Source organism: Coregonus clupeaformis, chromosome 4 (genome assembly GCF_020615455.1).
Source record: "Coregonus clupeaformis isolate EN_2021a chromosome 4, ASM2061545v1, whole genome shotgun sequence".
Taxonomy (NCBI): domain Eukaryota; kingdom Metazoa; phylum Chordata; class Actinopteri; order Salmoniformes; family Salmonidae; genus Coregonus; species Coregonus clupeaformis.
The window spans coordinates 1,066,977-1,139,065 of NC_059195.1; the positions used below are offsets into that span (position 1 = coordinate 1,066,977).

At 45.4% G+C, this 72,089-nt stretch overlaps 1 protein-coding gene across 2 annotated transcripts; it reads right to left on the reverse strand.

The window, feature by feature from the left end:
• Window positions 1-9,845: 9,845 nt before the first annotated feature.
• Window positions 9,846-40,160, reverse strand: LOC121549076 (myotrophin). Of its 2 annotated transcripts, none has more exons than XM_041860919.1 (5): window positions 40,054-40,160; window positions 39,683-39,783; window positions 31,029-31,142; window positions 29,069-29,152; window positions 9,846-11,196 (listed from the first exon to the last, which is right to left on the reverse strand). In XM_041860919.1, exons 2-5 carry the CDS (start codon window positions 39,749-39,751, stop codon window positions 11,110-11,112), a joined length of 354 nt encoding a protein of 117 aa, XP_041716853.1. In that variant the 5' UTR covers window positions 39,752-39,783; window positions 40,054-40,160; the 3' UTR covers window positions 9,846-11,109. The 2 variants fall into 2 exon arrangements, with proteins under 2 accessions (XP_041716853.1, XP_041716845.1); XM_041860911.1 differs by lacking the exon at window positions 40,054-40,160 and adding an exon at window positions 39,947-40,040.
• Window positions 40,161-72,089: the final 31,929 nt, after the last annotated feature.

Genomic DNA, 72,089 nt, shown 5'->3' on the forward strand with positions numbered 1-72,089 from the left:
CGTGGAGAAGAAACGTCAGTTTGGCCGCAGAGATGTGGATGGGTAGCCAGGCAACAGGGGCAGTTCAGTAAGGGTCCAGGGGTCAGAGATGTGGATGGGTAGCCAGGCAACAGGGGTAGTTCAGTAAGGGTCCAGGGGTCAGAGATGTGGATGGGTAGCCAGGCAACAGGGGCAGTTCAGTAAGGGTCCAGGGGTCAGAGATGTGGATGGGTAGCCAGGCAACAGGGGCAGTTCAGTAAGGGTCCAGGGGTCAGAGATGTGGATGGGTAGCCAGGCAACAGGGGCAGTTCAGTAAGGGTCCAGGGGTCAGAGATGTGGATGGGTAGCCAGGCAACAGGGGCAGTTCAGTAAGGGTCCAGGGTCAGAGATGTGGATGGGTAGCCAGGCAACAGGGGCAGTTCAGTAAGGGTCCAGGGGTCAGAGATGTGGATGGGTAGCCAGGCAACAGGGGCAGTTCAGTAAGGGTCCAGGGGTCAGAGATGTGGATGGGTAGCCAGGCAACAGGGGTAGTTCAGTAAGGGTCCAGGGTCAGAGATGTGGATGGGTAGCCAGGCAACAGGGGCAGTTCAGTAAGGGTCCAGGGGTCAGAGATGTGGATGGGTAGCCAGGCAACAGGGGCAGTTCAGTAAGGGTCCAGGGGTCCATTGGTTTAATGTTTACCTGTTGATAGGTCATGCTAAGAGAGCATTAGGAGGGTGTGTGTTGAATAGGAGACAGCTCATTGTGGATTCAACTCAGGTGAACACAAAGGCTGAGGGGTGAACACAGGCCGCCCTGCACAGCAACAGGAGGGCTTGTCCAGAGTGCCTGTGCTCTGTGGTGGGAGATGTAACACAGACACAGAGAGCATTTCTCTGACCGAGTCATGCTTACATTAACACTCCAACACATATACACACACACACACTCACTCACACATAACACGTACACACAGGCACACATTCGCCACACACAAACTTCCACACTCACCACATATGCTGCTGATACTGTTTATTTTCTGTCCCGTTGCCTAATCACTTTACCCCTACCTATATGTACATATCTACCTCAATTTCCTCGTACCCCTGCACATTGACTCGGTACTGGTACCCCATGTATATAGCCAAGCTATCATTGCTCATTGTGTATTTATTCCTTGTGTTAATATATATATATATTTATATTATTATTATTAATAATATTTAGTTTTATTTTGTATTGTATTCTGCATTGCTGGGAAGGGCCCGCAAGTAAGCATTTCACTGGTAGCTTGGCTACCTGTTGTTTACGAAGCATGTGACAATTAAAAGTTGATTTGATTTTGCCTGGAACATTCTGTCTCATGTCTCTCCCTCTAGGCCTATCTATTGTTTAAATGCCACCAGCTGTTGTACTCACAGTAGTTGTTATCAGCTAAGTGCACTTACAGTGCCTTTAAAATAGTCTATCGAAGAAGACTGAAATAGACAGAAGAAGCTGCTTGCGTTCTGTGAATCACTTTCCAACTCTAGCTGTGCAGGAGGAACGTTTGGGGAGAGAGTGGAGGGGGAATTTCACCATAGACACTGAGGCAGCCGTAGCCCTTCCAACATATTACCCAGCCTGCCCCGATGTTGTTCAGCAGCCCACGCCTCCATAGCCGGCAGCCACGCTGCACCCGAGGTGATCAGCCGTCATAACAGCAATCATAAATCTCCTTTCATTCCAAATTAAAATGTTCCTAATAGCGTTGCAGCCACCATTGATTTCTCTACAAAAGATTATCCAGCTGAGAAAGCTTGGAGTCAGGGCCCTGGTGGGTTCGGAACTGAGGCTGGGGCTCTGTGCGCATTAGCTGCGAGTACAAATAAAGCGGTATTGATAAGTAAATAGCCCATAAGAGATTTATAGGAAGTAACTACCACTACTTCCCTCCACGATAAAAATGCCATACCTGAGCTAACCTGGCTTTACCTGTAGACAACTATCCAGTCCAGTTCAGTCCACTCTACTCCCCACCTCCCTACCTCCCTGCTCAAACATCTCACTCCTGCTCCCCTGGGCCGGATGGAGAGACAGAGAGCAGGATGAAGAAGGAGGAGAAGGAGAGGAGACGTAGGCTGGGGCCCAGGCCAACCCCTGTGCCTCCCTGACAGCCTTTAATCCTGAACTCCAGCCCATGGAGACGGCGGCGTTTTGACCACTGGACTGAATCTTCATTAAAAAATCCTTCAGTGCTTAGGTGATTAGCCTTGACATGGAGGCAAGTCAGTCTGTCAACCACCAGCACGTTATTTATTTCATTCTCCTGCTGACTTCTTTATGGATCAAACTTACAAGATGCTATCCAATATTTCAAATCCACACTGACAGAGCAAGTACTGTTCTACACACAAGCACACACTGACAGAGAAAGCACTGTTCTACATGTATTCAGAACAGTTTAAAAGTCAAACAGTTTTGGCATCTAAAATGCCTGAGGGATTTCAGTGCAATTTATATATGAAAGGTGTCATTTTTTTCCAGAGGCATGATTTTCCTTTTTTTCCCAAATAAGACAAATGATTTATTGTAATTAAAAGTACAAACATAGGGGATCGTCCAGAGGCAATAACTGATGGAAAGACAAATAATTAGTATTATTATACTCTGCATGGATTCTCGTTAGCAGCAGGAAAATAACTGAAAGAGAGAGGATGGTGTGTGTGTGTGTGAATGTGTGTCCATGCGCGCACACACTAATTACTGCATCTGGCAATTCTGTCTGTAATACAGGACACTTAGCTATCAATCTGCTACTACTATTCCCTACATTATGTAGTGTAGACCATGCATTGTGGTGAAACGCGGGAGAGAGGGAGAGGATCGTCACGAGACAATCATAAATAGAAAGACAAATCATTATTAAGACTGGGATTTGTTACTTCATTAGGCAGCATTTTGAGCTGGTTAATCACGAGCTCCTCTCTACATGGAATCGCTGTAGAAATAGAAAAAACAGGAGGCGGGAGGATGGTATGTGTGTGTGTGTGTGTGTGTGTGTCCATGCATGCACACACACTAATTATTGCGTCTGGCAATTATGTCTGTGAGACAGAACACTTAGCAATCAATCTGCTACTACTATTCCCTACATTATCTAGTTTAGACCATGCATTTTGGTGAAACACTCTAATAATTATGAACAGAACAGTGTTCTTTGTGAATTGGTATTTCACAAGTATGATATCTATTTAAGTCTAAATGCACCTATGTGGTTGCATAATCATTTATGGAAGAAAAAAACCTACAGTTGGTGCAGTTGTCTTTTCCATACAGGTGGTGGGAGTAGAGTTCAAGGGAACAGAAAGAAACCCATGGATCTTTATCACGTCTGACATGTACGTAAAATAGCTACAGTACCAGTCAAAAGTTTGGACACACCTACTCATTCAAGGGTTTTTCTTTATTTTTACTATTTTCTACATTGTAGAATAATAGTGAAGACATCAAAACTATGAAACAACACATATGGAATCATGTAGTGTGTTAAACAAATCAAAATATTTTTTATGTTTGAGATTCTTCAAAAGCTACCCGTTGCCTTGATGACAGCTTTGCACACGCTTGGCATTCTCTCAACCAGCTTCACCTGGAATGCTTTTCCAACAGTCTTGAAAGAGTTCCACTTATGCTGAGCACTTGTTGGCTGCTTTTCCTTCACTCTGCCGTCCGACTCATCTCAAACCATCTCAATTGGGTTGAGGTCAGGGGATTGTGGAGGCCAGATCATCTGATGCAGCACTCCATCCCTCTTCTTCTTGGTAAAATAGCCCTTACACAGCCTGGAGGTGTGTTGGGTCATTGTCCTGTTGAAAAACGAATGATAGTCCCACTAAGCCCAAACCAGATGGGATGGCGTATCGCTGCAGAATTCTAAATAAATCAAAGACAGTGTCACCAGCAAAGCACCCCCACACCATAACACCTCCTCCTCCATGCTTTACGGTGGGAAATACACATGCAGAGATCATCCGTTCACCCACACAGCGTCTCACAAAGACACGGAGGTCTGAACCAAAAATCTCAAATTTGGACTCTAGACCAAAGGACACATTTCCACAGGTCTAATGTCCATTGCTTGTGTTTCTTAGCCCAAGCAGGTCTCTTCTTCTTATTGGTGTCCTTTAGTAGTGGTTTCTTTGCAGCAATTCGACCATGAAAGCCTGATTCACACAGTCGCCTCTGAACAGTTGGCGTTGAGATGTGTCTGTGACTTGAACTCTTTGAAGCATTTATTTGGGCTGCAATTTCTGAGGCTGGTAACTCTAATGAACTTATCCTCTGCAGCAGAGGAAACTCTGGGTCTTCCATTCCTGTGGTGGTCCTCATGAGAGCCAGTTTCATCATAGTACTTGATGGTTTTTGCGACTGCACTTGAAGAAACTTTCAAAGTTCTTGAAATGTTCTGTATTGACTGACCTTCATGTCTTAAAGTAATGATGGACTGTCGTTTCTCTTTGCTTATTTGAGCTGTTATTGCCATAATATGGACTTGGTCTTTTACCAAATAGGGCTATATTCTGTTATCCCCCCCACACACACACACCTTGTCACAACACAACTGATTGGCTCAAACGCATTAAAAAGGAAATAAATTCTACAAAACTTTTAACAAGGCACACCTGTTAATTGAAATGCATTCCAGGTGACTACCTCATGAAGCTGGTTGAGAGAATGCCAAGAGTGTGCAAAGCTGTCATCAAGGCAATGGGTGGCTATTTACACTTTTTTGGTTACTACATGATTCCATTTGTATTATTTCATAGTTTTGATGTCTTCACTATTATTCTACAATGTAAAAATTAGTTTAAAAAATTAAGAAAAACCCTTGAATGAGTAAGTGTGTCCAAACTTTTGACTGGTAGTGTATTTCTTTTCACTTCATGAATATATGAAACATTACACCAACTCCCTGATGGGAAGCGCTGGTTCAAACATTGGTTTTGATGTCTATTTGACCCAGTCTTACTATCACATATAGAATAGCCTTCTGATACGCAGCGTATCAAATAGATTACCTCCTAGGGAGAATCTCAATTCCATACTCCTCGCGTCTTTACTCCTCTCTCCTCACCTCCTTCTGAAAACCCATTGGATGAGAAAGCCAGAGGTCTCGCCCCTCTGACCTTCTCCTCCAATGGGTTTTTAGGAGGCGAGGAGAGAGGACGCGTATGGAATTGAGATTCTCCCCTAGACTACCCACAGTATCTAGACTACTGGGGACAGCTTACATTTTCAAGCGAAATGGGGTAAACTGAGGACTTGAATATTATGGTTTGATTATAAAACAGGATCTCCCTCCCTGGTCTAGGCAGATAAAGCTCAGTTGAAAGCGCCGGAACTGCCTGAGAGCACGTCCGCAGGACTGTGGAGAGGCAATTTATAGGCTAAATGACAATACGGAGGCGATGAATCAATTCTTATTTATCATCAGCCTAAATCATAGGTTTTTCTCGCCACGTATGAAGAGCATTTGCTGCCTCTGCATTGCAAAGACAAAAGGAAATGAAGTGCTTTATATTCCCAAGCAGAATTTCCCTGCCAATCAAGATTGGAAATAAAATGGAGGTCTGTCCGTCCAAATGGATTTCTAACCATTTGAATCATGTAGGCGCCCAATCAGAGAAGAGACAAGGTTTGAACAAAACTTGCAGTCGCAGTCTGAGTTTATCTCAATGTTTCACGGCTCTGGAATAATTGATTTCGCCTTTATTCTCAGGGAGATGGACAGGGGAAGGCTTTAGACATGGGCAGGGGAAAGTGAGGCATGAGTCTGATTCACAGAACACTCCATCCTAACGCAAACACTTCACAGACCTGCCACTACACTCACCCAGTGACCGTCTGCAGTCTCGCTCTCTCTCTCTCTCTCTCCCCCCTGCTCTCTTCTCTCTCTCATCACTCCAGCTGTCTTTAGTATTTACAGACTAAAGAAGACAGATAATGGTGACTGTTGTCTATCAGCCGCATGTTAAGATGGGTGAAGTCTTTCTTTCACCTACTGAATGCTTTTGTTTATGTTTTGTGTAGCACGGTTCCATCATATACTCTAGTCAAGCTTGAGTGGCAGAGCAGGAAACATGTTGCAGCCAACTACACTGCTCAAAAAAATTGTCACACTTCTGTGAAATCAAACTGTCCACATAGGAAACTGATTGACAATACATTTCACATGCTGTTGTGCAAATGGAATAGACAACAGGTGGAAATTATAGGCAATTAGCAAGACACCCCCAATAAAGGACTGGTTTTGCAGGTGGTGACCACAGACCACTTCTCAGTTCCTATGCTTCCTGGCTGATGTTTTGGTCACTTTTGAATGCTGGCAGTGCTTTCACTCTAGTGGTAGCATGAGACGGAGTCTACAACCCACACAGGTAGTGCAGCTCCGTACCTTCAGGCTCTGATCAGTCCCTACACCCAAACGAGGGCATTGCATTCATCCACCTCTGGCCTGCTGGCCCCCCTACCTCTGCGGAAGCACAATTCCCGCTCAGCCCAGTCAAAACTGTTCGCTGCTCTGGCACCCCAATGGTGGAACAAGCTCCCTCACGACGCCAGGACAGCGGAGTCACTCACCACCTTCCGGAGACACTTGAAACCCCACCTCTTTAAGGAATACCTGGGATAGGATAAAGTAATCCTTCTACCCCCCTTACACCACCCCACCCCCCCAAAAAAATAAAAATATATTGTAAAGTGGTTATCCCACTGGCTATAAGGTGAATGCACCAATTTGTAAGTCGCTCTGGATAAGAGCGTCTGCTAAATGACGTAAATGTAAATGTACACTGCTCAAAAAAATAAAGGGAACACTTAAACAACACAATGTAACTCCAAGTCAATCATACTTCTGTGAAATCAAACTGTCCACTTAGGAAGCAACACTGATTGACAATACATTTCACATGCTGTTGTGCAAATGGAATAGACAACAGGTTGAAATTATAGGCAATTAGCAAGACACCCCCAATAAAGAAGTGGTTCTGCAGGTGGTGACCACAGACCACTTCTCAGTTCCTATGCTTCCTGGCTGATGTTTTGGTCACTTTTGAATGCTGGCGGTGCTTTCACTCTAGTGGTAGCATGAGACGGAGTCTACAACCCACACAAGTGGCTCAGGTAGTGCAGCTCATCCAGGATGGCACATCAATGCGAGCTGTGGCAAGAAGGTTTGCTGTGTCTGTCAGCGTAGTGTCCAGAGCATGGAGGCGCTACCAGGAGACAGGCCAGTACATCAGGAGACGTGGAGGAGGCCGTAGGAGGGCAACAACCCAGCAGCAGGACCGCTACCTCCGCCTTTGTGCAAGGAGGAGCACTGCCAGAGCCCTGCAAAATGACCTCCAGCAGGCCACAAATGTGCATGTGTCTGCTCAAACGGTCAGAAACAGACTCCATGAGGGTGGTATGAGGGCCCGACGTCCACAGGTGGGGGGTTGTGCTTACAGCCCAACACCGTGCAGGACGTTTGGCATTTGCCAGAGAACACCAAGATTGGCAAATTCGCCACTGGCGCCCTGTGCTCTTCACAGATGAAAGCAGGTTCACACTGAGCACGTGACAGACGTGACAGAGTCTGGAGACGCCGTGGAGAACGTTCTGCTGCCTGCAACATCCTCCAGCATGACCGGTTTGGCGGTGGGTCAGTCATGGTGTGGGGTGGCATTTCTTTGGGGGGCCGCACAGCCCTCCATGTGCTCGCCATAGGTAGCCTGACTGCCATTAGGTACCGAGATGAGATCCTCAGACCCGTTGTGAGACCATATGCTGGTGCGGTTGGCCCTGGGTTCCTCCTAATGCAAGACAATGCTAGACCTCATGTGGCTGGAGTGTGTCAGCAGTTCCTGCAAGAGGAAGGCATTGATGCTATGGACTGGCCCGCCCGTTCCCCAGACCTGAATCCAATTGAGCACATCTGGGACATCATGTCTCGCTCCATCCACCAACGCCACGTTTCACCACAGACTGTCCAGGAGTTGGCGGATGCTTTAGTCCAGGTCTGGGAGGAGATCCCTCAGGAGACCATCCGCCACCTCATCAGGAGCATGCCCAGGCGTTGTAGGGAGGTCATACAGGCACGTGGAGGCCACACACACTACTGAGCCTCATTTTGACTTGTTTTAAGGACATTACATCAAAGTTGGATCAGCCTGTAGTGTGGTTTTTCCACATTTTGAGGGTGACTCCAAATCCAGACCTCCATGGGTTGATAAATTTGATTTCCATTGATAATTTGTGTGATTTTGTTGTCAGCACATTCAACTATGTAAAGAAAAAAGTATTTAATAAGATTATTTCATTCATTCAGATCTAGGATGTGTTATTTTAGTGTTCCCTTTATTTTTTTGAGCAGTGTATGTTGCCTTACCATTGGTGCTGGGCTCACTGCTCTTAGAGAAGAATAATGAATAACCTCTATAACAGAAGCACCACTGGATACCAGCCAGCCCACCCACTTCAGCCATACTCAATGCATTTCACAAACACATACGTTAGCACTGTTCCAGTGTGCAGCTCTTTTCAATGATACCATTGTTTTAGATGGGGTGTGTGTCAAGTGATAGCCAATGGGACGGGATGGGTTCCCTGATCTGAGCTGGTTCACGGCATTCCATTGTCAGGGAGCATAACAGAACATAAAATGCAATGTGCAGGGATGAAGAAAGCAGATTATTATTATTATTATTGTATATTTTTTTGTCATTTAGCAGACGCTCTTATCCAGAGCAACTTACAGTTAGTGAGTGTATACATTATTTTTCTATTACTGGCCCCCCGTGGGAATCGAACCCACAACCCTGGCGTTGCAAACGCCATGCTCTACATCCCTGCCGGCCATTCCATCCCCTACCCTGGGCCAATTGTGCGCCGCCCCATGGGTCTCCCGGTCGCGGCCGGCTACAACAGTGCCTGGATATGAACCAGGATCTCTAGTGGCACAGCTAGCACTGTGATGCAGTGCCTTAGACCACTGCGCCATCTCAGACGGTACAATGCTGGCTCTTCATTAAGCCATGCGTCAATTAGTGAAGTACGAACAAGACCTGGGCCCTGCCACAGACAGTACATTGTTGTATTGTATGTTTCAGCTCTCCTCTGTACAGAGGAATGTGCCTGGCAGGTGACCCATGTCTACAAGCGTCAGGGAAGCAATTCAATGGTCATACTCCCCCATACCATCAAGCTTCCTCATTCAACTCCTCAAAGACACAGTCCTATTCGAGTTGAAAAGGAGACTTTGTTCATGTCAAGCTCATGAACACGGGCTGATTTCTATCGAGAAGCCAATGGATATGAACAAAATACAGAGGAGTATATTACACGGGGGGAGAGCGAGCTAGCTAGTTCACCTGGGGCTGGGGGCACTCTAAAGAGGCAGTAGCTAGCAGTCAGTGAACAATATGAGCAAGTTATTTTTTTCCTGCCAGAGACGCGCTCACCACTCAGAGCCCAGACAGTATAATGCGGAATCAATAGCTGCTGCATGTTATTCATTCAGGACAACACACTGTGCTCCAGGCTCAGACACAGCTGGAGGAGGGCTTTGCTGCTGCTGACAGTTTGTCAAAGACACAAGCAATACTCAAGTCATTAAGATGGAGGGCATAGCTGTATACAAAGCACCTAGTATGGATCGCAGCCTCACAGGTGTGTGCACAGACGTGTATAGTCATATACAAAGGAACGGATATAGATTACAGTTAAGTGTGCACCGCTCAGAATTGCACAATGTTCTAAGAGTAGAGTCAATGAGTGTGTTTTTCTATTTGTAAGAAGACTGACTGAAAAGTTGACAATAACAGCAGAAAACAAAATCAATGTATTACCACACGAAGAGAAGTGACTCATTTTTTGATTTTTTATTTCAGTTTTTACAGACTTTTCCTCACAACGATGCCAGAGAGAAAGCGTTTTGTATTTTGTTTCCATTGCATTGTAATTATTTGAAAGCAACCAAAAGAGGAAGTCATCCATTTTGGAGAGCGTAGCAGTAGAAGCAGTTCTGACATGCAGCAGAGCCGGAAGGTTAATCAAACCCAGAGAGCGACAGGACGATCATTTCCCCCATCCACAGTTTGAACCCGAAACCCCTATATCCCCCTGTTCAGAGCCCACCCACCCAATTCATCTAATACAAAACATAGACTGCGGCAACAAAGGATTGCAGATCAGAACATGCTCAAAACTCACTCAAAAGGGAAAAACATTGTGCAATTCTAAATTCCTGCTCTAAAGGTCAATGTTGACATAATGCCATCACTACACAGCGATGTTTTAATAAGTAACAGATTAATCAATATTTTTTTTACATACATTTTTTGTAATAGCCAACATGGTGATTGGTCAAGTGGGTATTTATGCTATTATACGTTACTAGAGTAACCCTGGTCATTAATATTTAGTGTGATATGTTATCAGTAGGGGGTTACGTAGAGAGTAGGTAACCAAATTATTAGCGACCTAAAGAGGACCTACCCCCTCATACAGTACAAACCCCCCTAGTTGAAGCACTGGACAGTTAGCCAGTCAGGTCTACAGAGAAGAGCTACAGTACACAGCCAAGGGAAAGAGGAGGCAATCTTCCAGATTTAATAGAATGAATCTTTACAACCGTTCTCTCTCTATCTAGCACAACTGATGTTTGTAAAACTAATATAACCAAGTGGTTTTACAATATTGAAAACTGAAGAAAAAAAATTACACTCGTGGATTTTTATCTGTTTTTTTCTGCCAACATTTTTGTGAAAGGAGTGCAGTGCAGTTACCACAGGACTTGAGAGCGATCATATTTAAGTGCTAAGCTCTATTCATTTTTACATTGCATCCTTGTGTGTTCAGGGAGGGTCCAAGTCTGGGTGCTTTTCCCTCATTGTTTGGTCCCTAAGGGAGACATGATTGACAAGTCCATCCATTCAATGGCTACTGAAAAGAGGCGAGAAGAAATAACGTAAAAAATAATCAAAAGGGAAAAACCAAAAACCAAACCCTGCAAACAGACAAAGCAGTGCTAAAGACAGAGGTTGGAGGTCAGTGAAAGGGGTGTGTCCATCTTGTCTGTCTGGGGGAACACTGCTGCATCAGTCTGTCCGTCCTTTCTAGGCTCCCGTTTCACTTGAGGAGAGCCTTGATGGCATCGGTCTCGGCTGCTTCGAAGGCGCTCTGGCCGTCTGGTCCTTTCCGCTCCTTGTCGGCTCCCTGGGATAGAGACAGACATGGCAGGGAGACATTATGATCTGAGTGGCGCATCAAGGGCCTCAACCTCAGTGTGAACTCACTCTCTCAAAGTGAACTACAGGCCAAGGTTAGAATCAGTGTTCACCCTGCACCCCCATCCCTCCTCCAGCTCTCTACCCAAGGCCACAGGTTCAGCCCTTCAGTACTGCTCTGAGTATGGGCCAACCTGCCTTTCCCACTCAACCCACTCTGTGATGATGTAGAGTCTCCCACCTCTCCAAGGGCATTCGAAAAGGACTGGCATGAGCAAGGCACTGCACAGAATGACTGATTAAGTAATCACCTAGCATTCCAAACTGCTACTCATTATAGGTTCAAGATTAGCAAATATGTGCAGTGCCTTGCTCTGGCAGATTCCCTCTAACCCAATGTTTCCCTTCCTCTCTCACACACATCCCTCAACTACGTTTTAGAAAAAGACAGTGAAGGTGATTGAGGGTGAAGGGAATGCAGCAAGGGTTGTAAATAACTGACTGAGGGGACTAGACTCACTAGAAGACTAGCCAACGACTGGTGGCTACCAGACCAACGACAACAACTTTAATGGAAAACTGTAGCCTCGCCAACTTTAGCCTCTTAGCGGGGGCTTACGGAGCCCGGGCAGAGAACACGCCATTGTTGAGTGGAAAAGCCGAGCGGCCTGACCCACTTTGAGTGCCAGAGTGTGTGTATGTATGTGTGTATGTATGTATCAGAGCAAGAGGGTAATTGTGTGTGTTTGTGAGAGAGGTTGTGTGTGTGGTGCCAAAAGGGGCAGCGGAGCGGAGCACGGGCTACAGGGATTAAACAGGACTGGTGGATACCCTCTTAAATAGGCATCTCTAATTGGGGAAAAAGCTACATTTGAGAGTTTATATGCATCTAGCCACACAGTTAACAATGTTCTGATGCAGCTTTATGAAAAGTAACTAAATACGTACACTACCGTTCAAAAGTTTGGGGTCATTTAGAAATGTCCTTGTTTTCCATAAAAACATACATGAAATTAGTTTGAATAGGAAATGTAGTAAAATGCATAGGAAATGTAGTCATTGACAAGGTTAGAAATAATGATTTTTAATTGAAATAATAATTGTGTCCTTCAAACTTTGCTTTCGTCAAAGAATCCTCCATTTGCAGCAATTACAGCCTTGCAGACCTTTGTCATTGTAGTTGTAAATTTGTTGACGTAATCTGAAGTGATTTCATCCGATGCTTCCTGAAGCACCTCCCACAAGTTGGATTGGCTTGATGGGCACTTCTTACGTACCATACGGTCAAGCTGCTCCCACAACAGCTCAATATGATTGAGATCCGGTGACTGTGCTGGCCACTCCATTATAGACAGAATACCAGCTGACTGCTTCTTCCCTAAATAGTTCTTGCATAGTTTGGAGCTGTGCTTTGGGTCATTGTCCTGTTGTAGGAGGAAATTGGATCCAATCAAGCGCTGTCCACAGGGTATGGCATGGCGTTGCAAAATGGAGTGATAGCCTTCCTTCTTCAAGATCCCTTTTACCCTGTACAAATCTCCCACTTTACCACCACCAAAGCACCCACAGACCATCACATTGCCTCCACCATGCTTGACAGATGGCATCAAGCACTCCTCCAGTATCTTTTCATTTGGTCTGCGTCTCACAAATGTTCTTCTTTGTGATCCAAACACCTCAAACTTCGATTCGTCTGTCCATAACACTTTTTTCCAATCTTCCTCTGGCCAGTGTGTGTTCATTTGCCCATCTTAATCTTTTCTTTTTATTGGCCAGTCTGAGATATGGCTTTTTCTTTGCAACTCTGCCTAGAAGGTCAGCATCCCGGAGTCGCCTTTTCACTGTTGACGTTGAGACTGGTGTTTTGCGGGTACTATTTAATGAAGCTGCCAGTTGAGGACCTGTGAGGTGTCTGTTTCTCAAACTAGACACTAATGTATTTGTCCTCTTGCTCAGTTGTGCACCGGGGCATCTTTCTATTCTGGTTAGAGCCAGTTTGCACTGTTCTGTGAAGGGAGTAGTACGAAATCTTCAGTTTCTTGGCAATTTCTCGCATGAAATAGCCTTCATTTTCTCAGAACAAGAATAGACTGACCAGTTTCAGAAGAAAGTTATTTGTTTCTGGCCATTTTGAGCCTGTAATCGAACCCACAATTGCTGATGCTCCAGATACTCAACTAGTCTCAAGAAGGCCAGTTTTATTGCTTCTTTCAAATCAGCACAAAAGTTTTCAGATGTGCTAATATAATTGCAAAAGGGTTTTCTAATGATCAATTAGCCTTTTAAAATGATAAACTTGGATTAGCAAACACAACGTGCCATTGGAACACAGGACTGATGGTTGCTGATAATGGGCCTCTGTACGCCTATGTAGATACAGTGGGGAAAAAAAGTATTTAGTCAGCCACCAATTGTGCAAGTTCTCCCACTTAAAAAGATGAGAGGCCTGTAATTTTCATCATAGGTACACGTCAACTATGACAGACAAATTGAGAAGAAAAAAAATCCAGAAAATCACATTGTAGGATTTTTTATGAATTTTTTGCAAATTATGGTGGAAAATAAGTATTTGGTCACCTACAAACAAGCAAGATTTCTGGCTCTCACAGACCTGTAACTTCTTCTTTAAGAGGCTCCTCTGTCCTCCACTCGTTACCTGTATTAATGGCACCTGTTTGAACTTGTTATCAGTATAAAAGACCTGTCCACAACCTCAAACAGTCACACTCCAAACTCCACTATGGCCAAGACCAAAGAGCTGTCAAAGGACACCAGAAACAAAATTGTAGACCTGCACCAGGCTGGGAAGACTGAATCTGCAATAGGTAAGCAGCTTGGTTTGAAGAAATCAACTGTGGGAGCAATTATTAGGAAATGGAAGACATACAAGACCACTGATAATCTCCCTCGATCTGGGGCTCCACGCAAGATCTCACCCCGTGGGGTCAAAATGATCACAAGAACGGTGAGCAAAAATCCCAGAACCACACGGGGGGGACCTAGTGAATGACCTGCAGAGAGCTGGGACCAAAGTAACAAAGCCTACCATCAGTAACACACTACGCCGCCAGGGACTCAAATCCTGCAGTGGCAGACGTGTCCCCCTGCTTAAGCTAGTACATGTCCAGGCCCGTCTGAAGTTTGCTAGAGTGCATTTGGATGATCCAGAAGAGGATTGGGAGAATGTCATATGGTCAGATGAAACCAAAATATAACTTTTTGGTAAAAACTCAACTCGTCGTGTTTGGAGGACAAAGAATGCTGAGTTGCATCCAAAGAACACCATACCTACTGTGAAGCATGGTGGTGGAAACATCATGCTTTGGGGCTGTTTTTCTGCAAAGGGACCAGGACGACTGATCCGTGTAAAGGAAAGAATGAATGGGGCCATGTATCGTGAGATTTTGAGTGAAAACCTCCTTCCATCAGCAAGGGCATTGAAGATGAAACGTGGCTGGGTCTTCCAGCATGACAACGACCCGAAACACACAGCCAGGGCAACTAAGGAGTGGCTCCGTAAGAAGCATCTCAAGGTCCTGGAGTGGCCTAGCCAGTCTCCAGACCTGAAACCAATAGAAAGGGAGGGAGCTGAAAGTCCGTATTGCCCAGCGACAGCCCCAAAACCTGAAGGATCTGGAGAAGGTCTGTATGGAGGAGTGGGCCAAAAGACCTGCTGCAGTTTGTGCAAACCTGGTCAAGACCTACAGGAAACGTATGATCTCTGTAATTGCAAACAAAGGTTTCTGTACCAAATATTAAGTTCTGCTTTTCTGATGTATCAAATACTTATGTCATGCAATGAAATGCAAATTAATTACTTAAAAATCATACAATGTGATTTTCTGGATTTTTGTTTTAGATTTCGTCTCTCACAGTTGAAGTGTACTTATGATAAAAATTACAGACCTCTACATGCTTTGTAAGTAGGAAAACCTGCAAAATCGGCAGTGTATCAAATACTTGTTCTCCCCACTGTAATTAGTTAAATAAAGTCCACCTGTGTGCAATCTGTGTCACATGATCTCTATATATTCTCAATTGGTAGAGCATGGCGCATGTAACGCCAGGGTAGTGGGTTCGATCCCCGGGACCACCCATACGTAAAAATTTATGCACACATGACTGTAAGTCGCTTTGGATAAAAGCGTCTGCTAAATGGCATATTATTATTATTATAATATATATATATATATATATATATATATATATATATATATATATATATATATATATATATATATATATACACACACATATACACACACACACACACACCTGTTCTGAAAGGCCCCAGAGTCTGTAACATCACTAAGCAAGGGGCACCACCAAGCAAGCGGCACCATGAAGACCAAGGAGCTCTCCAAACAGGTCAGGGACAAAGTTGTGGAGAAGTACAGATCAGGGTTGGGTTATAAAAAAAGATCAGAAACTTTGAACATCCCACGGAGGACCATTAAATCCATTATTAAAAAATTGAAAGAATATGGCACCACAACAAACCTGCCAAGAGAGGGCCAGCCACCAAAACTCACTGACCAGGCAAGGAGGGCATTAAATCAGAGGCAACAAAGAGACCAAAGATAACCCTGAAGGAACTGCAAAGCTCCACAGCGGAGATTGGAGTATCTGTCCATAGGACCACTTTAAGCCGTATACTCCACAGAGCTGGGCTTTACGAAATAGCCATTGCTTAAAGAAAAAAATAAGCAAACACGTTTGGTGTTCACCAAAAGGCATATGGGAGTACTCTGGTCAGATGAGACAAAAATTGAGCTTTTTGGCCATCAAGGAAAACGCTATGTCTGGTGCAAACCCAACACCACTCATCACCCCAAGAACACCATCCCCACAGTGAAGCATGGTGGTGGCAGCATCATGCTGTGGGTATGTTTTTCATCGGCAGGGACTGCAAAACTGGTCAGAATTGAATGATGGATGGCGCTAAATACAGGGAAATTATTGAGGGAAACCTGTTTCAGTCTTCCAGAGATTTGAGACTGGGACAGAGGTTTACCTTGCAACAGGACAATGACCCTAAGCATACTGCTAAAGCAACACTTGAGTGGTTTAAGGGGAAACATTTAATTGTCTTGGAATGGCCTAGTCAAAGCCCAGACCTCAAAAATCTGTGGTATGACTTAAAGATTGCTGTACACCAGCGGAACACATCCAACTTGAAGGAGCTGGAGCAGTTTTGCCTTGAAGAATGGGCAAAAATCCAAGTGGCTAGATGTGCCAAGCTTATAGAGACATACCACAAGAGACTTGCAGCTGTAATTGCTGCAAAAGGTGGCTCTACAAAGTATTGACTTTGGGGGGGTGAATAGTTATGCACGCTCAAGGTCTATTTTTTTGTCTTATTTCTTGTTTAAAATGTTTTGCATCTTCAAAGTGGTAGGCATGTTGTGTAAATCAAATGATACAACCCCCCCCCAAAAAAAAATCTATTTTAATTCCAGATTGTAAGGCAGGGGTCCCCAAACTTTTTCCTGTGAGGGCCACATAACTTTTCCCTTCTCTGATGGGGGGCCGGTGTCAGTTTGTAACAGAAAAAGTGTGACGATCGTAGGGGAGCTTAAAAAATTTATTGTTTTCCAGAAAGCCACACATAACCAAATAACCCTTTCCAGGTTCTTTACAGAAAAAAAGTCAGGAAACAAATAACACTATTTATGAAATAAATAATAACTAAATAACTCTCTCTGGGTTCTTCATAGAAAAAAAAGCCATGGAACATTAACTTTCTGTTGTGCCATGCACAATCTTAACAGATAAAAGTTCAGCTCAGTTGTCAGAGCAGAATCTCTCTGACACATATGAGCAGTCTCTTAAAGTTCTTGTGTTCCTTCCTTATAATCCTTTTGTAGGTTCCAGTAGGCTTGTAGACACCGCTGTTTGCAGCTCTCTCTCATCAACTTCCCTGTGAAAACCACAAAGGAAGCAGGTTGAGAAACTGAACTAAGTGATACAGCACCTACACAGCACAATACATTTCACTACCAGTATGGTTGTAAAGATGGATTTTATCCCAGTAGATTTTATTATGATTATATTTGTTTATGCTCAGAATGACTCATTCAAGTCAGAAAAGTGAGCTTACCTATGTATGTTCATCAGTGTGAACTGTGGGCCTGCATCTGGCTGGTGAGAAGTTGAATATCAGGTTCCATTCTAGTTACAGCCAGTCTCAAGCACTGATGCAAATGTTCATCTGTCAATCTTGATCTCATCGGAGTTTTCAGCAGTTTCATGCGAGAAAAGGTTTTCTCGCAGATATACGTGCTGCCAAAAACTGTGGACATTTTCATTGCGTGTTTTTGATGTTTGGATATGTGTCGTTTGGGAGGGCGGCATAGAAGTCAATGAGACTGTTGGGCTTGAATGCGTCTTTCAGAACATCACAGTTCTGTAACTCAGCCAACTCAAACTGATATGAAGGCTGGGCTTCATCAATGTCGGCAACAAAGGGGTTCTGAAAAAGACGGATTTCTTTTGCATGAACATGTAGTTCACTGAATCGCACACCGAACTCCGCCTTCAGCATTTCCAGTGCTTCCACGCACTTTTCAGCTGGGAACGGGACCGCTGGGTTCTCTGTCGACAGGTTTTGGGTAGCAGGAAGATGGACGAAGTTGCGCTTTTTCACTTGTTCCAAAAGCAGCGCTAATTTCACCTCAAATGCTTTTATGTGTGAATACATGTCGCAAATGAGTTTCCCTCGCCTTGTAGCTGCAAGTTAAGGCTGTTAAGTATTTCTGTCACGTCTGTTAAAAATGCGAGGTGCCATTTCCATTCTGGGTTGATCAGCTCTGGGACCGTTTTGTCTTTTAAATGAAGAAATGCGTTAATTTCGGGTAGCAGCTCGTAAAACGCCTCAAAACTCTGCCCCGGCTCAGCCATCGGACCTCTGTGTAGTACAGCACATCTCCGTGCGTAGACTCCAGTTCAGACAGGAATTCTTGGAACTGCCTGTGTTTAAGTCCCTTTGCTCTGATGAAGTTTATGCACGACACCACAACCTTCATTACAGAATCCCACGTCAACACTTTGCAGCACAGTGCTTGCTGGTGAATTAGGCAGTGGACTCGTAGCGGGGCGGTGAGACCCCTTTTTCCAACTCCCGGTTCATGCGTCCTATTAGACCGCGAGTTTCGCCCACCATGCTAGGAGCCCCGTCAGTCGTGATGCTAGCTAGCTTTGACCAGTCCAGGTCCAACTTCTCCATGGTTTGGCACACTTTGTCAAAAATATCCTCTCCCGTTGTAGTCCCTTTGAGACTTTGGAGGGCTGCCAGCTCCTCGCATATCTCAAAGTTTGCGCTAACTCCACGAATAAAAATGAGCAGTTGCGCTGTGTCTTGCACGTCCGTGCTCTCATCCAGTGCTAATGAAAAAAGTCAAATTCTTTCGTCTTCTGCTGCAGCTGGGCATATACATTACTCCCGATTTCTTCAACGCGTCTGGTGATTGTACTCGCCGACAGACTTACGGCATTAAATGCATCTTTCTTCTCGGGACACACCTCCTCCGCGACAGCATCCATACATTTCTTAACAAACTCTCCGTCAGTGAAAGGCTTACCGCTGCTTGCTATCAGTTTAGCAACCCGAAAGCTGGCCCGAACGGATGCCTGGTTCAGCTGAGCTTGGCGTACAAATGTATTCTGCTGAGATAGTAGTCCACTTTTTAGCTTTGAGAGTTTGTCTGCTCGTATTTGGCCTTGCAAGCTATCGTACTTGTCTTTGTGACGGGATTCATAGTGTCGGCGAAGATTGTATTCTTTGAATACCGCCACCGTCTCTTGACAGATGAGACAAACAGCCTTTTCTTTGCATTGAACAAAAAAATAATCGTTTGTCCACTGCGGGTTAAATACCCTGCATTCTGAATCAATTTTTCTCTTACCTAACCTTTTCGCCATTATTCCGTTCTCTCTTTGACAGGGCCGGGCCTAGGATTTTTTTTCTGGAGGCCAAATAGGAAAAAAATCCGATAGCGTCTCTGGGATTGTTCAGAGGGCCGGGCCAAATGTGCTGACGGGCCGTATCCGGCCCGCGGGCCGTAGTTTGGTGACCATTGTTGTAAGGGAACCAAATAGGAAAAATGCCAAGGGGGTGAATACACAAAAAATGTATGCACGCATGACTGTAAGTCGCTTTGGATAAAAGCGTCTGCTAAATGGCATATTATTATTATTATTATTATTATATACTTTCGCAAGCCACTGTATAGGAGCCTTCCAGTGTCATATAATGAGCATTCCCTGACTCATATAACTGGAGCTAGCTAGCTGTATCGTCCCGTGAAGACCAACTCGTTTTGTCGTATACCGACACCGCTTCTCAGTCTCCCTGGACTCTACTGAGAGTGGGGGGGAAGAAAGCCTCCTCCTCCCCGTCCCTCAAGTCTACAGTTGTTATCTTCTCTACCATGGACATCCACTGGTCTCCACTTAGAATAATGAGCTAGTCTAAATGGGAATAATGATGGTAGCCAGTCAACACGGACGGTCCAAACATCCAGCCAGGAAGAGATTGAGGCTGCAGCCCCAACAACTAAGTGAGATGTTGGCTAGCCCTAATGAATAAGAATGACCCAGTCAAATAGAGACAGCAGCATCCTGGAGTGATAGAGCCAAACAACGCCACTGTGTGTGTGCAGTAAGACGTAATAGGGGTTATGTAAGTCTGCCACTCGGCCAAGGTGTCCATTAATTCTTCATTATGCCATTATTGAGGGGAAAGGAGAGACTGCCCATGCATAATCTATCAGGCCCTCACACCTCCTCCCCTCAGGACTGGTTATAAAATGTGACGCTTACAGGAGCCCATTGACAAGCGCCGCGGGCCATTCACAGGGCATATTTTACGTCGCCTTGAACGAGGGAGGAGAGGAAAGAAGGAGTGCGAGATCAATATCTGTATGGGGATGGAGCAATAGACTGCTGCTGGCTGCACTGTGCTCAAAGAAGTGGGAGAAGAGAGAACGGCTGTTTGACCAGAACACGAGCAGGGTGCTGATTGCTGAAACAGGACAAGGGGGGATTCTGTACTGTAAGACAACAGTGAGGGTAAGGTGAAATGCTGTGCTGTAAGACAGAGGGTAAAGGGAAATGCTGTACTATAACAGTTACTTTTAACATTTAGTGGGGGAAAATAGTATTTAGTCAGCCACCAATTGTGCAAGTTCTCCCACTTAAAAAGATGAGAGAGGCCTGTAATTTTCATCATAGGTACACGTCAACTATGACAGACAAAATGAGAAGAAAAAAAATCCAGAAAATCACATTGTAGGATTTGTAATGAATTTATTTGCAAATTATGGTGGAAAATAAGTATTTGGTCAATAACAAAAGTTTCTCAATACTTTGTTATATACCCTTTGTTGGCAATGACACAGGTCAAACGTTTTCTGTAAGTCTTCACAAGGTTTTCACACACTGTTGCTGGTATTTTGGCGCATTCCTCCATGCAATTGGAATTCCCGCCAAAGATTCCCGCCAAAGATTTTCTATGGGGTTGAGATCTGGAGACTGGCTAGGCCACTCCAGGACCTTGAAATTCTTCTTACGAAGCCACTCCTTCGTTGCCCGGGCGGTGTGTTTGGGATCATTGTCATGCTGAAAGACCCAGCCACGTTTCATCTTCAATGCCCTTGCTGATGGAAGGAGGTTTTCATTCAAAATCTCACGATACATGGCCCCATTCATTCTTTCCTTTACACGGATCAGTCGTCCTGGTCCCTTTGCAGAAAAACAGCCCCAAAGCATGATGTTTCCACCACCATGCTTCACAGTAGGTATGGTGTTCTTTGGATGCAACTCAGCATTCTTTGTCCTCCAAACACGACGAGTTGAGTTTTTACCAAAAAGTTCTATTTTGGTTTCATCTGACCATATGACATTCTCCCAATCCTCTTCTGGATCATCCAAATGCATTCTAGCAAACTTCAGACGGGCCTGGACATGTACTGGCTTAAGCAGGGGGACACGTCTGGCACTGCAGGATTTGAGTCCCTGGCGGCGTAGTGTGTTACTGATGGTAGGCTTTGTTACTTTGGTCCCAGCTCTCTGCAGGTCATTCACTAGGTCCCCCCGTGTGGTTCTGGGATTTTTGCTCACCGTTCTTGTGATCATTTTGACCCCACGGGGTGAGATCTTGCGTGGAGCCCCAGATCGAGGGAGATTATCAGTGGTCTTGTATGTCTTCCATTTCCTAATAATTGCTCCCACAAGCTGCTTACCTATTGCAGATTCAGTCTTCCCAGCCTGGTGCAGGTCTACAATTTTGTTTCTGGTGTCCTTTGACAGCTCTTTGGTCTTGGCCATAGTGGAGTTTGGAGTGTGACTGTTTGAGGTTGTGGACAGGTGTCTTTTATACTGATAACAAGTTCAAACAGGTGCCATTAATACAGGTAACGAGTGGAGGACAGAGGAGCCTCTTAAAGAAGTTACAGGTCTGTGAGAGCCAGAAATCTTGCTTGTTTGTAGGTGACCCAATACTTATTTTCCACCATAATTTGCAAAAAATTCATTACAAATCCTACAATGTGATTTTCTGGATTTTTTTTCTTCTCAATTTGTCTGTCATAGTTGACGTGTACCTATGATGAAAATTACAGGCCTCTCTCATCTTTTTAAGTGGGAGAACTTGCACAATTGGTGGCTGACTAAATACTTTTTTCCCCACTGTAAGTCATTTAGCATGTGCACTTTACCAGAGTGACTTACAGTAGTGAGTACATTTTCATACTGGTCCCCCGTGGGAATTGTACCCACCACCCTGGCGTTACAAGCGCCATGCTCTACCAACTGAGCTACACGGGACCACTGTAAGACTGGAAAAGGTAGTACTATATACACAGTACCAGTTGACACCTACTCATTCAAGGATTTTTCTTTATATTTACTGAAAAAAATTACATTGTAGAATAATAGTGAAGCCATCAAAACTATGAAATCACACATGGAATCATGTAGTAACCAAAAAAGTGTTAAATCAAAATATATTTGAGATTCTTCAAATAACCACCCTTTGCCTTGACAGCTTTGCACACTCTTGGCATTCTCTCAACCAGCTTCACCTGGAATGCTTTTCCAACAGTCTTGAAGGAGTTCCCACATATGCTGAGCACTTGTTTATTAATTATTTACTAATAGTGGTCCTCTGTAGCTCAGCTGGTAGAGCACGGCGCTTGTAACGCCAAGGTAGTGGGTTCGATCCCCGGGACCACCCATACACAAAAAAAAAAAATGTATGCACGCATGACTGTAAGTCGCTTTGGATAAAAGCGTCTGCTAAATGGCATATTATATTATTATATTATAAATAAACTAAATATGCATATGCTGACCTGGCCGTCCGACTCATCCCAAACCATCTCAAATTGGGTTGAGGACGGGGGATTGTGGAGACCAGGTCATCTGAACAGCACACCATCACTCTCCTTCTTGGTAAAATAGCCCTTACACAGCCTAGAGGTGTGTTGGGTCATTGTCCTGTTGAAAAACAAATGATAGTCCCACTAGGCCCAAACCAGATGGGATGGCATATCGCTGCAGAATGCTGTGGTAGCCATGCTGGTTAAGTGTGCCTTGAATTCTAAATAAATCACAGTGTCACCAGCAAAGCACCCCCACACCATAACACCTCCTCTTCCAAGCTTTACGGTGGGAACTACACATGCGGAGATCATCCGTTCACCCACACCAAGTCTCACAAAGACACAGCGGTTTGAAACAAAAAGGACAAATGTCCACCGGTCTAATGTCCATTGCTCGTGTTTCTTGGCCCAAGCAGGTCTCTTCTTCTTATTGGTGTCCTTTAGTAGTGGTTTCTTTGCAGCAATTCGACCATGAAGGCCTGATTCACACAGTCCCCTCTGAACAGTTGATGTTGAGATGTGTCTGTGACTTGAACTCTGTGAAGCATTTATTTGGGCTGCAATTCCTAAGGCTGGTAACTCTAATGAACTTATCCTCAGCAGCAGAGGAAACTCTGGGTCTTCCATTCCTGTGGTGATCCACATGAGAGCCAGTTTCATCATAGCGCTTGATGGTTTTTGCGACTATACTTGAAGAAACTTTCAGAAGTTCTTTGCTTATTTGAGCTGTTCTTGCCATAATATGGACTTGGTCTTTTACCAAATAGGGCTATATTCTGTATACCCCCTCTATCTTGTCACAAAACAACTGATTGGCTCAAACGCATTAAGGAAATAAATTCCACAAATTAGCTTTTAAGGCGGCACACCTGTTAATTGAAATGCATTCCAGGTGACTACCTCATGAAGCTGGTTGAGAGAATGCCAGGTGTGTGCAAAGCTGTCATCAAGGCAAAGGGTGGCTATTTGAAGAATCTCAAATATAACATAATTTTGATTTGTTTAACACTTTTTTGGTTATTACATGATTCCATATGTGTTATTTAATAGTTTTGATGTCTTCACTATTATTCTACAATGTAAAATGTTTTTAAAATAAAGAAAAACCCTTGAATGAGTAGGTGTGTCCAAACTTGACTGGTAGTGTGTGTGTGTGTTATATATATATATATATATATATATATATATATATATATATATATATATATATATATATATATATATATATATACACATACATATACATATACATATACATACACACACACACACACACACACACACACACACACACACACACACCATGAAAAAAGTATCTTGGCTAGTTAGGCCCAAAAGTGAAACATGGGGAGAGAAGCTTAAGAGTATCGTTGAACCCCCCGACACAGTCTGAGCATATCTTAACACTTCTCCCCATCTTCCTCCCTCCTAGCTAGCAGCATGCCGATAGTGGTGCTCAGGGGGCTACATTTAGACAGGGAGGAAATGGTAGTCTGCACAATTCTACTAAGTAATTTCCTGTTACCCAGCCCACCCTTCATCCAAGTGATAAATCCATTACGACACATTCTTCACTCTGCGATGCCCATACACAATCACTCTCCCTGGCTTGCCTAGCACACAGTGTAGACTGGGGCCTGATCAGGAGGATGTAACGTTACAGAACGTTTTTCTGTAGATAGAAACGTATGACGTAGAACAGATGATTGTCAGATAGAAATAGAATGAGTAGAGACACGATTCCCTATTCTATCTGCAACGTTTCACAGAACGTTCAGAACGTTTCACATCACTGAATACACCCCAGGTCCAATGCAGCTAGAAGGCTAAATAAGGCTAGCCTGAATAATATCATACTCCTGACCCAATGGCCGTGGTCTACAGTCCACTGTTAATAGTGGGAGCTGTTTAGGGAGATAGGGAGGGCTTCTCAGTGTTGATTCATAATTAACAAGCCTTGTGTTCTTCTGTAGCCGTCTCTGGCCTGTAGTGAAGTCAGCAACTCTTCCCCCTCCCCCAGCCTGCCGTCTGGTTAGGGTCAAACACAGGCCTTCGTCAGCTCCCATGACGCTCCAGGGCACACTTCGAAAACGATCAAGTATTTTGTCCAGAATTAATACTTGAGTTATCATGAATCATACATTATTCTGGTAGTAGTGGACTACCGATACAGTATCCAATTACTCTGCATGTTTCTTAAAGCTGAATAAACAAGCGGACATGAATCAATGAGTAGACATTCAAGCGCTGGCCTGCGGTTGCTCTTCATGTGTAATAACAGTGTGGGTAAAGAGAGAGCCAGAGAGAAAGTGCTTCAGAGCTCCAGTCCTGCTGGTGATGCTGGTGCTTCTGGCTGAAATGAGCCATCGGGCTGCTGTGGCGTGGAGCACCGACTCATATCTCCTCGCACTCCGCGTTAGGCCTAATCCTGGCTGGCGGCGACCCGGGCCTGCTTTCGCCTGATGACAGACCCCACCTTCTTATATATGCCTGAGGGGGGTTTCAATTGCTGACGCACGGCGCCGAGACTGTCCCCTCCTTATGAGGTGATCTGGTTACATCCATTTGATATCTCGGTCTCTGCATGCATCGTGACTGTACCCCCTCCCTAAGATGTGTCCCCTCAAATCAAATTGTATTTGTCACATACGCCGAATACAACAGGCGTAGACCTTACCGTAAAATGCTTCCTTACAACCCCTTAACCAACAATGCAGTTAAGAAAATATTTACTAAATAAACTTAAGTAAAAAACTAAATAAAAAAGTAATAAAATAACAATGAGGCTATATACTGGGGGTACCGGTACAGAGTCAATGTGCGGGGGTACAGGTTAGTCGAGGTAATTTGTAGATGTAGGTAGGGGTAAAGTGACTATGCATAGATAAACAGTGAGTAGCAGCAGTGTAAAAACAAAAGGGGGGGTAATCAATGCAAATAGTCCCGGTGGCCATTTAATTAATTGTTCAGCAGTCTTATGTTAAGGAGACTTTTGGACCTAGACTTGGCGCTCCAGTACCGCTTGCCGTGCGGTAGCAGAGAGAACAGTCTTTGACAATACCTAGTATGTAGATCCTGGATGGCAGGAAGCTTGGCCCGAGTGATGTACTGTGTCGTACGCGCTACCCTCTGTTGCGCCTTACGGTCGGAGACTGAGCAGTTATTATTATTATTATTAATTATTATTATTATTATTTTATTAAGCCATTTAGCAGACGCTTTTATCCAAAGCGACTTACAGTCATGCGTGCATACATTTGTGTATGGGTGGTCCCGGGGATCGAACCCACTACCTTGGCTTTACAAGCGCCGTGCTCTACCAGCTGAGCTACAGAGGACCCAGGCGGTGATGCAACCGGTCAGGATGCTCTTGATGGTGCAGCTGTAGAATTTTGAGGATCTGGGGACCCATGCCAAGTCTCCTGAGGGGGAAAATGCATTGTTGTGCCCTCTTCACGACTTTCTTGGTGTGTTTGGACCATGATAGTTTGTTGGTGATGTGGACACCAAGGAACTTGAAACTCACGTCCCGCTCAACTAAAGCCCCGAATGGGGGCGTGTTCGGCCCTCCTTTTCTTGTAGTCCACAATCATCTCCTTTGTCTTGCTCACGTTGAGGGAGAGGTTGTCCTGGCACCACACGGCCAGGTCTCTGACCTCCTCCCTATAGGCTGTCTCATCGTTGTCGGTGATCAGGCCTACCACCTTTGTGTCGTCAGCAAACTTGATGGTGTTGGAGTCGTGCTTGGCCACGCAGTCGTGGGTGAACAGTGAGTACAGGAGGGGACTAAGCACGCACCCCTGATGAGCCCCGTGTTTAGGATCAGCGTGGCAGATGTGTTGCCTACCCTTACCACCTGGGGGCTTCCCGCCAGGAAGTCCAGGATCCAGTTGCAGAGGGAGGTGTTTATTCCCAGGGTCCTTAGCTTAGTGATGAGCTTTGTGGGCACTATGGTGTTGAACACTGAGCTGTAGTCAATGAACAGCATTCTCACATAGGTGTTCCTTTTGTCCAGGTGGGAAAGGGCAGTGTGGAGTGCGATTGAGATTGCATCAGCTGTGGATCTGTTGGGGCGGTATCCGAATTGGAGTGGGTCTAGGGTTTCCAGGATGATGGTGTTGATGTGAGCCATGACTAGCCTTTCAAAGTACTTCATGGCTACCGACATGAGTGCTACGGGGCGGTAGTCATTTAGGCAGGTTACCTTCGCTTTCTTGGGCACAGGGACTATGGTGTTCTGCTTGAAACATGTCGATATTACAGACTCGGCCAGGCAGAGGTTGAAAATGTCAGTGAAGACAGTTGGTCCGCGCATGCTCTGAGTACACGTCCTGGTAATCAGTCGGGCCCCGCGGCCTTGTGAATGTTGACCTGTTTAAAGGTCTTGCTCACATCGGCTACTGAGAGCGTGATCACACAGTCGTCCGGACCAGCTGTTGATCTCATGAATGCTTCAGTGTTGCTTGCCTCGAAGCAAGCATAAATGGCATTTAGCCCATCTGGTAGGCTTGTGTCACTGGGCAGCTCGCGGCTGGGTTTCCCTTTGTAGTCCGTAATAGTTTGCAAACCCTGCCACATCCGACGAGTGTCAGAGCCGGTGTAGTAGGATTCAATCTTAGTCCTGTATTGACGCTTTGCCTGTTTGATGGCATAGTGAGATTTCTTATAAGCGTCCAGATTAGTCTCCCGCTCCTTCAAAGCGGCAGCTCTAGCCTTTAGCTCGGTGCAGATGTTACCTGTAAACCATGGCTTCTGGTTGGGATATGAACGTACGGTCACTGTGGGGAAGATGTCGTTGATGCACTTATTGAGCAAGTCACTGGTACTTCCTGCTTTAGTTTTTGCTTGTAAGCGGGAATCAGGAGGATAGAATTATGGTCAGATTTGCCAAATGAGGGTGAGCTTTGTATGAGTCTCTGTGTGTGGAGTAAAGGTGGTCTAGAGTTCTTTTTTCCTTCTGGTTACACATGTGACACCTGCACATGTGACATGCTGGCAGAAATTAGGTAAAACGGATGTAAGTTTGCCTGCATTAAAGTCCCCGGCCACTAGGAGCGCCGCTTCTGGATGAGCATTTTCTTGTTTGCTTAAGGCCTTATACAGCTCATTGAGTGCGGTCTTAGTGCCAGTGTCAGTTTGTGGTGGTAAATAAACAGCTACGAAAGATATAGATAGATGTTCTTGGTAGATCGTGTGGTCTACAGCTTATCATGAGGTATGCTTTCATTTACCCTGCCTCATTTAGCCTGGCTGGGAGAAGACCGATGCTTACTCACTGGAAATATTAGCCTGTTGGTTTCCATTCTCTCACACACCGTCAGAAACAAGAAAACACAAACTCAATCCATCCACACACAAATGCTGAGCGGCACACCAAGACACACACACTCAATACACCCATGTCCACCCACAGATCACACGTTTTATGAAAGCAGTTTGACATGTCGGAGCTCCCCAGATACAGAGACCAGGGACATAAAAAAAAGCACAATCACAGGAGGTAACGAAATAAATGTTCATATTGTGCTTCTACCCTTTGTGCTGTGCAGCTACGAATGAGGGAGAGAGGGTTACATCCATTTCACAGCAGTTTGGCGCGTTTTCAGAGGGAGGTAGGGAGAGAGAGTGAGAGAAAGAGAGAGGCAGAGAGGGAAGTGATATGAGACTCCACAGAGCTTACTATTAGAGAACTGAGACATCTGTAATTTCTATGTGGCTGCACCACAGGTACCTCACTGAGCTGGCATTCCACGATCACAGATAGCAGCTGGGAAAGCGCCAGCTGAATGAAAACTAATACCACACACAGTGAGTGAGTGACTCTACTCCACAAGGCAGTGCCCAAATCATATTCTGTATGTACACAGTTCTGCCTGAAACAAATATGGCCTAAATCACTGCTCTATGACTTGACTGTGATAGTAGTGACTGTGTACTATGAGTAAGTTTTTTAATAATTTGACAAAGATCACCTATCAAAGCATAGATAATCTATCTGCTCTTATGAATCCAAAATGGCAGCATTACAGAACTGTAAAAGCAGCTCCTTGGTGTCCAGGAAGAGAGTTGGCACTGCACCACCACTCCCCTCACTACAGCAGTTGGTGAATGCCAGGACAGAGGAGGTGTCACATTCAGCCACTGGATCATCATCATCACCTCAGTGTTGTCCAGAGCTGAGCGAGGTGTGTGTATATATAGAGCTGGGGCTAGCAAGTGGGAGGGTTACAAATAAACAACAGCAGTGTTGTGTGATGATGTCTGGGGACATTCCAGCTCCCTCCACACAGAACAGAACAGAGGGTTTGGGCAGGCATGGCCAGATAGTTACTGAACATTGAGCCTTTATTGCATTCTTTTGTCATACAGGAGTTACCTCATCAGCAGTTACACGTCACACAGAACTTCGAACACAGCAATGGCACTGACCAGTGTAAAGACAGCTCTGTGCATGCGTGTGCGCACGCGGTGAGGCATTACCTTTTCTAACAGGATCTTGACGCAGGAGAGGTGACCCTCGTACGTGGCAGAGAGCAGCGGAGTGATACCATGTTTGTCTGGGGCCTGTGGGAGACCAAAGAAAGAGAGTGAACGAAAGGAGAGAGCGGGTTTGTGTGTGGATGGGTGTCATACATCAGCAGACCACAGGGTCGTCCCTGCCTCCAACACAAGGGCACATCACATCACTCTCATTATCAGAGGAAATAACTCAGAGAGAGAGGGAGCACTTTTATTTCTCTCCTTATCATGTCAATGAATTACTGAGAGGAAATCTACTCTGCCACTGTATTTATCTCCCCTGTTTCAGGAGCTCTGGCTAGGGCCCCTTATCTGAAGGGACTGGGAGGGAGACAGGGACTCTTGTTAGTGAAACCAGATTAGAGAGAAAGCAAAATGGTGAAGTTGGAGTGAATGAGAAGTGTGGTGGTGATCAGACCATGAGGCGGATAATGGAGGTTGGGAGAGGACATGGCTCTACAGACTGTGTGCAGTGAGAGTTAGGCCTAGTTAACGAGCTCTCCAAATTCACCACAGGTACATTAAGGTCAGAACTTCCTGTTCTAGCAAGTGTCGCCTGAACGGTCAACACGTGTCTGTGTGAAACTAACTATAACGTCTTGGGTCAGTGAGAGGCCAGTGACACCCATAAGCACGTTCAGGCTTGTGTGGCAATATTGAGGGCCTGAGGGGATTGAGACCAAAGTATAGCTTTGAATAAGGTTACGAAATTTCTAATATTATTATTAAGAACAGTTGCACACCGAGGCTACCTAAAAAGATACAAGAACAAAACGGTACAATACAATCTTCTTCCCTAACTTGTAAATGCCACAACCATCACTACTCTACTCCATTGGTGGCGCAGTGGTCTAAGGCACTGCATCGCAGTGCTAGCTGTGCCACTAGAGATCCTGGTTCGAATCCAGGCTCTGTCGTAGCCGGCCGCGACCGGGAGACCCATGGGGCGGCGCACAATTGGCCAGCGTTGTCCAGGGTAGGGGAGGGAATGTCTGGCAGGGATGTAGCTCAGTTGGCAGAGCATGGCATTTGCAACGCCAGGGTTGTGGGTTCGATTCCAGTATAAAAAATAAAAATGTATGCACTCACTAACTGTAAGTCGCTCTGGATAAGAGCGTCCGCTAAATTACTTAAATGTAAAAGCAGATCGATTCCCTGCAGTGTGGTAATGGGATGAGGCTCGGGAGCATTCTGACAGAGTATGTGGTCTGGCCAGTTAGACTGTGCTGCTCTCTGCACACTGAGGGAATAGATTGGGAGATGGCTTCAGGAGAATGACAGGTCCCTCATAACGGAGGAATCCCATTGGTCCAAACATAGACCTGCACCACTCTCCACGTCTGAACAACACTAGCTGAGTCTACAGTAGTTAAGTCATGTCAGTCTCAGTCGTTACTACAGTATGTGATTGACTATAGTAGAAGCATTGTATGAGTGGAATCAGAATAAGGGAGTGTTGTTCTCTCTGGTACCATTAGGTCTATTCAATAAGCAAATTAATGCAAACACAGAAGGGAAAATACATCATTCCTTCCTTCTTATCCTTGGTCATCAGTAATAACTGATCTGTCTAACGTGAGCAGATAGGTGAAAGTGAGGCCTACCACCATAGCCTTCTTCCATATCAGTAATAATCAAATGAAGAGAGGAATGACTGATATTAGAATACTGCTGTTAAATACTAACTGTATAACAGCAGTAGGCCTATATTAACAGCAGTATTCTAATAACTGTATAACAGCAGTAGGCCTATATTGATAGCAGTATTCTAATAACTGTATAACAGCAGTAGGCCTATATTAACAGCAGTATTCTAATAACTGTATTACAGCAGTAGGCCTATATTGATAGCAGTATTCTAATAACTGTATAACAATAGTAGGCCTATATTGATAGCAGTATTCCCACTAGCAGCTCTTACGTTGACATCTGCTCCCTTGGAGAGGAGGAACTCCAGCATCTCAGCCTGGCCACAGTCAGCAGCGTAGTGCAGGGGCTTCCTGCCTCCCTCCAGGGTTCTGTTCACATCCTCATCCTAAAAACACAAGGTTAAGATACCATCATCACCTACACAACTTCCCCTCCTGTATCAAGACTTGGTCACCAGCTTGCTAAAAAGGAACAAACACTTATTTCACACAGTTAATACAATCGCATATAATGGAAATCCCTTCCCTCCTTCTTGTGCCAGAAATCCCCCTCCTCTTAGTTCAAAACACACACAGAGACAGTGTTGTCAGTGCCATGTCATACCATAGCACCTTTATTTTTAGCTGGCTCTGTGGCCTGAGGAAAGAGAGGACTGAAATGTATTCACCTGCTAAGCAGCAGAAACCCACCCTGTTAGCTTTGAATGACTTTCTATGGTACCTGGCTAGCTACAGGACAAAGAGGGGGAATACAGAAATGGATTCCCAGACAGTAGCTCTATAGGTCACCTATACTTTAGCTAGGACCTACGCTGTACCCATGAACATGAAGCAGTACCTACTCTGAGCTTGTGTGTGAATGAGACATATCTTATTATAGGAATCAAGAGTGTGATGGAGTGACACTGGTGCTGGGGTTGACAGAGGGCATGTCTATCCTTCGTCTCTGTGTTGGTCACCAGCAGATCTGATAAGACTCAGATTTTTCACTTTAAAGCGTATGCCAAACAAACAAAAAATGGATTTCAAAGTTTAACAAAATCATACAGCTCTATGCACAATGACTACTTTGAACAATTTACACAGTGAATATAATAAACCAATAAAAGAAGATTTAAAATGCAAAGTTCTGTAACAGAATTACGGTAAAATCTCCCTCAGCTTTGTTCAGTTACCAAACTTTGTTTTTGCATAGTTCTTCCAGTAAATGTGATTTTGTAAAATGTTCTGCGGAAATAGTTAAAAGCAGGAAAGTCCTTGTGCATAGAGTTATGGTTTGTTAAACTTTGAAATCAATGTTTTTTGTTTGGTACACATTTTAAAGTGAAAATTCGAACCTTCCGCATAATTCCATTACTGCGGAACTGCCCTAAGGCAACAAGCCTATCAGGGGATGAGTCAGGGTCTGGGCTAGCCTTTAGCTGTGCCGGCCGGGCGTGATAATCAATCTGGCTCAGAAAAGGTCACAGCCAGGCTTTGGGTAATGCTACCACCACTCACCTGCTCTCAAAAGCTTAGACTAGACAGCACAGTGATCCAATGGATGCCCTTGCTGCAATTTATTGGATTCCTGAAGCTTGATAAGCTACATTTACCAGAGCTATGGAGACCTATGGTCCATCCATGTGTTGTAATCACAGTTTACATGGCCCTCTCTACTCTCCTGTGAGTTAGGCTAATGTAGCCTGGTGAGAAGGGTTCCTATTGGTTAAACTGGAGACAGCAGTTGCAGACACTAGTTGCCTTTCTTGCAGTTCAAATAGGAATACTATGAATGACATAAGCATAACTGCTTTCCACCACAGTGATATGTGTAGTCAAACTGCTCGCGTCACTAGCTGTATGACTGGCTATATACAGTGGGGAGAACAAGTATTTGATACACTGCCGATTTTGCAGGTTTTCCTACTTACAAAGCATGTAGAGGTCTGTAATTTTTATCATAGGTACACTTCAACTGTGAGAGACGGAATCTAAAACAAAAATCCAGAAAATCACATTGTATGATTTTTAAGTAATTAATTTGCATTTTATTGCATGACATAAGTATTTGATCACCTACCAACCAGTAAGAATTCCGGCTCTCACAGACCTGTTAGTTTTTCTTTAAGAAGCCCTCCTGTTCTCCACTCATTACCTGTATTAACTGCACCTGTTTGAACTCGTTACCTGTATAAAAGACACCTGTCCACACACTCAATCAAACAGACTCCAACCTCTCCACAATGGCCAAGACCAGAGAGCTGTGTAAGGACATCAGGGATAAAATTGTAGACCTGCACAAGGCTGGGATGGGCTACAGGACAATAGGCAAGCAGCTTGGTGAGAAGGCAACAACTGTTGGCGCAATTATTAGAAAATGGAAGAAGTTCAAGATGACGGTCAATCACCCTCGGTCTGGGGCTCTATGCAAGATCTCACCTCGTGGGGCATCAATGATCATGAGGAAGGTGAGGGATCAGCCCAGAACTACACGGCAGGACCTGGTCAATGACCTGAAGAAAGCTGGGACCACAGTCTCAAAGAAAACCATTAGTAACACACTAAGCCGTCATGGATTAAAATCCTGCAGCGCACGCAAGGTCCCCCCTGCTCAAGCCAGCGCATGTCCAGGCCCGTCTGAAGTTTGCCAATGACCATCTGGATGATCCAGAGGAGGAATGGGAGAAGGTCATGTGGTCTGATGAGACAAAAATAGAGCTTTTTGGTCTAAACTCCACTCGCCGTGTTTGGAGGAAGAAGAAGGATGAGTACAACCCCAAGAACACCATCCCAACCGTGAAGCATGGAGGTGGAAACATCATTCTTTGGGGATGCTTTTCTGCAAAGGGGACAGGACGACTGCACCGTATTGAGGGGAGGATGGATGGGGCCATGTATCGCGAGATCTTGGCCAACAACCTCCTTCCCTCAGTAAGAGCATTGAAGATAGGTCGTGGCTGGGTCTTCCAGCATGACAACGACCCGAAACACACAGCCAGGGCAACAAAGGAGTGGCTCCGTGAGAAGCATCTCAAGGTCCTGGTGTGGCCTAGCCAGTCTCCAGAACTGAACCCAATAGAAAATATTTGGAGGGAGCTGAAAGTCTGTATTGCCCAGCGACAGCCCCGAAACCTGAAGGATCTGGAGAAGGTCTGTATGGAGGAGTGGGCCAAAATCCCTGCTGCAGTGTGTACAAACCTGGTCAAGACCTACAGGAAACGTATGATCTCTGTAATTGCAAACAAAGGTTTCTATACCAAATATTAAGTTCCGCTTTTCTGATGTATCAAATACTTATGTCATGCAATAAAATGCAATAAAATGCAAATTAATTACTTAAAAATCATACAATGTGATTTTCTGGATTTGTGTTTTAGATTCAGTCTCTCACAGTTGAAGTGTACATATGATAAAAATTACAGACCTCTACATGCTTTGTAAGTAGGAAAACCTGCAAAATCAGCAGTGTATCAAATACTTGTTCTCCCCACTGTATGCACCAATCACCCACAGAGCCCCACCGGTCCTCCAGGAGCTGGATGATATGGTGCCAATTTAAATGGTTTCATTAGGGTTGAAGAGTAAGGGAAAACACAGTGGATCGCAGTCTGTAATATCCACATGTGCAGTAATCCATCTCCGCAATTTAATAGCCCAGATCTGAAACATTTCCATCCTATTGCAATTTAATTGTAATCTGGGATTATTGGGCTGGGTTTACACAGGCAGCCCAATTCTGATCTGTTGGTCAATTACTGGCAAAACATCTGATCTGATTGGTCAAAAGACAAATTAGTGGCAAAAGATCAGAAGAATTGGGTTGCCTGTGTAAACACAGCCTTGGAGATCAATATGAGTAATGCAGCACCTCAGTGCATTAGTAATGTTATTGCTTGCCAAAATCAGTAAATTTTTTGAACTAGCCGTACCTCCTCTGACTTTGATTAGACTCAATTACCAAAAGCTGAAAGGAAAGCACAGCCTAAATACTGACCACCCTAATGGTTAGGGCTATTTCACAGAAGTTAGCTAATCAACTGGTAGGTCTATAAAGATTAGATTGTCTAGCTCCTAGCCTACTGTCGAAACAAAATGCATAAAAGGCATGTTGCTTTCACACAGGAGTTCTGCAGGCCTAACGATTCATCAGTGTGGTAAGGCTTTGAACAAGAGTTAGCCTCCTGAGTTATTTTAAGGTGTTCAACCTACACCAGACTGGCTAAACCTTAAACCACAAGCTGTGTTTCAGTATAATTTTCCCTTACTTTACAAATAGATCCAATGCTTAGATACCTTCCTGATGTACTGTGCATTCGGAAAGTATTCAGACACTTTCTCCACATTTTGTTTTGTTACAGCCTTATTCTAAAATGGATTACATTAATTTTGTATCAATCTACACACAATACCCCATAATGACAAAGCGAAAACAGGGTTAGAAATGTTTGCAAATTAATTAAAAATAAAAACAGAAATACCTTATTTACATTAGTATTCAGACCTTTTGCTATGAGACTCAATTGAGCTCAAGTGCATCCTGTTTCTATTGATTGGACATTATTTGGAAAGGCACACACACCTGTCTATATACAGTGCCTTGCAAAAGTATTCATCCCCCTTGGCATTCTTCCTATTTTGTTGCATTACGTCATGTAATTTCAATTGATTTTTATTTGGATTTCATGTAATGGACATACACAAAATAGTCCAAATTGGTGAAGTGAAATGAAAAAAAAAATGTGTTTCAAAAAAATTATACAAAATAAATCACGGAAAAGCGGTGCGTGCATATGTATTCACCCCTTTTGCTATGAAGCTCCTAAATAAGATCTGGTGCAACCAATTACCTTCAGAAGTCACATAGTTAAATAAAGTCCACCTGTGTGCAAGCTAAGTGTCACATGATCTCATACACACACAAGTTCTGAAAGGCCCCAGAGTCTGCAACACCACTAAGCAAGCGGCACCACCAAGCAAGCAGCACCATGAAGACCAAGGAGCTCTCCAAACAGGCCAGGGACAAAGTTGTGGAGAAGTACAGATCAGGGTTCTTTCTGAATCTTTGAACATCCAATGGAGCACCATTAAATCCATTATTAAAAAAATAGAAAGAATACGGCACCACAACAATCCTGCCAAGAGAGGGCCGCCCACCAAAACTCACAGGCAAGGAGGGCATTAATCAAAGAGGCAACAAAGAGACCAAAGATAACCCTGAAGGAGCTGCAAAGCTCCACAGCGGAGATTGGAGTATCTGTCCATAGGACCACTTTAAGCCGTACACTCCACAGAGCTGGGCTTCACGGAAGAGTGGCCAGAAAAACGTCATTGCTTAAAGAAAAAATATATATACACAACACGTTTGGTGTTTACCAAAAGCCATGTGGGAGACTCCCCAAACATGGAAGAAGGTACTCTGGTCAGATGAGACTAAAATTGAGCTTTTTGGCCATCAAGGAAAACGTTGTGTCTGGCGCAAACCCAACACCTCTCATCACCCCGAGAACACCATCCCCACAGTGAAGCATGGTGGTGGCAGCATCATGCTGTGGGGATGTTTTTCCATCGGCAGGGATTGGGAACCTGGTCAGAATTGAAGGAATGATGGATGGCGCTATATACACAGGGAAATTCTTGAGGGAAACCTGTTTCAGTCTTCCAGAGATTTGACACTGGGAAGGAGGTTCACCTTCCAGCAGGATAATGACCCTAAGCATAAAGCAACACTCGAGTGGTTTAAGGGGAAACATTTAAATGTTTTTTGAAATGGCCTAGTCAAAGCCCAGACCTCAATCCAATGGAGAATCTGTGGTATGACTTTAGGATTGCTGTACACCAGCGGAACCCATCCAACTTGAAGGAGCTGGAGCAGTTTTGCCTTGAAGAATGGGCAAAAATCCCAGTGGCTAGATGTGCCAAGCTTATAGAGCCATACCCCAAGAGACTTGCAGCTGTAATTGCTGCAAAAGGTGGCTCTACAAAGTATTGACTTTGGGGGGGTGAATAGTTACGCATGCTCAAGTTCTATTTTTTTCACACAAACAAATTATTTTGCATCTTCAAAGTGGTAGGCATGTTGTGTAAATCAAATGATACAACCCCCCCCCAAAAAAATCAAATTTTAATTCCAGGTTGTAAGGCAACAAAATAGGAAAAACGCCCAGGGGGGTGAATACTTTTGCAAGCCACCGTAAAAGGTCCCACAGTTGACAGTGCATGTCAGAGCATAAACCAAGCCATGAGGTCGAAGGAACGGTCCGTAGAGCACAGAGACAGGTTTTTGTCGAGGCACAGATCTGGGGAAGGGTACCAAAAAATTTCTGCAGCATTTAAGGTCCCCAAGAACACAGTGGCCACCATCATTCTTAAATGGAATACGTTTGGAACCACCAAGACTTTTCCTAGAGCCACTCCTCAGTAAAAGGCACAACAGCCCTAAAGGACTCTCAGACCATGAGATTCTCTGGTCTGATGAAACCAAGATTGAACTCTTTGGCCTGAATGCCAAACGTCACGTCTGAAGGAAACCTGGCTCCATCCCTACGGTGAAGCATGGTGGTGGCAGCATGCTGTGGGGATGTTTTTCAGCGGTAGTGACTGGGAACGGTAATGCTGAACGCATTACCGGGGGCAAACTACCCGCCCTCCAAGACACATACAGCACCCGATGTCACAGGAAGGCCAAAAAGATCATCAAGGACATCAACCACCCGAGCCACTGCCTGTTCACCCCGCTATCATCCATAAAGTGAGGTCAGTACAGGTGCATCAAAGCTGGGATCGAGAGAATGAAAAACAGCTTCTATCTCAAGGCCATCACTGTTAAATAGCCATCACTAGCACATTAGAGGCTGCTGCTGCCTATTGAAATCACCGGCCACTTTAAGAAATGGAACACTAGTCACTTTAATAATGTTTACATATCTTGCACTACTCATCTCATATGTACATACTGCATTCTATAATTTTATTCTGTATCTTAGTCCATGCCACTCTGTCATTGCTTGTCCATATATGTATATATTCTTAAATCCCATTCATTACTTTTTTGTGTGTATTGGGTATATGTTGTGAAATTGTTAGATATTACTGTACTGTCGGAGCTAGAAGCACAAGCATTTCGCTACACCCGCTATAACATCTGCTAAACACGTGTATGTGAGAAATACAATTTGATTTGACTAGTCAGGATCAAGGCAAAGATGAAATGAGCAAAGTGCAGAGAGATCCTTGATGAAAACTTGCTCCAGAGTCCTCAGGACCTCAGACTGGGGCGAAGGTTCACTTTCCAACAGGACAACGACCCTAAGCACACAGCCAAGACAACGCAGGAGTGGCTTCGGGAAAAGACTATGAATGTCCTTGAGTGGCCTATCCAGAGCTCGGACTTGAACCCGATCGAACATCTCTGGAGAGGCATGAAAATAGTTGTGCAGTGACGCTCCCCATCCAACCCGACAGAGCTAGGAGAGGATCTGCAGAGAAGAAACACCCCAAATACAGGTGTGCCAAGAAGACTCAAGGCTGTAGTTGCTGCCAAAGGTGCTTCAACAAAGTACTGAGTAAAGGGTCTGAATACTTATGTAAATGAAAAAATTATCTTCGGAGATTTCTAAAAAAAAACGTTTTTGCTTTGTCATTATGGGGTATTTTGTGTAGATTGATGAGAAAAAAATGAGTCATCCATTTTCGATTAAGGCTGTAACGTAACAATGTGGAAAAAGTCAAGGGGTCTGAATACTTTCCGAATGCAGTGTACGCACCTGGAATGTAGGCCTACAGAGAATGCAACATTGGTGATCAAATCCATTTCAAGAAGACCCCTTCAAAACGACTGACATCATTGAAGTATTCTTCAAATATGATTTATTCAAGTTTCAGAGCCTATTTAAATGTCTAGAATTGGACCAAAATGTTAAAACGTGACTAAAGATGACCAGTTTACAGACCAATAGCTAATGTGTCACTGCTCTAAAAATGGCATAGGTGTGGCTTGAAAATGTGTGAGTCTCAGTGTGGAGGCTGAATGATAACATAACCATTCAAACAGTTTCCCTGAACATCCTCATTCAACGCAGAGAGCAAACAAGTAGTTTGCCCCGTGTAGTTCAGAGGGTAGAGCACGGCGCGTGCAACGCCAGGGTTGTGGGTTCGATTCCCACGGGGGGGCAGTATGAAAAATAACAAGTATGCACTCACTAACTAAGTCGCTCTGGATAAGAGCGTCTGCTAAATGACTAAAATGTAAAATAGGCCTACTTCATGTTAGCAAGCAGTCTACCTAACGTTAGCTAGCTAGCCATCTAGATAGATCTGCCTTGCAACAATGGTCTGAGAAACCCGCACACTTAACACTAGCTGTCACAACACGGGCGTGTTGATTTGGCTATAACTACTTACAGACTGCTTGCTAAAAACCAACCATGACTGATTCTCAAGCAGGAGCCAACTATCTAGCTAAATAAGTAGCTAGGTACTTGACCATATATATGCTTGTCTGCAGAAATAGTCATTCATTAGGCAATAGCAAACAGAAACACATCGATACACAGTGATTGAATCAGATTACAACAAGCTGTTGCACAGTGGGGATGCAACGTAGATAGATAGCCATTTCTGTGTAGTATGGTAACGTTAGTTTGCTTGAGCTAGCTATCCAACAATCTACCCAATCTCGCGATTGTTTTACAAACGTTTGTAAAAGCAAACCTTCTAGCTAGCTAACTAACTACAGTGAGTTGGTGATAGTTAGGTGAACGGATAGTTAACTAATGTGTGCATGCGATGCTAGCTATGAAAGTTAGCTACCTAGCTAGCTAAGCTTGCAACGCCATGGCTAGCGAACGTTTGCTAGCTATACAGACAAAACATAGCTAGCTAATGTTAACTAGCTAGCGCACTTAGCTGGCTGATTTGCGAGTAAGTTAGCTACAGTATATCGTACCTTCATTAGGGTCTTAACCTCGTCCAGGTCTCCATTTTTCAAGGCCCACATCAATTCTTTATCCCCCATTTTATTGTGTTCAACAGTTCACTGCGGCTTCCCTGTTGAAAAAGGCAGCTGTCAAAGCAATGCTAACGTTAGCTGGCTGGATATCAAACTTCTCTCAAGGCAAGCAATGCTTGACAGATCTCTCAGTGGTCAAGGGAAAGGCGGCTATAACATTTGCAGCGTTACAGGAATTAAATAATTTGCTAAATTGAACACCTGGTACTTCTAGATTGCAGGCAATTGTTAAAAAATAAAGTTTCAAAGAAAGGACAGCAGAGGAGGGGTCCGCCTTTCTCTCATGAATCGTTTCCGATGCCGCATACCCGGAAGTTAACCTTTCCTTCAGTCTGCTTGCCCGAAAATACGGTTTCCACTAGATAACAGAGCCACAAAGTCAAACTTGGCTAGATCTGAACAATCACATTTTTTAAATTAAAATGTAGGGTTAGGCATAATGTTCGCAGTGTGGTTAAGGTTAGGTTTAAAATCACACTTTAAGAAGATAAATCCAGGCTCTGTCGTAGCCGGCCGCGACCGGGAGACCCATGGGGCGGCGCACAATTGGCCCAGCGTCGTCCAGGGTAGGGGAGGGAATTGCCAGCAGGGATGTAGCTCAGTTGGTAGAGCATGGCGTTTGCAACGCCAGGGTTGTGGGTTCGATTCCCACGGGGGGCCAGTATGAAACAAAAAAAAATATTAATAATGTATGCACTCACTAACTGTAAGTCGCTCTGGATAAGAGCGTCTGCTAAATGACTAAAATGTAAATGTTATGTAAATAAATTGTAGAAAGGGGCGGGGTTTATGACTGTGTGGCTGTGGTAATTAGTGACGACCCGAGAACGCAGATCTTCTTCTTCTTCGTGTGATTTTCCGGCGGATGAGACGCTTTTTTTGAGTTTTGCAGCCTTTCTCAGTTCGGAATGTGAATTCCACATTTGTGACCCCCAAAAATATATGGAAATGTGAACGGGAGAAAAAGAAAATTGCACCACCCACTAACCCTTGCACCTATAAAATCAAAACACCCCCTTATCCCACAACTTGTCTCTAACCGTTCCTACTCCTGGCCACTAGCTTGGAAGGACAGGACTCCTTCTTTCAACATCTCCTGTAACTTTTATGCAGTAAAATCTTTCACTCCCAATAACTTCCCAGCTATCAATGAGGAATCGGCCCAGAAGAGGCCCTCTTCCGGGGGCCCGGAACTGATTGAAACAGGCCGGAATCGGGTGTCGGACTCGGCCCGGAATCAAATTGAATGACTGCCCAGAATCGGCCCAAGTACATCAGCCGTTTCGGTGTACCGGAATTCAGGCGACTTCGCCAGCATCTTACCAGAATCACCCCAGAAGATGCTAATTTAAATGTATACAAAATTACGCGATATAGTAATTTTAAATATTACTCATGCATATTATACCCATTCACAAAGTTTAATTTTGTAGCCCCTTTTCAATTGGTAGTTACAGTCTTGTCCCATCGTTGCAACTCCCGTACAGCCTCTGGAGGCGAAGTCTGGCCTCAGAAGGCGAAGGCTGGCTGCAACACAGACGGGTATCGAAGCAGCATCTGTAGCAACGCAGCTTCCACTGCGATGCAATGGCTTAGACTGCTGAGCCACTCGGGAGGCCCCATCCACACATTTTTAATGCTGATCAATTGCCTTGCACAAAGTATCAAAATACTAAAATACTACTTAAACAGGAAAGACTCTTAAATAATTTAATTTAAATGTTTATTTTATTTTTTGATCACAGAAACAATGAGAAAATATGGAAAAATAAATAAATGTTAATTATATAAAGCAGCCCGTGTAATCATCTGCCAGAGTAGCCACAATCGGCCCGAGCCCCAAGTAATATATTTGGGCCTGATAACTCACACCGGAATCGGCCCAAGCTCAATCCCCGCATCCTAGCCATAAGTAATACTGCCGAAGGCGGCCCAGACTCGGATCACATGATGTCGGCCGAGTCTGACTCTCAGCCGAGTGTCCCGACTCTCAGCCGGAATCGGCCCAGATCCACTGTGCTTGCTGGGTTTTCTGCTGCTGCTACTACTTTTATCTAATATATATATTTTTTTGTCATTTAGCAGACGCTCTTATCCAGAGCGACTTACAGGAGCAATTAGGGTTAAGTGCCTTGCTCAAGGGCACACCAACAGATTTTTCACCTAGTTGGCTCAGGGATTAGAACCAGCGACCTTTCGGTTACTGGCACAACGCTCTTAACCACTAAGCTACCTGCCGCCCATCTTCTGCGACTTCCGTTCCTTTACATCTGTGCTGTACAATTAATTACCATAGCAATGAACGCCAAGAAACCAACCTCGCTAAAGCACAAACTGTTCGGGTCACTCATTCCTGCCCTACTACTTACTGGTATTCTCTCATGATCCCTTACTTTTTGCCCATCATCCTCTACTTTCCTCACTGCCTCAGCATATGTCACTTTCTGCACTGCTCAAACCTTGGGAACCTCAACCTTTCTCACTCGCACATGATCCCCAGCAACTACTTTTTCCTCTGAAACTACACACTCCTTTGTCCCATGCCCTTCTGCACACTTCCCACACCTCGGAATGTCCCTCCTACACACTGCTGCAACATGACCATAACCTTGGCACCCACAAATGCTCTCACGGGATAACTAACATATCCTAGCATTACTTTATCAGGCAAACACTCAATATCAAACCTCAAAAGGAAAGACAGGGTCTCCTCAGTCTCACGCTCGCCATCGGATCTGCATCTCACCAAATGGCGTGCATCACAGATGCCAGTGATCTTCAACTTCAGATGATCCATCTCCACACTCAAAGCCACCTTAGTAATCACTACCTTCAGCGGTGCTCTGCTCCGAAGGGCATAGCTAGACACAGCTCTTGTCCTGAGGTGCGTGACACAGTGCGTTAACTCCCTCTGGGCGGAAGACACACAGAAAATCAATATAAGTCCACTTCTGGATCCTTTGACTGAGTTAACAACACCCAGCTTCTCCTCCACCCAGCCTGATACCACAAATGGGTCAGCCAAAAGACATGACTCTACTTTCTCCACGAAACGTACTCCCACTGGACCAGAGTCATCTCAGGCATATCCCTCATTGAGGTGAGGCTCGGAAGCCATCACCACAACTGTCAATGCAGGTTCTTCCTCTTCACTTTGTTGGATTCGATTTCTGAACTTCCACTATCCGACTCCATCTCAGGGTTTTCGGGAGAGGAACATGTGACTAATATTCCATGGTATACTATTTTATTCTATACTGGTGAAGTGTCAGAGATGGTTTTTAATGCATGCAATCTTCTAAAAGTTGAGACATAGTAGGTAGGTAAGTAACACAAGGTTACAAAAAACAGTTACCACTGTGTGTTTTTAAGTTTAACTAGGCAAGTCATTTAAGAACAAATTCTTATTTACAATGACTGCCTACACCGGCCAAACCCGGACGACGCTGGGCCAATTGTGCGCCGCCCTATGGGACTCCCAATCACGGCCGGTTGTGATACAGCCTGGAATCTAACCAGGGTGTCTGTAGTGACGCCTCAAGCACTGAGATGCAGTGCCTTAGACCGCTGCGCCACTCGGGAGCCCACACATTTGTGTGTGTGTGTAACAAATGTGTTTAATTAAGCCATTGCTGAATAATTTGGTGTTCACATAAGTGATGAAATAAAAAGGAAGACAGAGCTTTATTTTACTAGAAAGGCTCGGCCCAGACCATTAAGTTTGTTAGTTTGGGGGCTGTAAGGCATGTGGTGTATCAGCTCCTTTCATCACTCAGTCAGCCCAGAGGAGTGTGACTGGCTCTGGGTGGGAGAGAGTAAGTAACCCCCCATGTCCTGGCATCTGCTCTTCACTCCATGGCAATTTCCATTTCCATTACCTCCCTCTTGCTATTGAATGGGACATCACTAATAGATACCAGGTCTGCTGAACCCACAGGTTAATAAAACACATCAGGACTAAACCAAGCTCCTGATGGGGAGAAATAGCGGCTGATTGAACATCTTATCAAAGGTTCATGTCAATCAATGTGAAGGGGCAAGGGCAAGGTCAGAGCAAGAAGTTCAAGGCTATGGGAAGATCTCAATTGCATACTCCTCGCATCCTCTCTCCTCGTCTCCTCCTCAAAACCCATTGGATGAGAATGCCAGAGGTCCCGCCCCCCTGACCTTCTCCTCCAATGGGTTTTTGGAAGGAGATGAGGAGAGAGAAGAAACGGGGAGTATGCAATTGAGATCTTCCTCATGTCATAGTCTCTAGCCTCCCTAACAGGAATACCCGCACATCTATATTCCACCCTCTACTACCCCCCAACCCACGCTATCAAATGGCTTTATATGTCCCTCTCTCCCGCTCTCTCTGTGATGTATGGCTGTTTGTAGCACTATTATTACATCAAATAAGCACTCTGGAGAAAAAACTAACCCGGTCAGCAGACGAGAAGCGACTATAAAAGTCGCCATTTGGAGAAAATTCAATAGAGCTCTACACTGGGGATAAAAATGAAGGTAATGATATTCTCTAGCTCTCCTCTTCTCTCCTCCAACACCCTGCCTGCAGCCCAGCCTCTTCCCCTGTCCCCCCACTCTTCTAAGCCCAGTAGATATACAATACACACACTGCTTGTCTAAGAGGCTCAGGGTGGCCATTAAAGCTGCTTTATGTGTTTGTAATAAACTCTCAAGAGTACGGGTTGGAGTATCTATTCACCACATGGGGATGAGGACATAGGCCATTACTCCTTACATTCCCCTGCTTGGCATGCTGATTTCTCATACATGTCTCAAATTAGTCCCCACTGGGTGATCTAAAGTTCATATAGTGCAGTGGTCTAAGGCACTGCTTCGCAGTGCTAGCTGTGCCACTATATATCCTGGTTCGAAACCAGGCTCTGTCGTAGCCGGCCATGACCGGGAGACCCATGGGGTGGTGCACAGTTGACCAGGGTAGGGGAGGGAATGGCTGACAGGGATGTAGCTCAGTTGGTAGAGCATGGCGTTTGCAACGCCAGGGTTGTGGGTTCGATTCCCACGGGGGCCAGTATAAAAAAATTGCACTAACTGTAAGTTGCTCTGGATAAGAGCATCTGCTAAAATGTAAAAAAAAATATTATCAGCAGGCTGATATGTTGATGGTTGGTTAAAACTCAAATGAATGTTCTTGGGTGCTGTTGTGTTCCTTTGAAATGTCACCACTGCAATACCTAATGAGGATTGTAGTGAATATTTCAATGTGCTGATGTAATTATCATTGGCTGGTAAGATGGCCGCCTGCTGATTATAATGAGTCACATCACACTTTAAAGCAGATGATTTACAGGACATCCCACCTTATTATAGACAATAAAGTCTGAAGATTGCTGGACTAAGAATTAAACGTAAATGGATTAGCACCATATTCAAAATGAATGCTAGGGCGGAACTCTAAAGGGAGAGTAAAGTAGGACATACACTCCTCTGTCATATCTCTAGATGCTGCATTGATCTTGAGGAGTGTAACACTAGTTATCCCTACAGATTTGACAGTATATGGCGCCTCCATTTTTCACTTTGGTAAAACAATTCCAAGGCAGCAAAAATATGAACCCATTTTCAATACAAAGCAAAGCAAAAAATAAAATATATGTTTTCTCTCTCAAAACAATGAATAATACCCTATTTTCAGCTATATCTTAAATGATCTGTGAAACTGATGTCCACACGCTTTAGTTGTCTTGCTAGTGATCAGGCAGTAGTTTTTTATCACACCATAAAGATAAAGAAAAGTTGGAGAAGCATCTCATTAAATTAAAGATCGCATTTTCAGAGGCCGTGTCAAAAAACCTTTCTACAACTAAGCAACTTTTCCTCCTCCCAGGCAAGGCCATTCTCATTGCAGAAGGTTCTAATTAAACATGAAGGTGAACAATATTAAAGTGTGGCACATGGTATATTGAATGGTATGAGGGAGAGATGCTTCCAGTGCGCATCCAGGGGTAACATCGGGTAATTGGGGCAGTTTCTCTTCATCACCGAGCATGAGTGTTCACCTGCCAACGCAGAAGGATCAAACATCTAGTTCACCCTACATACTATCCTTATCTTCCTCCCTCCTCCTCCTCCTCTCTTACTGCTCTTCTTTTATTTCCTCTCTCTTCTTCTGTCTGCCCTGCATAGCATACTCATCTCCAGCTTTCTGTCAAGCTCTGATACCTATAAGAGCATCTCCACCTCTCCAGCTCTGTCAGCTAGCATAGACAGAGACAGATTCCAAATTGGCAAAGACTACAACACCATTGTGCTTCTTGATTATATACATTATATACATTATTATACAGCATTACTTTAAAATTTGGAACATTGATTTAATGAAAATGTTAATTGACAGAGATTGCACTTGTATAGGTTATGATTAATTGAAGGGATTTAAGTGATTTTATATAAACGCTTGATAATTGTTTATGTAACCACTGTGCTTCTGTATCAGTGTTCGTTTTAACATTCAACTATTTCAATATTTGCAGTGCACAGAATTCCGCAAAGAACATTTACATTAAGTCACCCTCAAAAGTAATCAGCTGACCATGATTGACATAGACTAGTATGCTCTGAAACATTGCAAATAATTTATACCCAAAGATATTGCATATGAACCAAATTCAGTTTCTGATGTTGAGGAGTGAAATATATGATGAAGAAGAGTGGCTTTACAATTTGGAAAGTTTTGATAAGACAGTTGCACAACATAGTTATGTTTTCTCTCTGACGCGTTTGTAGAATGAATCAAAATGCAGATTGGAAAAGTAATAAAGGGGAACAGGAAGATACTGAGTATATTGAGAGAAGAAGAAGTTTGGGGCTTATATGCTTTCTCTTCCCCTCTGCATAACCAAACCATTGTTTCTGGAGTGCAGAATCACAACAGCACCTATACAGTATGACAGCATGGTTCAACAGTGCTATTATCAGTCTCGTTACATATTAAAGCTAGAATCCTTAATTGGAACAATAACAAAGTGAATTCCCCGCCTCTGTTTTGATAAAAACTGAGGGATGGGCTTGGAGCAATGTAACCACTCTCAAATTCATAGACAGAGCTATGGATGCAAGGACTGACCATCCATGATATCAAAATGATAGTTGTAATCATGTTTTGAGGTTATATAGTGTTTGTTTACATTTACATTGTTACAAACAAAAAAAGTTTATATTTTGGGTTCATAAGGCATTTATAAGTTATATTCTTCAACAATCAATGGGTATATATCATTCATTTATAATAGATTTAGCAACTAAGGATTCTAGCTTTAGGAGGCAGTTTAGCAATTTGTAGAAAGCACAGGAGGCTGCTGAGGGGAGGACAGCTCATAATAATGGCGATAACGAAGCAAATGGAATGGCATTTAACACCTGGAAACCATGTGTTTGATGTATTTGATACCATTCCACTTATTGCGCTCCAGCCATAACCACGAGCCTGTCCTCCCCAATTAAGTTGCCACCAACCTCCTGTGATAGAAAGAGCCTTTATGCATATCAGCTTAATACTGCTGCATCTTAGTTGCAATTCTAAACCATTAAAACCAGATCTATATAAATCTATATCCATCTTCCTCTCCAAATCCGCTTCACACCGCATGTAATCCACGCTACATTTCCCCAAGCACCTGAGGAATAACCGATAATACATTTGAATCAACTTAATGGAGTATCATTTTAATGTACTGTGCGATCTCGTTAACTTTATGAAATGAATAAAAAGGTAATAAAGGCTTCACTCTGAAAATAGTTTGCCAGGAACAACACTGGGAAGTTATAAAAGCATGTTCTCTTCATATAAAGCTGACTTACTGACAGGTTTATAAAAAGCATGCCATTGTAAAACGGTGAAACCACTGTACTGACCATGTCTGACCATTGACCATGTCTGACTCTCCGCATCTATTAAAGGCAGTGGAAATATGGATCTGTGGGTGGACGGCTGCTTTCTGACTCCAGCTTCTGCCTCTTGAGGTCAGGCCCTGGATACTCCTGTACTTCCACTCCACATGGGAGCGTGGCTGTGTGGGTGGGGAGAAGATAAGAAGGGCCCTGGATGGGACCCTGTCTACAAAGCCGCCACAATATAATTCCAACTGCATTCCAACCTTCGGAATTGTGTAGCACACAGCAACAGCTACTCTCACTCAAAGGTGCAGAGAAGTGGATTCCGACGGTTTGTAAAGTTTTTTGTGGGTGGCAGGTAGTTTAGTGGTTAAGAGCGTTGGGCCAGTAACCGAAAGGTCGCTGGTTCGAATCCCTGAGCCAACTAGGTGAAAATCTGCCGATGTGCCCTTGAACAACTACATAGTAAATATACTTAACCCTAATTGCTCCTGTAAGTCGCTCTGGATAAGAGCATCTGCTGAATGACTAAAATGTAAATGTAAAGATTCACCCAGTATCACTTAACTGGGGTGCTGCGCTGCTAGAGGAGCAGTGTGTTCTAGCTGTACTTGACTACATCTACAACATTGGGAATAAAGTCAACAACGCTATCTCATATCATGTTTACAACTACATAGTAAATATACTGTACAACTAAATAGAAAATAAACTGTACAGCTACAACCACATAGCAAATATACTGTACAACTAAATAGTAAATATACTGTACAACTACATAGTAAATATACTGTACAGCTACAACTACATAGTAAATATACTGTACAACTACATAGTAAATATACTGTACAGTGCATGTCCACTGTCCAGAGTTAACCCCTATAACCTTCTATCATCCGTCTCCGCTCCCAACAAGCAGTGTTCCGTCCCATCATCCATCACTCAGCTAGCCCTGTCACGTCATTGGCTGCCCCTGGTCACCCCTAAATGGCCCTGACTGAGGGCTTGTGCTGCACATTGTCGATGTGGCTGTTGATAGGATGTGACAACTTTATTAGGCACAAATCAGTCAGCCTGCTTCCATTCTCTGCTGGACGTGTGAGCGATGTGCGCCGCGAGCCCCAGTTTTCTCGGGCAGCCCTCGCTCTCTCTCGCTCTCTTTATCTCCTTTCATTCTTTCCTTCCAGCATAATCTCCCCCCATTATCTGAGCCGCTCCCTCCCCCTTTAGCAGTTCTCCCTTGGGATTCAGTCTCTCCAGTCTCTCCTGGCCTCGGTCATCCAGGTAATAAAGCCACGCCCATCACCCAGAGCAGCCAATCACCACCTTCTACTGACCTGTAAGCATCATCAGCTTCTTCATCTAGCACTGTGGAGGGTGGGGATGGGGGAGGGGACAGAACACATAGAGGTTCAATAGAGGTTTTACTAATGTACCACACATTTGTATGTACTGTAGGCTAAACCCACTGAAACTACTCAATGTAAGGTTGATAACTAGTTCAATGTACCAGTCATGGACCGAGGGAAATCGTGTTGATCATACTGATCATACAAACTACTTGGGCCCACAGTAAAATACATTAGCCAATATCTATATGATTGAAAATGTGGTAATAAATGAGAATGTCTAATAGATTAATAATTATTCCATTGACGTATATTCCATTTACAGGATGAGTCATGTTAGATGATTTGTTCTAACACAGTAAATAATGGAGAAATCCCTCTGTCAATATGTCACAGGATGAGTTAAACAGAGGGAGGTCTGGGAGATTAGCAGTGCCTTGTGAAAAAGCGTCTCACTCAAGTACCAAAGGAAATCATCCAATTTCTGCCTCCAAGTTTAGAGTTAGAGACAGAAGGGGAAAATTAATGGGATTAGGTGAATAAACATTTCCGCTCACTTCAGCACAATTTCTCTGCATATGTTTAGATTTCCCTCTCAAAGACGGATCGAGGTGTCACGGTTTCGGCCGAGGCTGCCTCTCTTCCTTGCTCGGGCAGGCTTCGGCGTTCGTCGTCTCCGGAATACTAGCTGCCACCGTTGCATGTTTCTATGTTCGTTTGCTTTTGTCTGATTGTTGTTACACCTGTTATCGTTTAGTGTATTAGTGTCCTTTAAGTTCTCGTTGTGTTTGTCTAATGTTGTGTGTGATTGTTTGACTGTCGTGCCGGTAGGCTGTTATTCTACTGTTTGCTCGGTTGAGCTATTTCTCCATATTGTTTGGAGTGTTTTGTCGCACCTGTTAGTGCGCCCGTTATTTTCGCCTACGTGCGGAGTTTTGCCTCAGGGCATTCATTCGTGCTTGTTTTTGTGTGCATCTACTAAAGTCTGTTGGACTAACGTTCTGCGTCCTGCGCCTGATTCCACCACCACACCCACCTACATCATCATTGACAGAATCACACACCAGCTCGAATGGAATCAGCAGGAGCCGCAGCAGCACAGGCGACGCTGGAGGACAGGGTCCGTGAGCAGAATGACCAGATCCTGCGGATGGGGTCCGCACTGCAGGAGGTGATCACCACCATCCGAGGCTGGGAGACCCGAGGGACACCTCCACCACCATCTTCCCTGCCCGCACCATCGGCAAGTCAGCCCATTCCCGCTCCGGAACCCAGAGGAGTTCGACTCTCGCTCCCGAGGGCCTACGATGGGACCGCTGCCGGGTGTCAGGGATTCCTTCTCCAGGTGGAGCTTTACCTGGCCACCGTGCACCCGGCGCCCTCGGGACACGAGAGCGTGTCCGCCCTGATCTCCTGCCTTTCCGGTAAGGCGTTGGAATGGGCCAACGCAGAGTGGAGGAGAATAGACGCTACCACCATCACCTACGACGAGTTCTCCCGCCGCTTCAGGGCGGTGTTTGACCATCCCCCGGAGGGGAAAGCGGCGGGGGAGCGTCTGTTCTGCCTCCGGCAGGGGAAGAGGAGTGCCCAGGAGTTCGCCTTGGAATTCCGTACTCTAGCGGCGGATGCAGGGTGGAATGAGCGGGCCCTCATCGATCACTATCGATGTAGTCTACGTGAGGACGTCCGTGAGAGCTGGCCTGTAGGGACACCAGCCTCTCGTTCGACCAGTTGGTCGACATGTCCATCAGGCTGGATACCCTGCTAGCTACCCGTGGACGTCCCGAGGGGGGTCCGTCCATTTCACCCTCCAGCGCCTCCGAGCCGTGCCCCATGGAGCTCGGTGGCGCTGGCGCTAGAGAGAGGAGGGGTCGGATTACGAGGGGGTCCATCTCCTGCACCAACTGTGGTCGGGGAGGACACACCGCGGCTAGGTGCTGGGGATGGCCTCCTAGGGGAGAAGACGACAGGTCCCGCACTGGGGAGTCCTTCCAGGTGAGTAGGCGCCCCACTCACCCAGAGCTCTCTGTTGCACACTTCTGTATACCTGTGCGTTTTCCACAGGTAGCACCTCATTCCCAGCATAAGGCGCTGGTAGATTCAGGCGCGGCTGGGAATTTTGTTGATAAGGAATTTTGTTTAGCCTTAGGGATTCCCCTTCTCCCTGTTGACGTCCCCTTCCCCGTTCATGCCCTAGATAGCCGTCCGTTGGGTGCGGGCTTGATCAGGGAGGTCACGGCGCCACTTAGGATGTGTGCGCAGGGGGGTCATCAGGAGATGATCCAGCTATTTCTGATCGACTCGCCTGCGTATCCGGTGGTGCTGGGCATGCCCTGGTTGAGTACCCATAACCCATCTATTTCGTGGCAGGAGAGGGCTCTGATGGAGTGGTCTGCCCAGTGTGTGGGTCGATGTTTAGGCGTTTCCGTAGGGGCTACCTCGGTGGAGAGTCCAAACCAGGTGCCCGCATTGCACGTTCCCCCTGAGTATGGGGATTTGGCTATTGTGTTCAGTAAGTCGAGGGCGACGCAGTTGCCTCCCCATAGGCAGGGAGATTGTGCGATAGACCTCCAGGCAGGAGCTGCGCTCCCACGGAGCCATGTGTATCCTCTGTCTCAAGAGGAGAAGAGAGCTATGGAGACTTACATAGACAAATCTCTGAGACAAGGATACATACGGCCTTCCACTTCCCCTGCGTCCTCGAGTTTCTTTTTTGTGAAGAAAAAGGATGGTGGGTTACGCCCGTGCATTGATTACCGTGGTCTCAATCAGATCACGGTGAAGTACAGTTATCCACTCCCGCTGATTGCGACCATGACGGAGTCATTGCACGGGGCGCGTTTCTTCACTAAATTAGATCTCAGGAGCGCGTACAACTTGGTGCGCATTAGGGGGGGCGATGAATGGAAGACAGCCTTTAGTACCACCTCGGGCCATTACGAGTATCTTGTCATGCCATACGGGTTGATGAACGCTCCTTCAGTTTTCCAATCATTCGTGGATGAGATCTTCAGGGACATGCAGGGGCAGGGGGTGGTCGTGTACATAGATGACATTCTCGTGTACTCGCCTACCCGAGTCGAGCATGTGGCCCTGGTGCGCAGAGTGTTGTGGAGGCTGTTGGAGCACGACCTGTATGTCAAGGCAGAGAAGTGTCTGTTTTTCCAGGAGTCGGTCTCCTTTTTGGGTTATCAGTTGTCTGCGTCAGGGGTGAAGATGGAGGTAGACCGGGTGTCAGCCGTGCGTAATTGGCAAACGCCAACCACTGTGAAGGAGGTGCAGCAGTTTTTGGGGTTTGCGAATTACTACCGGAGGTTTATCCGGGGGTTTTGGACAGGTGGCAGCTCCCATAACGTCTCTTTTGAAGGGGGGTCCGGTGCGTCTGCAGTGGTCAGCCGAGGCGGACAGGGCGTTTGGGAGGCTGAAGGACCTGTTTACCTCGGCCCCGGTGCTGGCGCATCCGGATCCCTCTTTGCCATTTCAGGTAGAGGTGGACGCGTCAGAGGCCGGTATAGGAGCCGTGCTTTCGCAACGGTCCGGCGCGCCACCTAAACGCCGCCCCTGTGCTTTTTATTCCAAGAAGCTCAGTCCGGCGGAGCGAAACTATGACGTAGGGGACAGGGAGCTGTTAGCCGTGGTACAGGCCCTAAAGGTGTGGAGGCACTGGCTTGAGGGGGCTCAACACCCTTTCCTCATTTTGACGGACCACCGTAACCTGGAGTACATCCGGGCAGCGAGGAGGCTGAACCCTCGCCAGGCGAGGTGGAATATGTTTTTGACCCGGTTCACATTTAAGATCACGTACATCCCTGGGTCACAGAATGGTAAGGCAGACGCACTGTCTCGGCGGTATGACACGGAGGAGAGGTCCGTGGAGCCCACTCCCATACTGCCGGAGTCTTGTCTGGTGGCACCGGTAGTGTGGGAGGTCGATGCTGAACTCGAGCGGGCGGTGCACGCACCGACCCTAGTCCACCTCAATGCCCGGAGGGTCGGAAGTACGTTCCGCTCGAGGTTCGGGATCGATTGATTTATTGGGCTCACACGTCACCCTCCTCTGGACACCCTGGTATCGGCCGGACAGTGCACTGTCTTAGTGCCAAGTACTGGTGGCCCACGTTGGCGAGGGATGTGAGGGTTTATGTTTCCTCCTGCTCAGTGTGCGCCCAGTGTAAGGCGCCTAGACATCTGCCTAGGGGTAAGTTATTACCCCTGCCCGTTCCACAACGACCATGGTCTCACCTCTCGGTGGATTTCCTCACTGACCTTCCTCCTTCACAGGGGAATACCACTATACTGGTCGTTGTGGACCGGTTTTCTAAGGCCTGTCGTTTGCTCCCTATGCCGGGCCTTCCTACTGCCCTGCAAACCGCCGAAGCACTATTCACCCATGTGTTCCGGCACTACGGGGTACCCGAGGATATTGTGTCTGATCGAGGTCCCCAATTTACCTCCAGAATCTGGAGAGCGTTTATGGAGCGGTTGGGGGTCTCGGTGAGCCTCACCTCGGGTTACCATCCGGAGAGTAATGGGCAGGTGGAACGTGTGAACCAGGATGTGGGTAGGTTTCTTAGAACATACTGCCAGGACCGGCCGGAGGAGTGGGCAGAGTACGTTCCCTGGGCCGAAATGGCCCAGAATTCCCCTACGCCATTCCTCCACTAACCTAACCCCTTTCCAATGTGTGTTAGGTTACCAGCCGGTTCTGGCACCTTGGCAGCAGAGCCAGATCGAGGCTCCTGCGGTGGATGAGTGGGTGCGGCGCTCGGAGGAGACATGGAACGCTGCACACGTCCACCTGCAGCGGGCCCTCCGTCGTCATAAGGCGAGCGCCGATCTCCACCGCAGTGAGGGACCGGTGTACGCACCTGGTGATCAAGTCTGGCTCTCTACCAGAAACCTGCCCCTCCGCCTGCCCTGTCGGAAACTGGGTCGGCGGTTTGTAGGGCCATTTAAAGTCCTGAGAAGGTTGAACGAGGTGTGTTACAAATTACAACTACCTGTTGAGTATAAAACTATTAACCCCTCGTTCCATGTGTCTCTTCTCAGGCCGGTGGTAGCTGGCCCACTCCAAGAAAGTGAGATCAGGGAGACTCCTCCGCCCCCATTGGACATCGAGGGGGCACCGGCGTACTCCGTGCGGTCCATCTTGGATTCGAGACGTCGGATGGGGGGTCTCCAATATCTAGTGGAGTGGGAGGGGTACGGCCCGGAGGAACGGTGCTGGGTGCCGAGGAGAGACATTTTGGACCCGTCTCTCCTGACGGAATTCCATCGTGGGCACCCGACGCATCCTGCTCCGCGTCCTCCTGGTCGTCCCCGAGGCCGGAGTCGGCGCACGTCTGGAGCCGCGCGTCAAGGGGGGGGTACTGTCACGGTTTCGGCCGAGGCTGCCTCTCTTCCTTGCTCGGGCAGGCTTCGGCGTTCGTCGTCTCCGGAATACTAGCTGCCACCGTTGCATGTTTCTATGTTCGTTTGCTTTTGTCTGATTGTTGTTACACCTGTTATCGTTTAGTTTATTAGTGTCCTTTAAGTTCTCGTTGTGTTTGTCTAATGTTGTGTGTGATTGTTTGACTGTCGTGCCGGTAGGCTGTTATTCTACTGTTTGCTCGGTTGAGCTATTTCTCCATATTGTTTGGAGTGTTTTGTCGCACCTGTTAGTGCGCCCGTTATTTTCGCCTACGTGCAGAGTTTTGCCTCAGGGCATTCATTCGTGCTTGTTTTTGTGTGCATCTACTAAAGTCTGTTGGACTAACGTTCTGCGTCCTGCGCCTGATTCCACCACCACACCCACCTACATCATCATTGACACGAGGGAATGTTACCGGAAGATAGAACAGTCAACTTTTACAACAGTTTCTCTTCTTACTTAATCAAGGTTGGGCGATCTAAAGATCTAAATTTACCATGTATTTCCCAGTTCAGATTGTTCACCACAAAGCTACCCTTTTACTATTTTTCCTTATCTTACACAGCTTATGAGACTTAACTTGTGATAAATCTGGTCAGAAAATCTATGCAATCTCCAGCCGCCCAATTAGACAGCAATTCATCGACATGAGTATTGCTACACTCTTAGAAAAAAGGGTTCCAAAAGTGTTCTTCAGCTGTCCCCATAGGAGAACCCTTTTGGGTTCCAGGTAGAATCCTTTTGGGTTCTACAGTGCATTCGGAAAGTATTCAGACCCCTTGACTTTTTCCACATTTTGTTACATTACAGCTATTCTAAAATGGATTAAATACGTTTTTTCCCCTCATCAATCTACACACAATACCCCATAATGACAAAGCAAAAACAGGTTTTTAGACATTTTTGCAAATGTATTTAAAAATAACACATTTACATAAATATTCAGACCCGTTATTCAGTACGTTGTTGAAGCACTTTGGCAGCGATTACAGCCTCTAGTCTTCTTGGGTAAGACGCTACAAGCTTGGCACACCTGTATTTGGGGAGTTTCTCCAAGTCCCAAGTCTCTGAATGTCCTGAAGCCACTCCTGCGTTGTCTTGGCTGTGTGCTTAGGGTTGATGTCCTGTTGGGGAATCTTTGCCCCAGTCTGAGATCCTGAGTGCTCTGGAGCTGGTTTTCATCAATGATCTCTCTGTACTTTGCTCCGTTCATCTTTCCCTCGATCTGCTGAAAAACATCCCCACAGCATGACGCTGCCACCACCATGTTTCACCATAGGGATGGTGCCAGGTTTCCTCCAGACGTGACGCTTGGCATTCAGGCCAACGAGTTCAATCTTGGTTTCATCAGACCAGAGAATCTTGTTTCTCATGGTCTGAGAGTCCTTTAGGAGCCTTTTGGCAAACTCCAAGCAGGCTGTCATGTGCCTTTTACTGAGGAGTCGCTTCCGTCTGGCCACTCTACCATAAAGGCCTGATTGGTGGAGTTCTGCAGAGATGTTTGTCCTTCTAAAAGGTTCTCCCATCTCCACAGAGGAACTTTGGAGCTCTGTCAGAGTGACCATCGGGTTCTTAGTCACCTGCTTGACCAAGGCCCTTCTCCCCCGAGTGCTCAGTTTGGCCGGGCGGCCAGCTCTAGGAAGAGTCTTGGTGGTTCCAAACTTCATCCATTTAAGAATGATGGAGGCCACTGTGTTCTTGGGGACCTTCAATGCTGCAGAAATGTTTTGGTACCTATCCCCAGATCTGTGCCTCAACACAATCCTGTCTCGGAGCTCTACGGACAATTCCTTCGACCTCATGGCTCGGTTTTTGCTCTGACATGCACTGTCAACTGTGGGACCTTATATAGACAGGTGTGTGCCTTTCCAAATCATGTCCAATCAATTGAATTTACCACAGGTGGACTCCAATCAAGTTGTAGAAACTTCTCAAGGATGATCAATGGAAACAGGATGCACCTGAGCTCAATTTCGAGTCTCATAGCAAAGGGTCTGAATACTTATGTAAATAAGGTATTTCTGTTTTTTATTCATTTATACATTTGCTACACTTTCTAAAAACCTGTTTTCGCTTTGTCATTATGAAGTATTGTAGATTGAGGAGGAAATGTTTTTATTTAATCCATTTTAGAATAATGTTGTAACGTAACAAAATGTGGAAAAAGTCAAGGGGTCTGAATACTTTCCGAATGCACTGTATGTAGAACCATCTGTAGAAAGGGTTCTACAAAAGTGTTCTACCTGCAACCAAAAAGGGTTCTTCAAAGGGTTCTCCTATGGGGACAGTCGAAGAAACCATTAAGGTTCTAGATAGCACCTATTTTTCTAAGAGTGTAGGTTGACATTAGCTACCCTGTGTAGTTGCCTTGCCTGAGACCACAGAAGACAGAGGTGAGCGTGCACAGAGCTATGGAGTAACTGCTAGCCTCTAGCTCAGGAAGCTCACTGTCTTCTTTGATAGGCAGTAAAAAAAATCACAATAATAGATCTTAAATAGTCTGTCTCTGATTCTTGCGAGAGCAAACAGCACACTATGAATTGTTGTTGAGTTCAAGTGATTTTGCAAGGATGCACTGGACTGAACAGAGAGCGATTCACAGCCTTCTGAATCAATAGGGCTCATCTGCCGAGGGCGCTGAACTTTGCTTTTCAGGGGCTCAGGAACACAAAGTGAAGGAGAGGGGCTAAACAACACATTAGATCACTTCTGACTGCTAAACCACCCGAGGGGTACAGAACACCTCAGACAGACTGTCTACAACTACTCACTTTTCCATTTCTGAGTTTTTAGATTCAGGTTGTTCACTGGGTTCACATTGGGAGCACAGGAATGCTCCCACATGTTTCACAGACATGTAAGACTCATCAAATATGGTCAATATTCACCCTTATCACTTAGCATTTAGTTTAATCGTAGGTTTCCAAGGTGACCCCTGTCTTTGCGGAAAATGTACCTCTGGGTCATTCCACCAATTAGGTGCCTTTTGAATAGTGTAACTTGGTGGGGCAAAAAAACGTTTTATTTCACCTAATGTTAACATTCTGTCATAAAGAGCACATGTTCAACATAACAAAAAACACTTTTTCCTATCTCAAGAGAAAAAGAAGACTATAGTAAGAGGGTTGACAGTAACAGGTGGCAGGGCAGCTCTCCACAGTAACGGCCCATGGAGGTAGTGCTAATGGGGCCGTCTTCCATTCATTGAATTTAGCATGGCCCATCCACAAGTGTTTTTCGTCATGAATCTTGTTCTGGAGGCAGCTCTGCAGAGTAGTTACTAGCTGGTACAGCCACAAAGTCATAAAATCAGATTTTAAACATAACCCTAACCTTAACCCTAACTTTAACCACACTGCTAACCCTAACTAAGCCTAACCATAACCTTAAATGTTCATTTTTACAATATTGCAAATTTTGACTTTACAGCTGGTCTATCTAAGGGGAAATCGCTCAGTTCTGCCTCCAGGACAAGACTCATGACAAAAAACGTCAACCTGCCCACAGGGTTCCACCTCCGTCTGCTATGCGGCTCCCAGCTGCTGGGTGATTAACCTGGGAGGAACTCGACAGTAACTTCCGAGTCAGTTGGAGAGGTTCAGCTTGAGCAAAGTGAGGTGTAGAATCACTGATCTACAAATAGTATTCCCTAACAAATAATAGGCAATCCCCCCCACCAAACACACATGCACAACCAGACATTGATTGATTGGAGACAGCTTATGTCAATACTAGTGGACAATGCTGTAAATACCGGTAAAAGCACAGTGCCTCAAATAGTGGCCAGACACTCCTGGCCTTACTCATAAGGCCCTGGTCCAAAACCTGTTCCCTTCCCCCTCTAATCGACAGTTCCACGACTTCAATCTCCTTCCCAAGCGAATCTAGGAAACCGAATCAGGAACAAGAGAGAGAAGATTGCGATTCAGAGTGTGCCTTTAGTGTGGCCATGATTTGTCCACTTATGTCCTTTTGTGCTAGATGTATACCCTAGCATTTTTAAAGCTAGGATCCTTAGTTGCTACATCTATTGTTGGGCGTCTAAATGAATGATATACACGTGTGTATGTGTGTGTGACTGTCTTCACTGCTCACTTATCAATTTCTGGGTTTTTAGCTTCTGGTTGTTTGTTCACTGGTTTCACGTTGGGGGCACAGGAATGCTCCCACGTGTTTCACAGACAAATATGTTCAATAATCACTCTTATTACTGGTTTAGCATTTAGTTTAATCGTAGCATTCCAAGGTGACCCCACCCACTGGGCAAAGACATCAGTTCAACGTCTAGTTTTGATTTACATTTGGTTGAGTTGTCAACTAACATGAATTCAACGTGAAATCAACCAAAAATGTCACCCTGTCATTGGATTTAGGTTCATAGTTGGGTGAAAAAAAATATGAAATTCTCTTACGTTGATGATTTTTTGCAAATCCAATAAGTTTTCCACATTGATTCAACGTCATCACATAACATTTTTGGTTGGAATGACATGGAAAGAATGTTGATTCAACCAGTTTTTGCCCAGTGGGCTGTCTTGTAAGGAAAATGAACAGCTCTCTATGCTGAATCAGCGATGTATCAATGCATAGTTCAGCGAGAGCTGAGAGCACCTAAGCAATAAGAATGATCATCATGAGATACAGTAAGAGTGATATGAGAAAATAAATTAATCAGAGGCGAGTGAAGGCGCATTTTCACACACATCCCTCCGTCCAATTAGAATGGAGATAAAGGAATGCACCTGATCCACCACAGAAGTTCGTTACTGAAGTCCAGATGTGAGTGTGTCTGTGCGTATGTGGTGTGTGATGTGGCTCGCATTAGCACATTGTAGGTGGTTGTGTGTGTGTGTGTCTGTGTGAGACAGGAGAGCCACAGCTGAATGTTGTGCCGCCGTTGAAGCTGGCTGAGTGAGGCTAATGGTGGGCGGGTGGCGGGTGGCAGGACAGCCCTCCACAGTAATGGCCCATGCAGGCAGCGGTATTCACCACAGCATCCTGTAGAGTTCCTCCCAGGTTAATCACCCAGCAGCTGGGAGCCGCATGGCAGATGGAGGTAGAGCCCCGTGGATGGGCCATGCTAAATTAAATTAATGGAAGATGGCCTCATTAGCACTCGCTCTGTTGCTCCGGGAGGCGGGAGGGAATGTCTCGGCCTGGCCACTGCTGGCTTTAGGCTGCATAGGATGTAGGTTGTATTGGCTGTAGGTTGTAAATTGAGCTGTAGGCTGTAAGCTATACCAGTCCTGGCCTGCAACAGGCAACACTATGCAGCAGGGAGAGTGATTGCTTTTGGAAATGTTGCTGCATCAAGGTATATAATACATTGATTTAAACTTCATCAAGAGCTGCTGTCAATCTGTTTCTTCACTTGTACTGTAACTACACTCATAAACCACTAGGCATAGATACTGAATGGAACTTTGTATAGTTGTATGTTCCCTTTCTGGTGGATGTTGAGTCCTGTCCTCTTCTGCCTTATCCAGAGGGGCCTTACTGACATGGTCCTCCACTGCTTCCTGTGCACACTCAGATCACCTCGAGAGTGCTCAATTCATCACCTGTCCTGTGTCTCATAAGGCCCTGGTCCAACACCTATTTCCTCCCCCCAAGCAGTCTCATGGCTTCAATCTCCTTCCCAATCCAATCTAGGAAACCGAATCAGGAACAAGAGAGAGAAGATTGCGGCTACCTGCAGAGTTCTCCTTGAGAGTGGCCATGATTTGCCCGCTTATGTTCTTGTGTGCTAGATGTATAGCCTAGTATTTTTAACCATTTTATCAGTTGCATAGGATGATGATAAGGGTGATGGTGTGTGTGTTTGTGTGTGTGTTTGTCTGTGTGTGTTTGTGTGTGAGTCCAGGATTGGGGAGTAACTCAAAATTACCAAAAAATTACCAAAAATGTGTACGTAACTCAGGGTTTCCCAAACTCGGTCCTAGCACTACACAGCTGATTCAAATAATCAAAGCTTGATGATCAGTTGGTTATTTGAATCAGCTGTGCAGTGCTAGGGCAAAAACCAAAACATGCACCCAGGGGGGGCCCCAGGACCGAGTTTGGGAAACCCTGAGTTACGTTATGTTACGTTACGTTACAGATACTTTAGAAAAACGAGATGATTACTTCTTGGATTACTTTACACTCAGAAAGGATGTTTTGTGAAAAAACAACCCATTACGACACCTTTCTGTTTTATGAATAACATTCAATTCAACATTGAAAAAAGGCACAAGTTTAAGTTTGCTCCACCTGAGCGAATCTGACCACAAGTTAGAGACCACTATGATGACAGAGACCACTATGATGACAGAGACCACTATGATGACAGAGACCACTATGATGACAGAGACCACTATGATGACACACCAAATGCGTTTGATGGATCCTTTTTGTCTTCTTCTAATGCCTCTTAAGGGGAAAGTAATCAGATTACGTTACTGTGTTTGGGTAATGCAAAAGTAACGTTACTGATTACAATTTTGGACAGGTAACTATTAACTGTAACGAATTTAGAAAGTGACATACCCAACCCTGTGTGAGTGTTAGTGGGCGTGTCTGTATATGTGGTGTGTGGCCTAATGGTGCAGTTGATTAGCATAATTATAATTACCTGTGTGGGATGCAGCCAGACTCATGCCCCAAGTGAGTATCTGATGAGGTTGGTATTCCTCCCGTCCTCCTCGCTCCTCGGCGGTGAATAACTGTGAACACCACAGAGACTACAGGAAGCACCAGCTTTACAGCCCTGCGAGACGAGGTGTGGAAAAATAATGGAGAAAATTAGGTCTGTTTTATTCTTGCTGACCAAACAGTTTTATTTCCTTACTTTGATGCATTACTCTTGGGTCAGCTTCGGTATCTGTGTACTGCTGCTCCTCTGTCAGCATTGATGATTAGTTCCAGGTGATTTAACAATCCCATTCCATTCCTGGGGGATGCCAGAGATACTGTATATAATGACAAGATGGTCTAGTCTGTGCCCTAACAATGGGAGTCATTGTCCCAAAGGCGGGAAGGCAGGTGGTCTGCTTATCGCTTTGCTTATCACTGTATTTGTGGACAGATTTCAACGGTAGTGGACCCTCCCGCTTCGACCCCTTCCTTTCTGGGGACACCCAAGAGTGTGCACGCACTTGTTCTAGCCCAGCACTAACACACCATATTCAAATAATCATCATTTTAACTAATCAAGGCTTGAAAAAAAACACAGAAATAATCACAATCCTTGAAAAACTGTTCTATAGTAAGTAGAGAAATAACTTTCACATTATGTATACCCATATTTTCACACCATGCTCTGAGGTGTCTGATGAGCCAAGCAGTCCTAACTAGCTTGTTCAATTTGCTGCTTTCCCCTCTTGATTAGGCACATATGAGAGAGAATGATTCACATATTTTTCACTTGAAATGTGTTGATTACAAAAATTGCTCGCTGTGCAAAGGAGATTATGACGATGAATCATACTTGGGCTGCCAAACCACCACTGCTCCGAGAATCAGGCGCCTTTCATTTAATCAGACGTCCCTTTATGGGGAGAAAAACTGTTTAGCAGATTCATCAGAGCTCAAAGTGAAAGTCGGATGAAGCCAGACCGTACTTCCAGAATGCAAAGTAGGATACTTTTGACGTGAATCTAGGCAAGAGCATCACTGGGCAAAACTTCTTCATCATTCAACGAGTTAGACTGCAGAATAAATACCCAGATAAGTAGACTTATCATTTCCATATTTTTCCGGCCACAATCTGAATGGAAATTCATTCCTTAGGCAGCAGGATGTCAGTGACACATATTTGCTGTTTTGAGCTCTGTACTTTCTTTGGAGACAGTCCTCTCCTATCCTGGATGTTGTGTTCCTATCCCACAGCAGATGGAAACACAACCTATCAAATCAAATCAAATCAATTTTTATTTGCCACATGTGCCGAATACAACAGGTGTAGACATAACAGTGAAATGCTTACTTACAAGCCCTTAACCAACAATACAGTTTTTAAGAAAATTAAAAAAAGTGTTAAGTAAAAAATAGATAAGTATAAAATAAAAAAAGAGCAAATAATTAAAGAGCACTGGTCCGGGTAGCCATGATTAGCTGTTCAGGAGTCTTATGGCTTGGGGGTAGAAGCTGTTAAGAAGCCTTTTGGACCTAGACTTGGCGCTCCGGTACCACTTGCCGTGTGGTAGCAGAGAGAACAGTCTATGACTAGGGTGGCTGGAGTCTTTGATAATTTTGAGGGCCTTCCTCTGACACCGCCTGGTATAGAGGTCCTGGATGGCAGGAAGCTTGGCCCCAGTGATGTACTGGGCCGTACGCACTACCCTCTATAGTGCCTTGCGGTTGGAGGCCGAGCAGTTGCCATACCAGGCGGTGATGCAACCAGTCAGGATGCTCTCGATGGTGCAGCTGTAGAACTTTTTGAGGATCTGAGGACACATGCCAAATATTTTCAGTCTCCTGAGGGGGAATAGGCTTTGTCGTGCCCTCTTCACAACTTTCTTGGTGTGTTTGGACCATGATAGTTTGTTGGTGATGTGGACACCAAGGAACTTGAGGCTTTCAACCTGTTCCACTATAGCCCCGTCGATGAGAATGGGGGCGTGCTCAGTCCTCTTTTTTTTCCTGTAGTCCACAATCATCTCCTTTGTCTTGATCACGTTGAGGGAGAGGTTGTTATCCTGGCACCACACGGCCAGGTCTCTGACCTCCTCCCTATAGGCTGTCTCATCGTTGTCGGTGATCAGACCTACCACTGTTGTGTCGTTGGCAAACTTAATGATGGTGTTGGAGTCATGCCTGACCATGCAGTCATGGGTGAACAGGGAGTACAGGAGGGGACTGAGCATGCACCCCTGAGAGGCCCCCATGTTGAGGATCAGCGTGGCAGATGTGTTGTTACCTACCCTTACCACCTGGGGGCGGCCCGTCAGGAAGTCCAGGATCCAGTTGCAGAGGGAGGTGTTTAGTCCCAGGGTCCTTAGCTTAGTGATGAGCTTTGATGGCGCTATGGTGTTGAACGCTGAGCTGTAGTCAATGAATAGCATTCTCACGTAGGTGTTCCTCTTGTCCAGGTGGGAAAGGGCAGTGTGGAGTGCAATAGAGATTGCATCATCTGTGGATCTGTTGGGGCGGTATGCACATTGGAGTGGGTCTAGGGTTTCTGGGATAATGGTGTTGATGTGAGCCATGACCAGCCTTTCAAAGTACTTCATGGCTACAGACGTGAGTGCTACGGGTCGGTAGTCATTTAGGCAGGTTATCTTAGTGTTCTTGGGCACAGGGACTATGGTGGTCTGCTTGAAACATTATTATTACAGACTCAGTCAGGGACATGTTGAAAATGTCAGTGAAAACACTTGCCAGTTGGTCAGCGCATGCTCAGAGTACACATCCTGGTGATCCGTCTGGCCCTGCGGCCTTGTCAATGTTGACCTGCTTAAAAGTCTTTCTCACATCGGCTACGGAGAGAGTGATCACATAGTCATCCAGAACAGCTGATGCTCTCATGCATGCTTCAGTGTTGCTTGCCTCAAAGAGAGCATAGAAGTGATTTTGCTCATCTGGTAGGCTTGTGTCACTCGGCAGCTCGCGGCTGTGCTTCCTTTTGTAGTAGTTTTCAAGCCCTGCCACATCCGACGAGCGTCAGAGCTGGTGTAGTACAATTCAAGCTTAGTCCTACTTGCATAACAGGTGATAAACACAGAACATTCTAGCATTTCCTTTACTCTCTCCTCCCCCTTGTCATCAAGAGAAATGGGGGTGGGGTGCACACATCTTCTCAGCCTTAATCAATGCTCACGTGTTGACATGATGAGAGAGAGAGAGAGAGAGAGAGAGAGAGAGAGAGAGAGAGAGAGAGAGAGAGAGAGAGAGAGAGAGAGAGAGAGAGAGAGAGAGGAAAGAGAGAGAGAGAGAGAGAGAGAAAGAAAGAGAGAGAAAGAAAGAAAGAGAGAGAAAGAGAGAGCGAGAGAGAGAGAGAGAGAGAGAGAGAGCAAGAGCAAGAGCAAGAGAGCCTGGTCTCTGTTTTGACTTGTGCCTCTCCGCTCTGCAGACAGCGTGGGGGCTTTAGCAGCTCAAGGTGTGAAGCTGCAGCTCACTGTGGATCCATGGCACCTCCACCAGTAGTCTGTCATCACTGGTGTTGCTTGGCAGTCTAAATTTGGCCAGGAAACAAGCAGTAGCGTCTCTCCTGCTGCCTACATATCCTGCTCTGTGGGGATATAACACTCCGCTCCATGGCAATCAATATTGGATACACCTACAGGGACCAGCCGAGCAAATGGCCTCAGGCTGGATTGGTCCCATCCCACCTATTTCCTATATTTAAAACTAGCCTGGCGTATAATGAAATATATTACCTGCCATGAGCACACATAACTCTACCAAGGAACAGACAGAGGAGTTATGTGGAGCAGGACGAAGAATGATCCAATTACACAAATAATGTTTTTACTCTCAAGAACATTTATCACTGTGAGCCTAGCAGATAAATCATAACTGCTTTGGTGGGAGATAAAAATTCCTCGAAATCACTTGATGATGCGGGATAAAAAGCCCATCATGAAATAAGTAAATCTGTCTCTTGCATCTGGGATGATACAGTGTGCGTGTGTTGTGTGTGTGTGTGTGTGTGTGTGTGTGTGTGTGTGTGTGTGTGTGCATGTGTGTGTGGAAGAGAGCAAGAGCCAGAAGAAATGTGTGAGATGGAAACAGCCCAGATTTCCCCCGAGGGAGGGATAGGGCCTCGGCTGTTCCCATCTGATAGGCAAACAGACATGGCAGCTATCAACACATGATCCTCCAGCATCACGCTGCAGCTCCTCCTCCTCCTCATCTTCCCTCGTCGCCCCTCATCTCCAACATCTGCACCCATCACAGTCTGGTCTCTACGGGCTGCCAGAGCAGGCATACTGTACCCATCACAGTCTGGTCTCTACGGGCTGCCAGAGAAGGCATACTGTACCCATCACAGTCTGGTCTCTACGGGCTGCCAGAGAAGGCATACTGCACCCATCACAGTCTGGTCTCTACGGGCTGCCAGAGAAGGCATACTGCACCCATCACAGTCTGGTCTCTACGGCCTGCCAGAGCAGGCATACTGCACCCATCACAGTCTGGTCTCTACAGCCTGCCAGAGCAGGCATACTGCACCCATCACAGTCTGGTCTCTACGGGCTGCCAGAGAAGGCATACTGCACCCATCACAGTCTGGTCTCTACGGCCTGCCAGAGCAGGCATAATGCACCCATCACAGTCTGGTCTCTACGGCCTGCAAGAGCAGGCATACTGCACCCATCACAGTCTGGTCTCTACGGGCTGCCAGAAAAGGCATACTGCACCCATCACAGTCTGGTCTCTACGGGCTGCCAGAGAAGGCATACTGCACCCATCACAGTCTGGTCTCTACGGCCTGCCAGAGCAGGCATACTGCACCCATCACAGTCTGGTCTCTACGGCCTGCCAGAGCAGGCATACTGCACCCATCACAGTCTGGTCTCTACGGGCTGCCAGAGAAGGCAAACTGCACCCATCACAGTCTGGTCTCTACGGCTGCCAGAGAAGGCATACTGCACCCATCACAGTCTGGTCTCTACGGGCTGCCAGAGAAGGCATACTGCACCCATCACAGTCTGGTCTCTACGGGCTGCCAGAGCAGGCATACTGCACCCATCACAGTCTGGTCTCTACGGCCTGCCAGAGCAGGCATACTGCACCCATCACAGTCTGGTCTCTACGGGCTGCCAGAGAAGGCATACTGCACCCATCACAGTCTGGTCTCTACGGGCTGCCAGAGAAGGCATACTGCACCCATCACAGTCTGGTCTCTGCGGGCTGCCAGAGAAGGCATACTGCACCCATCACAGTCTGGTCTCTACGGGCTGCCAGAGAAGGCATACTGCACCCATCACCAGGCAATGCTGGAAAGAAAAACAAGCCCTGAAGTGCCCGTAGGGGAGAGTAGAGAACAACATGGGATAAGAATGTTGTAAGGCATTTGTGTTAGCATAAATGGTACAAAGATAAAATGTCTATTGTGGCTTCGGATACAGGGAGATTGAAGCAATCCTGTATTGCAGTCTCTAAAGTGAAGGAGAAATAGTCCTACTTTATTATTATGAGGCACTTCAAGGCGTGCACATGCAACCGAAAATAACACAACGACAGCGGGTCGTTCTGTGGTGTGGCTGCAGAAGCGGGGGAAATTATTCTAATTCAAAGTGAAAGATAAGAAGATACAAGGAAGTGGAATAATTGCTGTGCTAAAAGCCATTACCTGGCTCCAAATGGAGGCTGGCGTCAAACAAGGGGAAATGACAGTAATTAGGTGAAGGCGAGGTGTTTCTGCTGGAGACATTTCAGCCATGTAAATGGAACTAATGCATCACAGGCAAATAGACAGGAGCATTGACACACTCATAGACCAGTAATAACCTGGTCTTTGTCCTCTCTGATCAATATGGGGTGATTACATTCAACAGCACTGGTTGCCTCCCAATGGCACCTTATTCCTTATACCCTATTTAGTGCAGAGCCCCATTCGGAATAGGGTGCCATTTGGGACAAAGCCCCGGTCCTTCATCTAAAAATAAGCTCTTAATAGGTACAAAGCTAAATCAACAGTCCACTGGATTTCAATATTTTCTAGATGCACTTGGAGGGAAGAAGAATCTTTAAGCCATAGGTTACGACAGGCAGTTAGAGCAAGAGAGTGAGAGAGAGAGAGAGAGAGAGAGAGAGAGAGAGAGAGAGAGAGAGAGAGAGAGAGAGAGAGTGAGAGTGAGAGAGAGAGTGTGTGAGAGAGAGAGAGAGAGAGAGAGAGAGAGAGAGAGAGAGAGAGGAGGTTTCTATCTTCCAAGGCTATTAGCATTTCAATCAGAGAAATACCTCCCACGTCCCTTTGCAGGGATTTGAAACCCCTCGCTAGCTCTACGTCACTTATCCCGTTCTCCTCCACACATAACGTCCTTGGCTGAGTTATGATGATACTGCAATAATCAGCAGACACTCCAACATGTTGAGCTCACATCATTCCCTGGCAGGGTTGGGGATGGTGGAGGGGGTGTTAGATATTCCACAGCATGGTACGCAACTGCCAGCCTTAGGAGAGTAATGAGGCAGCGCCAGCGTGGCAGACCCACCACCGTAACACCCCCGTCTCTCTGCCTAATGAATGGATGAGCCGCGCCCAGAGCGGTGAAAAACGAGCAGGCTCCGCACCAGCCCCTGAAAGGGAATTCCTTCCTTCCCCAGCCAACATCCCACATCCCAACCCCTCCTCCACCTGTCCCTCCTCCTCCCGCCCCTGATTCCTGCGGGGGGCGTGATTGATTAAATCTAGAATGGTGAACACCCTCCCCCCTCCCCCCTCCACCTCGTATTAATTTGGTTTGTGCTGTTACCGTGTTTTCTGGTGTGCCCCAGTGCAGTCGCAGAGGGAAACGTTTGTATGACCCGATACCCCGATACAATGCAGTTATACACCATCAGCGATGAGCTCATCTTATAAATATAAAAATAATCTGCTCGATGTTAGGATGTGATCTGAAGTCATTCAGGTCAATGATTAGCATCAACCTGAGACTGTAATGTTCATGTATCATCATAAATAAAATGATGGCAAATAAATTGCATTTGTGATTTGTCACAAGGGAGTTGGGGTTGTTACTGAAGAAGAAGTGTTTAGTGTTTACTATGTCCCTGAAAGACACACTGTCATACCAAATGCAGAATGTGAGCCGCAGGCCCCAAGAGCTCACAGATTAGGATCACAGGGATGCAGCTCAGCTCCTCTCCCCCATCTCTGGCCTGCGGTATGTCCCTGTCCAGGTGCAGAGCGGAGCAAAAACATGTCTGGAACAGACTGTCAGCCACAGGCACCCGGGGGACAACGAACCAGATCGCAGAAAAAACAGTTGGACCCTGAAAACTAGTTTTACCGTTGATATCAACCTTGTCCTCTGCTGCTCAGGCAGAATTCTAGAAACACATCTGTCACTTTCCTTTCTTTGTCTCCCAGGGACTAAACAAGGGTGCCACTTCTCTCCTCTCCGGGCGCTGTTTCATGTGAGATGAGGTCTGTGTGAATATGTTGATTAGCAGGAGGGACCACTAGGTCAGGATACAAAACACCATTGTCAACACGCTAGGCATCATACTCTGCACAATAACATCACAAGAATAAATAGGTTTGAAAAAGCAGAAACATTCAGATTAAATTCATATTCAGATTAAATTCATATGTACTCACATTTTTTCTCTTCATGCAATACAAATTAAAATATCTTGCTACTATCATGCAAATCCCAGCCCAACTTTAATTCTTATAATCTGCAAAAGTACCTCGGGTCATTTCATCATGCATACAAATGTGTAATAATCCATGACTGCTGAACTGCAATCTTCAAAGCATTATCATCCTCTGTTTTGTTCATGAGTGATATGAGGTCTCACTGCTCCAGTTACGTTGATTTCTATACCGTTATATTCCAGAGGACAGTGCAGTGTGTACGTTCTATACTCTATGATTGTTGCATGTGCCTGTGTGTGTCGGTTTCTCGGTTTATGGATCTGTTGGGGTCTCGAGCGCCTCTCTCCTGGGTGCTCCCAGCAGTAAGCCCTGAGGCCCCGGGGCCATGCTGCAGAGGACAGGAGTCTTCAGACCTGAACAACAGCAAGTTCACTGCAGAGGTCAAACCACAGGGTCCCAAGGCATTGCAACCTCACAACACACTTTATCAATAGTTCCATTGATCACAATTGGACATGCTTACTGCATGATTACACAGTCCTCTAGACTTAGCACACGATTTAGCTTTTCTCTGAGGGCTAGACGTGTATAAAAGGGGTGGATGTGGGGAATTTAAACTAACTCTCAGCGCACACTATTGGTTTGGCATCATTAGTAGATGGTGGCCAACCTCCACCATGAAGGGAAGAAGGACTGTACACTCCTTAACTGCCTACTAGCAATCTCTGTTTGTATTCAATCACATTACCATAGTAATGATAAAACAGGACTTAGCCTATACAACCTCAAAGAGCATACAGAGATCTCCTGAACTCCAGTGTATACTGACAGTGTTCAACTTACTAGCTCTCCCTGTGAGAGTTAGGTGATATTGAGCAGGTAGGGTTGGTAGGGAGGAGGTGGGGGGCTGCTCTGTGTATTGAGGTTGGAGGGTGAGAGCAGGTCACCAAGGAGGCAGATAAGACCCTACCTTGTAGATTAAGTCATTTTTCACCTGCATGAGAGTGAACAGCTGCAATGTAAAAAAAAAAATCTATATATATAATATACATATTGAATCTGGGGCGGGGGGGGGGGGACTTTTTAATATTGCGTCAACAGAGGGAATAATAATCATCACAAATATTTATTTGGATCAATAACTGTAATAGGAAGGGAATGATAACAAAATTAATGAGTAACGATGACCTATCTTTGATCAGTAACATCTCAACAGCGAAATTAAGATTTCAATTAATATTTAACGTACAATTTTTCTTCCCTCAACAGACATTAGCCCAGCAATGTTTTAAGAGGCTTGAAACTTTTTAAGGAGACCCAGGCGTCTTCAGTAATATTTCTACTGATCTACTCAAAATCTCTGTCAGGAACCAACCATAAAACCTTTCTGGGGGTGGGTGATAATGTTAGATTAGCCGACAGAGTACATCTAAAAAGGAAATGTATGTAATAATCTGTAGTTGGGCTGATGGAAATCAATATTGATGGCTGCAATATCCTCCTTATGAGAGGAAAAGAGCCCTGTATTTCAGAAAAGAGGAAAAGCTTGAGAGGAAAAGAGTGAATTGTGCTACTGAAGAGAATATAACACTCAAATGTTTACACTGCAAGAACACCTCTGTGACGGTAACAGGACACTTGCAATGAATGTAATGGACTGAAGCTCTATTTTCCCCATCATTTCCTGTTACAGGGTTTGCATTGTGTATTTATGTGACAGTTCAATCTCTCTGTGTATATAACACAGGAAGGCCACAACGGAGGGGTAAGCTGGTGTCTGGACTCCCCTGACTGTGGGTGGGTGACTGGCCGGATGGGTGAGTGGGAGTACCGGCTGTCGGCGTCCGCCATGTTTATCGGTGCTGTGCCACAATCACACTGCAATAAAACCCAAAATTGCTTTGGATAAAACAAATGGCTTTGCCACTGGAGTAGATAAGCAAAGGGGACATGAATAAAATAGACCAACAAACATAGGGAGAGTTAGGAGGGAGTTGAGTCGAGTTACAGACTCCAGCAGCTGGATTAACGGCCGCGATCGGCTGGCCGCGTTCGGCTGGCCGCGTCTCCGGGGGAATAATTGATGAGGCTCCTCTGCACTCCTCCGATGAGTGAAAGGGCACTCTCTCCATCTACAGAGGCAGAGGAAATTCATTGATGAAAAAAGAAATAAACCAAGGGGCCAGAATTACTTTCTGAATCAACCACTACATTTCATGGCTGGTGTAGCAGCTGTGGTACTGCTGAAATATCTGACAGAGAAATACAGAGACATTCCAATACCATGGTACTGCCACTTGAATTACATTGAGTTCATCCACAGTCAGTCAGAAATAATAATAATGTGTTTTATTAATTTCCTCATAGAGAGAGGAGCGACCTACGACCTCAGGTCCTCCTTCCCCAGGAGCACTACAGGACACAAAATGGCTGCCTGTTTCCAATCACTATACCTGCAGAGGCACAACCATTTTTCACAGTCACTGCAGGCGGAGGCCCACTGATTAAGACCAGGCAAATGGCAGCTAGGCCACATAATGCTGTCTCTCTACCCCAGGAATAAACTAAGTAGAGATGATGGTTCTCCTCAGAGAGGGAAGTAGAGAAAGTAAAGTAGATATATGTTTGGGATATACATATATATATATACATTTAACCTCATTCCTGTCTCCCATTGGTCCTGTAATCTCAGCTGAGAGTAGTAGAGAAGGCTCTCACTTCTCCCTGCATATATAAAGTGTAAAGACACTAGTAAAAAAAGAAATATAGTCTATACTGTAATATGCATGTTCATTCTTCTGTCTATTCCATTTGAAAATAACCACAGCGACCACAGCGAGTGCAGTAGCTGTCAATCAAATCAATTAAATTAGCTACAACAACAGAGTATCTATTGAGCCCTCTGACGCTAAATGAATACGGACCAAGACGAGTTGAAATCAAAGTTATTTCATTCTGCAGATTCCACCAAACTCAATGTCCCCTCTCTCTCTCTCTCTCTCTCTCTCTCTCTCTCTCTCTCTCTCGCTCTCTTTCTCTCTCTTCTCTCCATTTTTCATAGCAGGACATAGTTATCAGTCTCTTAATTAAAAAACAGACCCACTGGAGCATGTCCTACACAGTCTTCACTCCCCGCATGCAGGAAATGCAGGAGAGGAAATGAATCAACAGATGAACCGACTCTCCCCCCTCCCTGGTCGGAGGAAACAAGATGAAAATAATCTTGTGTCTCCTCTCTGTTGCCGTCATGAATCAGAGAGGACTACGGTGGACGGAAGACACGCAGGCCTTTGCATCGTAATTAAAACACTCATCCTATATTCCACACACGCACAAACACACACACGCAAGCACATACGCACACACACGCACACGCACCAAGCCTCTTCGTTTTGACTCCGAAGCCAACCCATCCCTAATAATACATTTTAAAAATAGAGCAAATGTTCAGCACAATAAACAACTGAACTTGTCGTC

Excerpts from the sequence above, each read along its gene's own strand:
- LOC121549076 (XM_041860919.1), bottom strand. The coding sequence starts at position 39,751 with ATGGGGGATAAAGAATTGATGTGGGCCTTGAAAAATGGAGACCTGGAC. Across the intron at positions 31,143-39,682 it reads AGGTTAAGACCCTAATGAAG|GATGAGGATGTGAACAGAAC; the intron begins GTACGATATACT and ends TTGTGTTTTTAG. Across the intron at positions 29,153-31,028 it reads CCAAGGGAGCAGATGTCAAC|GCCCCAGACAAACATGGTAT; the intron begins GTAAGAGCTGCT and ends GGTCTCCCACAG.